General features: G+C 43.5%; 2 protein-coding genes across 2 annotated transcripts; one reads left to right on the top strand and one right to left on the bottom strand.

Moving 5' to 3' along the window:
- The first annotated feature begins 25,875 nt into the window (after positions 1-25,875).
- LOC146755696 (uncharacterized) lies at positions 25,876-27,105 on the top strand. Its single transcript, XM_085525325.1, has one exon. The coding sequence runs from the start codon at positions 25,896-25,898 to the stop codon at positions 27,003-27,005; it is 1,110 nt and encodes a 369-aa protein (XP_085381451.1). The 5' UTR covers positions 25,876-25,895; the 3' UTR covers positions 27,006-27,105.
- A 4,151-nt stretch (positions 27,106-31,256) lies between these two features.
- LOC146755697 (AF4/FMR2 family member 4-like) lies at positions 31,257-59,826 on the bottom strand (the record flags this gene model as incomplete). Its single annotated transcript, XM_085525369.1, has 20 exons — positions 31,257-36,569; positions 37,146-37,366; positions 38,205-38,248; positions 38,763-38,856; positions 39,965-40,036; positions 40,439-40,575; positions 40,724-40,787; positions 41,360-41,457; positions 43,333-43,570; positions 44,660-44,748; positions 45,429-46,364; positions 46,879-47,041; positions 47,381-47,418; positions 48,429-48,483; positions 49,036-49,056; positions 50,361-50,409; positions 52,130-52,166; positions 56,683-56,769; positions 57,694-57,738; positions 59,032-59,826. Coding segments are annotated over 20 exons (3,402 nt in total), but the record flags the coding sequence as incomplete, so codon positions are not given.
- Positions 59,827-60,948: the final 1,122 nt, after the last annotated feature.

Raw genomic sequence — 60,948 nt, forward strand, 5'->3', positions numbered from 1 at the left:
GTTCACACGGCACCAGAATGAATCTCTTGTTACCTGGTTGCTTCGCTGTTGGGACAGCTGGGACGGTAGCTTGTTGTGATGTGACAGGCCCTTCCCCATATTCTGGAAGAATCTTAGTGTAATACAGTGGGTGTAGACAAAAAGGCGTAGGTTATATAAGGATGTGTCTGTTTCAATAAATCGCCATTTTGCCACTTCATCTCCTTGGTGTCACTTGGTAATTGGCCCAGCTGCTGCTTCAGTTGAAGGCGAGAGATCGTAAAGAAATTAACGACCATAAAGCCTTCATGTGTATCATTAAAATTCTCAGCTATTAGACACAAGCGCTTTCCAGATTGAGCAAGGAACAACAGTAAATTGCACTGTGTGTTTCCTTGTGGTGTTACCTACGCGACCACAGAGAAGACACGAGGAAGTGGCATGACCAGCCTACTCCTGTACTATGAGCACGGGTGAGGGAACTACAAAACAGTCCAACCACCAGTATGGCTGCTCCAGTTATCACAGGTAACCAATAGAGGGGCCCTGCCCTCATTCAAGGGAGTGGAAGGGATAATAGAGTTTATTGGACTGTGTGGATTTGATGGCCTAGCACATCAGAACCACAGAAATATAAGGCACTGGTGGATACTGGTGCACAGTGCACCCTAATGCCCTCCAGTCATGAAGGGACAGAATCAATCCATATTTCTGGATATCTCTCAAGAATTGACTGTGTTGGAGGCTGAAATAAGCCTCACTGGTAAAGACTGGAAAAAACATCCTATTCGTGAGTGGTCCAGGGTTTCCGTTCATACTTGGTATTGAGGATACCTCAGAAGAGGGCATTTCAAGGATACTAAGGGGTATCACTGGGCCTTTGGAATCGCTGCTGTAGATATGGACAACATTAAGCAGCTGTCTGTTTTGCCTGGCCTGTCAGAGGACCCGTCTGTTGTGAGGCTGCTACGAGTAAAAATAAAAGAGCAGCAGGTACCGATTGCTACAAAGACAGTGCACAGACGGCAGTATCGCACCAACAGGGATTCCTTGCTCCCCATTCATGATTTGATTCGCCAGTTGGAGAATCAGGGAGTGATCAGTAAAACTCACTCACCTTTTAACAGTCCCATATGGCCAGTGCGTAAAGCCAGTGGAGAATGGAGGCTGACAGTAGACTACCGTGGCCTGAATGAGGTCACACCCCCACTGAGTGCTGCTGTGCTGGAGAGCAAATAATTCAAATTCTTCTATGAGCCAGTTTTGCTATTAAGTGAAGCAAAGTAAAAGGGCCTGCCCAGGAAATTCAGTTCTTAGGTATAAAGTGGCAGGATGGATGTCATCACATCCCAACAGTGATTGACAAAATCACTGCCATGTCTCCACCAACGAGCAAGAAAGAGACACAATCTTTCCTGGGTGCAGTGGGCTTTTGGAGGATGCACATTCCAAACTACAGCCTCATTGTAAGCCCCCTTTATCAGGTGATGCAGAAGAAGAATGATTTTGCATAGGGCCCAGAGCAGCAGCAGGCTTTTGAACAGATTAAACAGGAGATAGCCTGTGCCATGGACCTGGGGCCAGTACGGACTGGACAGGATGTAAAGAACATCCTCTATACTGCTGCTGGAGAGAAAGGTCCCACTTGGAGTTTGTGGCAAAGAGCCTCAGGAGGGACCCAAGGCCGACCCCTGGGATTCTGGAGCTGAGCGTACAAGGGGTCTGAAGAGTGCTACACTCCAACTGAGAAGGAGATCTTAGCCGCGTATGAGGGGGCTCGGGCTGCTTCCGAAGTAGCTGGTACTGAAATGCAGCTCTTTCTGGCACCTCGACTGTCAATGATGAACCGGATGTTGAAAGGGGAGGTTCTCTCCACCCATCATGCTACCGATGCCACCTGGAGCAAGTGGATTGCACTGATTAGACAACAAGCGCGGATGGGGAACCTCAATCGTCCAGGAATTTTAGAAGTGATCATGAACTGGACTGAAGATAAAAAGTTTGGAACATCACCAGGAGAAGAGGTGTCATGTGCTAAAGCGGCCCCACCATACATCGAACTACCAGAAAATGAAAAGAAATATGCTCTTTTCACTGATGGATCATTTCATATTGTAGGGAAGCATCGGAGATGGAAAGCTGCTGTTTGGAGCCCCACACGACAGGTCGCAGAGGCCACTGAAGGTAAAGGAGAATCAAGTCAGTTTGCAGAGGTAAAAGCTGTCCAGCTGACCTTAGATGTGGCTGAACGGGAGAGGTGGCCAATGCTTTATCTTTATACTGACTCATGGATGGTGGCAAATGCCTTATGGGGGTTGTTACAGCAGTGGGAACAAAATAACTGGCAACGGAGGTGTAAACCTATTTGGGCTGCTGAACTGTAGAAAAACATAACTGCTCAAAAAAAAGATATGATTGTAAAGGTGTGTCACGTGGATGCACACTTGCCCAAGAGTCGGGCTATTGCAGAACAACAAAACAACCATCAGGTAGGTCGAGCTGCCAGAATTGAGGTGGCTCAAATAGACTTGGACTGGCAGAACAAGAGTGAATTATTTCAAGCTTGATGGTTCCATGAGACCTCAGGCCATCAAGGAATGGACATAACATATAATTGGGCTAGAGACTGAGGGGTGGACTTAACTATGGATGCTATTGCACTGGTTATTCATGACTGTGAATCATGTGCCATAATTAAACAAGCCAAGAATATGAAGCCTCTCTGGGGGGAAGGCCAAGGCAAAAGTATAAATATGGGGAGGAGTGACAGGTGAATGATGTCACCTTGCCAGGATCTCATAATGATAAGCGTTTTGTGCTTACCATGGTGGAAGCAACCACTGGGTGGCTTGAAACATACGCAGTACCCCATGCTACTGCCAGAAACACAATATTGGGTTGTTAGAAACAAGTCCTATAGAGACATGACACCTCAGAAAGAACTGAGTCTCATAATGGGACACATTTCAAAAATTCCCTTAATAAATACTTGGGCCAAAGTTCATGGCATTGAGTGGATTTATCATATCCCCTACCATGCACCAGCTTCTGGTAAAATTAAAAGATACAATGGGGTGTTGAAAACTATGTTGAAAGCAATGGGTGGTGGAACACTGAAGCACTGGGAAAAGCATTTGCATGTGGTGCAAGGATGCTGTTAAAGTTCATATCCCACATGTGCCCTGTGTCTCATCACAGGATGTGGGGTGTGAGAAGGGCCCAGTCTGAACAAGCAGTCAATCCCAGTGAAACTCTGAACTTCAGATCTCTCAGTTCCAGTGCCCTCCTGTGCACACTCTCCCATAGTTTGATGTTCTTTATGTTCTGCATTGCCCAGAAGTGCACCCAGTGCTCCAGGTGAGGCAGTAGCAATGCAGAGCAAAGAGGGACAAACCTTTCTCCCACCCAGCTGGCAATAAATTGCTTGATGCACTTTAGGGGACTGTTGGCCTTCTTGGCTGGCTGGGCACACTGCTGACTCACTTAAAATTTTATGTTGAGCAGGACCCCCAATCCTTTTCAGTCAGACGTCTCTCATGTGTCCAATATACAGACAGTGTTTATGTCCAGGGTTGCCCATACCCAGGTGCACAATCAGGCACTTGTTCTTGTTATACTTTATGCACTTGGTGCTTAGTACCAACTGGTACCCACTTCTCTGACTTGTCCACATCTCTCTGCAAGTCCTCTCCACCCTAAGTGGAGGCAACAACACCTCCTCATCTGGTCTCATCAGCAAACTTGCTCAGAACATCTTCTAGTCCTGCATGCAAGTCATCTGCATAAACATGAAAGGAAAGTGGCCCTAAAATGGAACCCTGGGGAGCTCTGACAGTGACCATCTACCAGCCCAATGGAACCCACTGACTATAATCCTTTGGGACAGAACTACTGGCCAACTGCTCACCCACCACTGCTGGTGAACCTGAAAGGCAAAATGTCAGCGTGCTGGGTCAAACAGAGAAACACCAATATAGTTACATATAGCTGCATCAATTTATTGCCCGAAAGCCAGACTTTTATAGGAGACAGACAAGGGTGTCCAAAAATCACACACGCTAATTGGAGGAAAGCTACTGCAATAACAACCCTATAACCCCCCTTCAAAGCCACGAGCCATTCATTCTTTTCCTAGAGATGTCCTTTGTTCTCATGCTGTTTATCCTGCTCCGCAGCTGCTGCTCTGTGAACTCCTTATCTCAATCCATGGCTGCTGCTCTGTAAAATTCTTCTTGTATTACAACACACCACGTTCTGTTTCTGTCTAGCTGTATGCAGGAATTTCTGTCCAGAAGGGTGCTGGAGAAATAGTATCAAAAGCTCTACTGAAATCCTCAAGGATTACATCAACTGCCTTCCCTTGTTCAGCTCAATGGATAAAGGTATCATAAAAAGACCTGAAATTAAATAGGACCTTCCCCTCTGTATCTTGTGTTGTCTGTGACCTGTCCTTCAGTTGTTTTTCCATAACTCCCACCATCATTTTCTCCATAATTTTACCAAGCACTGTAGTGAGACTGACAGGTCCATAGTTGCCCGTGTCATCTTTCTTGCTCTTCCTTACAATGAGACAACATTTGCCAGCTTCCTGTCAACAGGTATGACCCTAGATTTATTAGATGCCATTGAAATGCGAGCCCAGAGCATGCTAAAGTGTCATCAGTGCAAGAACGTAGATGTGCCATAGCTTTGCAATGCCTTGAAATCCAGACTATGCCACAGATGGAGCAGAGAGGAAGATCTGCCTCTTCTGTTCTGAGCTCATCCTTTTGATAAGCTGAATATCACTACATACTCCATGGGGTCAGGTGCAAAAGACACAATGGGTGCCCTAAGCACGTGGCTGAGGTGGTATTTAGGATGGCCAAGAATACCTCCCTTCTGGCCCTCAGCTGATGCTCCAGAAGGAGGTGTCTATCTCATAGATTTTCCGTCACAGTTTACAAGCACTAGCACAAAACTAGGATCACCCAAGGCATCTTGGGCATCACTGAGAGACTGTGTATGAGTAGTGCAGTCCCTGTGGAATAAAAACTAAGGATTCAGATGAGGGACTCACACACAGACACCTCACTGTGCACATCTGAACTCAGCTAGGTGAACTTGTAGCTCCTGTGGTTCTTTGAAAAACTGATCCCAATTCAGCCCCAGGGTTTCCATCTGAGGATGAGATGCCTAACGCTAGAATAAGGATGGGATGGTCTGTTGATAACAGGACAAATGGAAACGGATTTAAATTAAAAAGGGGAGACATAGGTTAGATGTGAGGAACCTATATTTTTACACAGCAACACTGGAAAAAGTTGCCCTCAGAGGCTGTGCATGCCCAATGGATGGGATCCTGGGTTTACCCTGGGTTTACCCTCACGTCAGTCCATGTTTCTACTCATACTTTTGTCTAGGTGAACTCTCACTTTACTCAAGGTTTTACTCACAGTTTACCATCAGGGAGTGTGATCGGGAGATGGGCTGGTGGAGTGACTTGCTGGCATCCCCGAGGGAAGGCTGCCAGGCAGATACCCCCAGAAAAGTGGTTGACTCCCTGCCCTGTCACAGTCAGACAGACCTGACTGATGAGAAGGGTTGGAAGAGAGTCCCAACTCAACATCACAGGAGCCCCCCCATGCCTGCCTAGCCCTCGACCCCTGATCCATCTAAGCAACAGGTTTGACACTCTGAAATCTGAAGGAGATAAGAATGGGGAGGCAATGGAGGATCTGCCTAGGAGGAAACCTAATGCAAGGCAGTCACTACCAAGCCTTGTGACTTCCTCTGCCATGAAAGAAAGAAGGGTGGCCGTGGTGGGTGACTCCCTTCTCAGAGGAATAGAGGGCCCCATTTGCAGACTGGACCCCAGTTGTCAGTAAGTCTGCTGCCTTCTTGGTTTCAGGTCAGGGACATAATGAGGAAACTCCCAATGCTGGTTAGGTCCACTGATTATTTTCCACTACTCATAGTTTAGGTGGGCAGTGATGAAATTTCTTAGATAAGACTACAAACTATAAAAAGAGATTTCAGGAATTTAGGCCATTTAGTTCACAAAGTGGGAGATCAAGTGATTTTTTGTTCTATACCTTCAGTGGCAGTGAGGGACACAGAGCAGGCTTGGAAAGCAAAGCAATGAACAATTGTCTCAGAGGTTGGTACTGAGCCAGAAACTTTGAGTTCTTTGATCACAGGACAGTTTACTTGGCCCATGGTCTGTTATCCATGAATGGAACCCAACTGTCTCAAAGGGGGAAGTGAATCCTAGCATAGACGGTAGCGGGGCTTATCAAAAGAGCTTTAAACTAGCTACGATGGGGGAGTGGACAAAACAGGGCTTACCAGAGATAAGCCTAGGGAAATGCTGTTTGAGCTGGGAGAGAGGCAGATGCCTCAGCTGAAGTGCGTCTACACCAACGCACGCAGCTTGGTCAACAAGCAAGAGGAGCTGGAAGCAACTGTGCATCTGACAAACCATGACCTAGTTGCTATTACCGACCCATGGTGGGACCACTGCCATGACTGGAGTGCTGTGATGGATGGTTACAAGCTCTTCAGAAGGGATAGAGGAGGAAGGAAGGGTGGTGGTGTGGCCCTTTATATTAAAGAGAGTTTTGATGTTGAAGAGCTTGGGCTTCAGAATGAAGTGCATGTTTGTAAGGATCGGGGGAAAGGCCTGTAAGTGTGACATCTTGCTAAAGGTTTCTTATAGACCGCCTAATTGATGGGTGAGGCATTCTATGAGCAGCTTACTGAAGTCGCAAGATTGCCAGCACTCATTTTCTTGGGAGACTACAACTTCTCTGATATATGCTGGGAATATAATAAATAGCAGAGGAATCAGTCCAAGAGGTTTATAGATTGCATGCAAGACAGCTTCCTTACACAGCTGGTATGAAGTCCTACCAGGGGTGGTTCCTTGCTAGACCTGCTCTTCACTAACAGTGAAGGACTGGTAGGAGTTGAGAAGGTTGGGGACTGTCTTGGGCAGAGTGGCCATGAAATGGTAGAATTCTCTATTCTTGGAGATGTCAGAAGGGTGACTAGCAAAACTACTATCCTGAACTTCTAGAGGGCAGACTTTGACCTGTTCAGGACACTTGTAGCACAGGTCCCTTGGGAGTCGCTCCTTATGGGTAAAGGGGTCCAGGAAGCCTGGACACTCCTCAAGATGGAAATCTTAAAGGCACAAGATCAGGCTGTCCCTGAATGCCATAAGGTGAGCCATAGGGGAAGAAGACCAGTGCAGATGAACTGGGAAAAACTATTGAGACTCAGGAAGAAAAAGAGAATCTCCGTCCTCTGGAAGAAGGGGCTGGGTACTTGGGGAGATTACAAGGAAGTTGCTAAGGCATGCAGGGAGGAAGTTAGGAAGGCACATTAATTCCCTGTCCCTTAATCCATGCCCAGAGCTTCTCAGCCATGTCACTGCCAACTGTAAGCTCCATGCAGAGTTCAAGTGGGACACAGAGGGCACAGCCTTCTGCTGGGTGGATGCAAGTGTTGGTGGAACCAGATGGGACAAAGCCCTCCCACCATGCCCTCCTGGGAAAATGGCCACCCCAAGAATGGCAGTCTGCCTCCTCCATGACCCCATCTGAAATGCTCCTGCACTGATTGATTATAGGGCTTTAAACCAGGTCCAAATGGGGAAGGGTGGGGAATTGGATGTGACAGAGAAGGGCTGAGGGATATTGTTGCTGTTGGAGATTGAATGGAAAGCCTCTGAGTTGTTCTATAGGATTGTGTGAGGATTCCTCAGAGAAAGTCTTGTTGCCAATACCCCGTCCTAAATCTTACTGTGTACCCTCTGGGGGTAACCCCAACCTACTGCTGCCCTAAAGTGCCTGTGGACCAGTGCGGGTAGCATGGGAAATAAACGGGACAAATCAAGAGAAAACCACAGAGATTTTCCTTTCATGCAGGCTGCTGATTCTGAGCAAGGCCCTGAACATCAGTACCACAGTGTAGATGCAAGACCCAGACAGGCTAAATCAAAGCATGCTTCTGGAAGGGGATGCTTTCTGAAGAATCCTTACACTAATGAGAGGACCACAAACATTCACTCAGCGAACTCCAAATCTCTGTGCCTTTGCAGGCCTAGGGTCTTGTTTGGTTCACAGAGACACGGTGGGTTGATTCTCAGCTCTGTACTGTAGCAAATGGGGTACAGATTCTGCATGACGGATGGGCAAGGAAGAAGAGAAAAGGCTGCTGCCATCCATGAGAGGGCACTGAGCTCTGCCTGGGGATGGCAGAGGAGCCAGCTGAGAACTGATGGAAAGGGCTCAGAGAGGAGAGCGGCAGATTCTGTTCCTTGCTTCCTGATCAGGAAGAACAAGAAGAGGGGACAGGCAGGAATCTGAGTTACAGCTGGGATGGAATTGTTTTCTTCAGACTGTCTGCTGTGGTGCAGTGTTTTGGTTCTAGGAGAAAACCATTGATAACACTCTGATGTTTACAGCTGCTGCTAAGCAGTGTTGTACAGAGCCAAGGCCATGGTCAGTGGAGGGCACATGGAGCTGGGAGGGAACAGAGTGAGGACAGCTGACTGATAGTGGCCAAAGGGACGTTCTCTATCAGCTGACAGCAAGCAGAAATTGTATTGAAAGGGGTGGGAGTTCATCTCAGTCTCTTCACTGCTCAGGGCCCAGCTGAGCATCAGTCTGGTGGTGCTGAGCAAGTGCTTGTGCATCAGTTGTTACATACGATTCTATATCAACGGATATATAGTGATTACTATTACTCCTCTCCTTTTATCTCTCTTAGTAAACTGCTTTGTTACAACCCAGAAGTTGTACTCTTTTTCCCAGTTCTCATCCCCATCCCACTGGGAATGGGGCAGTGCACAAAGCACTGTGAGCTGCTGAGCCACATGTTGGGTTCAAAAACCACAGTCATTTTGGTGCCTGATGTGAGGCTCCAAGGGTTGTGGTAACAGCACATCTGTCCAGAGTGGACAGGGCTTTGTGGGAGTTGGAGATGTGCAGGCCATGGTGCTGATAGTTTCCCTATTTGTGAAGCTTGCTGAGTCTTCTCATGAAGCTGCATTTCACAGCTCCTTGCTTGCTGCTTGTTTTCCCTGCTGCATCATTTGTCAACTCTGGATGCTGGATTAGGGTATTTATTTTGCTATGCTGTTTGACCTTGGTTTGTACCACGATAAAATTGGCAAAGTGAAGTTTTGTGCACATTCAGCTCTTTGGACATCTTTGGGTTTTGGAAGTAATATTGTTGGTATGATTAGGAATTACACATTTTACACTGTCGTCTCTGGGAGACCAGGGGTATTCAAGGAGAGACTGGATATTGTGTTGAGGGACATGGTTAAGTGGGAGCTATTGGTAATAGGTGAACGGTTGGATTGGATGATCTTTCAGGCCTTTTCCAGCCTTGGTGATTCTATGATTCTAGGATTGAGGTTAAACAATTATTCAGGAATATCAGTGAGAGATCTGCCCCAAGGTGAGAAGGCTCTGCATGGCAGAGGGTGTGGGACAGTCTGGGCAGCTGCCTGGAGTGGTGGGCACCCCCAGGGCTTTGGAACTTCATCTCCGAGCAACTGCAGGATCCTGAGAAACTGGTAGAATATTGGGGGCAGGTCTGCTGTGGCACTGGTAACCCCCAAGAGGCACAAATGACTGCAGTGTGCCAGGGCCTGGCCCACACCTACTGAGCTGTGTTCAACACTATTCAGCATCTTCAAGGGGAAGAGAGCTGGATCTGCTGACATTGCTGCAGCCTCTGCAACTCCTGGCACAGTCCCTGCAATAGCTCCAAGTTTTTGCTACACATCCTGCAGTTGCTCCAAGCTCTGGACAGATCCCACTGTCACTCCACCCCTCATAAGGAGCTCTGCGGTCACTTATGCTACAGGTCCTGTAGCTGTTCCAAGTATTGAGATAAGAAAATTAAGCAAACCACTGAGTGCTGCTGTAGAGACGACGGGACTGCTGTGAGACACACAAGACCTTCAGGCCTGTAGAAATGAGAGGACTCGAATCCTCTGTGCACTGTATCAGTGTAAAGAGAGGAGGAATGAAAAGAACTAGTTGTGCTTCTATCTGTGGCTGTACCTTCCCCAAATCCAGACAAAGTTGGATAAGAGAAGAGCTAAGGAAAAGCGTATTTTGAATGCTATTTATTTATCTCTTAACCTATTCGGGGAATCTGGTTCCATGTTTACATGAGCTCTTGGAGTGAGAAAATGGAGAGTAGGTGTGAAAGAAGTGAAACAAATTTTTATTTATAAGTTCAATAACATTTTTTTGCACGTTGCTATATCTCACATAATCAATCAATCAAAGATGCATAAAAGATGAAGAACCATCACTGGGAATCATGCGATGAAGATGTGCACTTTATTGAAGCGGGAATAGTGAGTATTGCAACACCTTCCTGAGAGCGTGCTTGATCTCCCTGTTCCTCATGCTGTAGATAATAGGGTTCAGTGTTGGAGGAACCACTGAGTACAGAAGTGCCACTGTCAGATCCAGGAGTGGGGAGGGAATGGACGGGGGCTTCAGGTAGGCAAAAGCACCAGTGCTGAGAAACAGGGAGACCACGGCCAGGTGAGGGAGGCACGTGGAGAAGGCTTTGTGCCGTCCCTGCTCAGAGGGCATCCTCAGCACAGCCACGAAGATCTGCACATAGGACACAACTATGAAAACATAGCAGCCTACGTCTAAACTGATAGTAAAAATGAGAAACACAACTTCCCTGAGATTTGATTCTGAGCAGGAGAGCTTGAGGATCTGGGGAATTTCACAGAAAAACTGGTTGACAACATTGCCTTGGCAGAGAGGCAGTGAAAACGTACTGGCAGTGTGCAGCAGGGAATAGAGAACCCCAGTGCCCCAGGCAGCTGCTGCCATGGTGGCACAAGCTCTGCTGTCCATCAAGGTCCCGTAGTGCAGGGGCTTGCAGATGGCAACATAGCGGTCATAGGACATGATGGTGAGAAGGGAATACTCTGCTGAGAGGAAGAAGGTAAAGAAAAAGAGCTGTGCAGCACATCCTGTGTAGGAGATGGCCCTGTTGTCCCAGAGGGCGTTGGGCATGGCTTTGGGGAGAGTGGTGGAGATGCAGCCCAGGTCGAGGAGGGCCAGGTTGAGGAGGAAGAAGTACATGGGGGTGTGCAGGCGGCGGTCGCAGGCTACGGCTGTGCTGATGAGGCCGTTGCCCAGGAGGGCAGCCAGGTAGATGCCCAGGAAGAGCCAGAAGTGCAGGAGCTGCAGCTGCCGCGTGTCTGCCAACGGCAGCAGGAGGAACTCGCTGATGGAGCTGCTGTTGGACATCTGCTGTTGTTGGGCTTGGAGTCCTGCTCAGAGTGCAGAAGATAATGACAAGTCCAGACCATTCTCAGAGGCACTCCTCCTGCTATACTATGAAATGTTTTAATTCTCCTACAACAGTGTACATTTAGCACCATTACTTGCATTTAATTTCATGTATTTCAGCATTCCTTAAGCAGAAGCAGCATATGGAGCTCTAACCTTCCTCTTATTTTCTTATCCCTTCTCCCTGGATATTTTCATCTGTTTCATGTCTCATATCTTTACCCCAAGTGCTCTTAGAGCCCCCTACCCGAGCTTCTGTGGCATTCAGTTTCAGTTAGAAAATGCTGCCTGTTTGTAGGATAAGTGAATTATTCATGCCTACAGAAAATGAAGATAATTCCATCCTTCGAGAAAGGGGAGACTGAAAGCACATCATGTGTGAGTGTTCACAAAACAAGCAATTGATTGATGAAAAATTCTCAGAACTCTTATTGCCCCTTTTAGATTTCTGACTCCAAACCTCTTTGCCTCAGAACAGGAAATGGAAACCCCCTGCCTTGGCTCTCCTCTTGCAAAGTGCCCTCAGAAACATTCAGTTGTGCAGTGGAGCTGTGATCCCCTGCCCCAGGCAGCAGCTGTGGCAGCACAAACCCTGCCGAGGGCTCCTTACCCCACACGTCTCCCCGCAGCGCCCTGGGCAGCTCCCCGGGCAGGCTGAGTGCTGAGCCTGGCAGGCGGCAGAGTCCCATACCCGGCACACAGCCCCTGGGGCACAGCAGGGACCCTGCTCTGCAGGACAGCCCTGGGCACCCGTCTCAGCTGGAGCAGAAAGCTTTTTCCACAGTAAAGAAACATGCAGTGCCTGCAGTCAGATCTCCTATGGGATGTCCCAGTTATAGTTACCCCTTAATTAAAAGCAGCTCATGGTCAGCTGTGAGACTTACCCTGTCATGGTCTGTGAGCAATGCTCCTGCAGTGAGTTCACAGCCCGCTCACACCACACACATCCTGCAAGCTCTCTCCAATTTCTCTCCTCTCCTTCTGTCACCTGCAGGCTGTGCTGTGCACGAGATCTGCTCCTGGGCACAGCTGTCTCTCTGCAGCTCTGCCCACTTTTATGAGCTCCCTGTGTCCCAGGAACCTGGACAAGCAAGCAGCAGATTATGTCATTTTTATCCTTCCCACTCATTTCCCCTGACATGTCCCTGGGTCCTCATGGCCAACAGCTCCTGAAAGACAACAGCATCATGACTGTGCTTTGAAATCCACTCAATTAACCACCACATGTCCAGTGGTCAGTGACTGATTGGAGACATATGGGGAGTGCTCCCAGAGATCGTTTGATGAAACAATAAGGGCACCCAGACAAGGAAGGCGAGGTTTGGACTTTCCCTGTGCAGGGCAGTGATCCAGCTGAGGCAGCGCAGGAGTCTCATCCCTTGACAGAAATCCTGGAGCTGAAATGGGATTCGGCTCCCCACAGAACCACAGGAGCTGGGATTTCTCTGGTTCAGTTCAGAAGTGCACAAGGAGTTGCCTGCATGTGAGCTCCTGCTCTGAGTCCTCGGTCCTTCAGCTGGGAGGCAGCTGCTCACACACAGACACTGGGTGATGCCCAAGGTGCCTGGGCTGCTCCTGATGTGTGCCAGTGCTTGTAAACCGTGTGGGAAATCCCTGAGATAGACACCTCCTTCCTGGGCATCAGCTGAGGGCCAGAGAGGGGATAGCACCGGCTGTCCGGTGAATTCACTCACAGCTACAAGAGCAGCACAGGGCCTTCAGGAAAGCCATGCCCATGGTGTGTCCGTGCTGCTACGTCACCTCCAAGACCCACGATCGGTCTAATGTTTGTGTGCCACCTTCTGCACACTGATTCTATAGATGAGCTATCCAGTCAGGCTATGTCCAGTGATGCTTTCCAATTAGGATGTTTACTTCTGTGGTTTTGCACTAATGCAAACACCAACACACAAGAAGCTAGAAATCTTGGTAGAGCTGCAGGCCTGAGCTCCTGTTTGGACCATGGGGACACAGTTTAATGGTTTCCACAACTGCACTGTAGCACAAGGGGGATACCGAGTCTTTAGGATGGATGGGCGAGGAGACAAAGAAGGGCGACTGCCCTCTGTGAGAGTGCACTGAGCTCTGCCTGGGGATGGAAGAGCAGACAGGTCAGAGCTAATGGAAATGGCAAACAGAGGAGACCATCAGTGTCTTTTCTTGTCTTCCTGATCAGGGAGAGTAAATGGAAGGTGCCCTCTGCAGACAGATGGGAATCTGATGTTGTCTGTCCCTTGTCCCATTTGGTGGCCTTTGTCACTCCATTATCTGCAGCAGGGACAGCACAGCAGGGCATGTGGCATCCAGCAGATCCATGGAGAGCACAGATGGCAGCTTCTTGACCAAGCAGTGGAGGAACCAAAGAGGAGAGGTGCTCTGCTGGATCTCATACTCTCCGGCATGGAAGGTCTTGTGGGAACTGTGAAGGTGAAAGGGGCATCAGGCCATGTGCAAGATGCAAATGTATCTCTTTTAATTTATTTATTTATTTTGAGGCTGTAAGCTTAATAGTTGATCATAAATGTCAATAAAACTGAAACAAATAATTGAAGACAAAGATGGAAATCAATGAAAATGTGTTAACCCTTCTCAACATGAAAAATTCTCATGAGTCTTGTTCCATTTTAAGTTGTAAATATGAATCTTTGAGGTGATTTGATGTCTTTTTTTTTCTTTTACTGAAACTACAATGTTTTCCAGAACTGTGTTCGCTGGACACAAATGTCTTCAGATTCAGAGACACAGACAGCGGTGCCAGTGCCAATGCCCTGTGACTGTAGCCTGGTGCCCAGCACTACTCTTCCCTGCTGCCTATTTGATGTGTCTCATCCTCCAAGTTTTTTCAGCTCTCCTAAAGAAATGGCCATGGTTAAGGGCATGTTTTCAGCAGGCCATTTGGGCACACACTACTCCCACTGCCCTCCAGATTTCTCCATCCCTTGCTCTTTGTTCAGTCAGATACCTCCCAATTATCTGTCTGATTTCTGACTTTCAGGGGGATTACTGGAATTTGTTCCATCTCCCCAAAGTCTGATGGAATGTGTTGTCAACACCTTCACTGTGATTTGATCTATCCCTTCCTATCTATTCTTTTTCTTTTTCTTCTTATACTTTTTCTTTTTCTCAATCACTGTCTCTTTTTTATTAAGGCACGAAGTCTGAAAGATGTTCATTAATGTCAGTAAAAGTGAAAAACAGAGTTGGAGACAAAGATATAAATCAATGAGAATGTGTTAACCCATCTCAATGTGTGAAATACTCACAAGTCCTGATCAGTTTTAAGTTGATACCTCTCAACTACCTGGCTGATCTATCCCAGGAAGATTACTGGAATTTGCTCCATCTCTCAGAGTCTGATGGCCTCTGTTGTCAACTACTTCACTGTGATTCAATCTATCCTATCCTACCTCAGAATAAATCATTTCTTTTAAAAATATTCCATATGAAAGACAAACTTCAATAGATGCCGCTTGAACATGGCATGCAGTTGATCACTGTGTTTTACTGTTCATTCAATTGCATCACCTTTCTTTCCATTTGCTGTCCAGATAAAAAAGAGAAATCTTTCCTTTTCCATGTGTAGCTGGTTCTCTGAGGAAAGCCAGTGGGAGTTGGTGCAAAGCAGTTTTAACACTGAGCGGATGAATGCAGAGGAGAAGAGTGATGTGAAGAAAAGTGATGCAAGTCCCATAGGTCCATTGTGAGCAGAAATTGGGTGGGGAGGTTGAGAAGGACCTTTGTCAACACAGTAACAGTACAGAACTCATTGGGACATCCTGGATTGGTATCAGTTGCACAGTGCTGCTTTAATGTCTTCTTTAAACCCAACTATAAATAAATAGACAATAAATTTATACTGGATTCTTTAAGCTCTCTCCAGATATCCCTCCTTTTTGCTGAACAAGTTCTGATAACCTGAAGAAGATAACAAGATGGCATAAGGCACAGGAGATTCTTTAGGTTATAATGGGCCCCAGGGTGCATTTGATGCTGAGTTCATCAGCCTCTAGTGCAGAGAGAAGTTTGCACAAAGTGCTCAACAAGACAAAGTCGAAAGTAACAGTGAAGTTTCTTGGAGTATTAATGGGCCCACTGAGGGCCATTACCAAGTAAGCTTCCCAAGGGACTTGTTAGAGAAGATAACTGGAAGCCATGACTACAGGCAGGCAAAGGCACTGGCATGCTAAGAAACCTCTCCTTTGCCTTACGAAGCAGACAGGTCAAGCCCTGATTGCAAGACCAGTGGTAGAGAGGTCCTGTATGTCATGTTGGCTCTGGGCATTTCCTGGGGCAATGGGTTGGAGGTCCGTATGATGTTAAATGAAAGACATGGGGACAGAAGATCCCAGGCTCTACATGTGGTGCAAGGACGCTGTGAGGTTCATGTCCCATATGAGACCTATGTTTCATTGCAGGATGTGAGAAGGGATGTGAGAAGGGCCCAGTCTGAACAAGCAGTCAATCCCTGTGAAACTCTGAACTTCAGATCTCTCAGTTCCAGTGCCCTCCTTTGCACATTCTCCCAGAGTTTGAAGTCCTTTATGTTCTGCGGTGCACAATCAGGCACTTGTTCTTGTTATACTTTATGCACTTGGTGCTTAGTACCAACTGGTACCCACTTCTCTGACTTGTCCACATCTCTCTGCAAGTCCTCTCCACCCTCAGTGGAGGCAACAGCACCTCCTCATCTGGTCTCATCAGCAAACTTGCTCAGAACGTCTTCTAGTCCTGCATTCAAGTCATCTGCATAAACATGAAAGGAAAGTGGCCCCAAAATGGAACCCTGGGGACCCCGACAGTGACCATCTACCAGCCTGATGGAAAAAACTGACTATAATCCTTTGGGACTGACCTACTGGCCAACTGCTCACCCACCACATTGTGTTTCTGTCTATCCATATGCAGAACATTCTGTCCAGAAGGTTGTTGTGAGAAACAGTATCAAAATCTCCACTGAAATCCTCAAGGATTACATCAACTGGCTTCCCTTGGTCAACTAAACGGATAACTGTGTCACAAAATGAGCTTAAATTAAACAGGACCTTTGCCTCACAAACTTGTGTTGGCTGCGACCAATGACAGAATTGTCCTTCAGCTGTTTTTCCATAACTCCCACCATCATTTTCTCCATAATTTTACCAGGCTCTGGACTGACAGGTCCATAATTGCCCATGTCATCTTTCTTGCTCTTCCTTACAATGAGACAACATTTGCCAGCTTCCTGTCAGCTGGCATGACCCTAGACTTCTTTAGATGCAATTGAAATGAGAGCCCAGAGCACACTAAGTTTTCATCATTGAAAGAAAGTAGATGTGCCATAGCTTTGCAATGCCTTGAACTCCAGAGTATGCCACAGATGGAGCAGAGGGGAAGATTTGCCTCTTCTGTAGTGAACTCATTCTTTTGGTAAGCAGAATAACACTACCTGATACATGGGGACTGTGTCTCTGCTCTGCTCTGCTCAGCTCACAGGGCAGCGGTCTGGCAGGGTGTTGCTCTCATGTCAATGCAGGTAAACTCACTTTAATCCTTTTTCCTCTGTAAATGCTTCCTCTATTTCTATGCTCAGATACACTTCCACATTCCCTCAACTACACTTTCATATATCATTAACAATTACACTTTCTTATACCATCAAAACAGTTTGTCAAAACGTACAGTTCTTCAGTTCACATAAACTCCCTTAATACAGTCTGTATTCTTCAGTTATAAACACTGTGCCACAGAACCAGCACTGATTGAACCACCTCCCTCACACACTTCCTCGCAAGCAGTACATAGTATTACATAAATGGGTTGACACTCATTGGTCGGGTGGAATGTACACCTCTCCTCAGGACAATCTTACTAATCTACAGAGTACAAACTCCTGTCTTCTTACATACAAGCAGAAAGTACTTATGAGTGGACACACAACACAGTCTTTCACTTTGTCCGTGTCTGGCCATTTCCCTCACAGGAGGAAGGAAACATGGATCGGGACTCGGCACTCACCCTGCAGCTGTTCTGTGTCTCACTCACACCACACTCACTCTGACATTTAGATCAAAAACCATGGTTTATTCATACTACACAATGCTGACAACGTTTTCTAGCTGGAATCTTAATAACACTCATACTCTGGTCGACCAGTTGCAAACGTTAATGTTTTTCCCAGAGGCGGCTTGACACACGGTACCAAACACTTAAAGCAGATGATAATATTGAACATACAACCTATAACCCCCGTGATTACAACTTGGAGAACCCAGGCTACCATTTGACAGGCTATCCACTATATCCCATACCCGTAGGAGAGACCAACCTAGGTCCCTCCTATTGTCACCCACCTGGGAGAGAGTATTTGTTCTTGTTTCCATTCATATGACATACAGTTCCCTTTCATAGGAACTCACCCAAGGAGTCTTCCTACCCAGCTGGCAACCAAAGCCATGAGCTCACCTCCCTGGGAGCAGCACGTATGGCTGTAAACTGTGTAGGATGTCTCCTCAAGACATATGGGCTCCACTTACCATACACATACCTGGTCCACCTATGGGTGGTCCTTGTCTGTCCCTGCAGTGATCAGGTGAGGAAGGGAGTCCTTCAGAGAAATCTCAGGGTGCGCCAAAAGTGTCTCCCTCTCAGCTGGTCCTGCAGCGAACAGAGCTGGTCCCACCTGGGCCGCCAAATTGACTACAGGAATTGAACTCTATAACCTCTATAACTGATACAGTCTCCCATGACATCCTTATAACAAAGCTGAGGAAGTATGGGATAGGTGATTGGACAGTGAAGTGGGTCGAGAATTGGCTGACTGGCAGAGTGCAGAGGGTTGTCGTTGGCGGTGCAGTGTCTGGCTGAGGGCCTGTAACGAGCGGCGTCCCCCAGGGGTCTGTGCTGGGTCCGGTCTTGTTCAACATCTTCATCAATGACCACCCTCAGCAAGTTTGCTGATGACACGAAGTTGGGAGGATTGGCTGACACGCCTGAAGGCTGTGCTGCCATTCAGCGAGACCTGGACAGGCTGGAGAGCCGGGCAGTAAGAAACCGGATGAGGTTTAACAAAAGCAAGTGTAGAGTCTTGCACCTAGGGAGAAATAATTGCATGCACCGGTACAGGCTGGGGGAAGAGCTGCTGGGGAGGAGCTCTGCTGAGAGGGACCTGGGCGTCCTGGTGGACGACAGATTGACCATGAGCCAGCAGTGTGCCCTTGTAGCCAAAAAAGCCAATGGCATCCTGGGGTGCATTAAAAAGAGCGTGTCCAGCAGGTTGAAGGAGGTGATCCTCCCCCTCTACTCTGCCCTGGTGAGGCCTCATCTGGAATATTGTGTCCAGTTCTGGGCTCCCCAGTACAAAAAAGACAGGGATCTCTTAGAAAGAGTCCAGCAGAGGGCCACTAAGATGGTGAAGGGCCTGGAGCATCTCCCCAATGAGGAGAGACTGAGGGAACTGGGTCTGTTTAGCCTTGAGAAAAGAAGGCTGAGAGGGGACAGGATCCAGGTTCTATAAATATTTGAGGTGTGGGGGGCAAAGTGTTGAGGCCAGACTCTTTTCAGCAGTGTGTGGAGACGGGACAAGGGGAAACAGACAGAAACTGCACCATAGGAAGTTCTGCACTAATGTGTGCAATAACTTCTTTACGGTGAGAGTGACAGAGCACTGGAACAGGCTGCCCAGGGTGGTTGTGGAATCTCCTTCTCTGGAGATATTCAAGACCTGCCTGGATGCCGAGCTGTGCGACGTGGTGTAGGGAACCTGCTTTGGCAGGGGGCTGGACTCAGTGGTCTCTGGAGGTCCCTTCCAACCCCTACAATTCTGTGATTCTGTGAATATCATGGGGTGGTTTGGATGAGGAAAGACGACCCCTTTGAATGACCTTTTGTCAGGGCATGTCCTGGGATTCCTAGGATCCTCAAAATGCAGCACTGCTTCTGTCACTGAAAAATGGGGCCCTGTGTGGGACGGAGGGAGGGTCCATGAGTCCCTGGCCCACCTGACTGAGTATTTCCATGGTCTTAGCAAAGACATACTTACAACTTGAGAATGACAGTTAGCTGTGTTCATGGTGGCATGGCCACTTTTAATGGCCTTGAACTGTCTGAACATAACTGAAGAGGCTCAGGCTGATGCAAATCAGCTATTGAATGATAGTGTTGAAAAATTGGAAAGACAGGTGGCAGTTTTGATGGGGAAAAAACCTAATTCAATCATTCTCCTATGGAAGATCAGGAACATCTCTCTGGAAGACCATGGGGACCCTGTACAAGGGAATCTGTATAAAATGGACTCTGTAAATGAAGGCACTAAAAGGTCAGATTTTGAGGTTCCATTTGGACTAGATCTATTTGAGATCTGACTGATTGTAACCCAAAAATGAAAAAAAAAAAATGCAGGATAGGCTGGTGGGAGTGCCCTGACCAGTGTCCAACCCCCCAAACCCTGCTGCCCATAATACAGCAGCTGAACTGATGGATATAGTACAGTGGTTTAGACAGAAACCAAGAGAGCATGCCAGCATAGCTGCTCTGGTTATGGGACATGGAGGCAGAAAGCGCTGTGGTGAATGGACTGGAAATTTCAAAACTGACATCCATTACTACTCACCCTGCCCTCAGGCAAAGACTGTATGCTCTGTCCAACATAATGAGGATAGCCATTTGATCAGTGAATGATTTATGGCTGTGTGTCATATAACATGGCCAAATAAGAATGACATACCATTAAATATCAGCCTGTGGTCCTCTATGGAGGACTAACAAAATTATATTAGAGAATTAGGCATGAAAGAGGCAATCTATGAAGATGATTTTGAGAGCCCAGTCAATAAATTTTTCATCAGGAACGAGGGATCTCATCCTACAGCCATCACCTTTACATCAGTATGGGTCTATGTTATCCATACTGAACCCCCCAGTGGCCCTCAGGTGCTGTAATACAACAGGCTGCCCAATTGATGGGGAGACAAGAGTGCCTACAGCCAGATGCAGGCTCTGAATGGTGGTGGAAAGGTCAGAGAACCATCTGCTGCCATGACTTAGGCGTCCAGCCCCTAAGGTAATCCAGTCTGGACCCATTAGGGTCTTGAGACAACAAATGTTTAAAGACCAGATTAGAGCAGGAGTTCAGTTTAAAAAGATTGATGAACAGCATAATCAGGAAAAAATATCTGTTAAACAGGCCCAAGCACTGAGTATTTATAGTCCAACCTTTTCAGCCAAACTAGATGTGAATGTAACTCAAGAAGGGTCTGGATGGGGGCTCTGGCAGAGCCAGAGTTCTTTGTGAACCCCTATGAGGTTTTGGCCACAGGTTTGGCATGGAGCAGAATAAAGATACATCACAGTTGAAAAGCATTTATTGGCTACCTATTCTACACTACAGGTGGTAGAACCAGTAACTCAGATTTCAGAGGTTATCGTTAAACAACAAGGCCAGTCCAGGGGTGGGTAAAAGATCTAACACACATCTCTATGATGGGGGTGGCCCAATCACAAGCAGTGGTGCGCTCAGTTGTTCTGCTTGCCTGCTCCTCAAGGAGTTAGGAGAAATCTGTGCCTGTTGCGTGTTCGAGTGCATGCGCAATGCCATGTGGAGGGCTTATCACAATAAAGATTGGCGGATTTGCTGCGTAGACCGGTCAGAACTCAGATCTGCGTTGTGCTTCCTGCGGCACCAAACGCCCAACAGTGGCAGTTCCGTGTATTGGCCAGCAGCTGGCAGCAGAGACCACGGAAAGAACGTCTGCGGGACAGACCCTGGGGATCCGTTCTCTTTTGATTATAGGGGAAGAACACAAAGATGGAAGAGGAGGGAAGGGGGAAAAAAAAAAGAAAAAAAGAAAAAACCAAACCACAGCAAACAAATAAAAACTTCTCCAAACGTAGCAAACTTGAATGTCTGTCAATAAATAAATGAGTAATTGAATTGATGTCCGTTTCAGACAGTCCCCTGTAGAATCAGGGTAAGGGTTAGGATTAGAGTTACATTGCAGGTTAATGCTGTTATCTTTACAGCTCCTGTGAGGGTTGGGGTCTGGGTCAGGTGTTTAAAAAATGAAATGAAAAAAGAATTAAAAAAATATATTGAAAGCTTCAGATTTCCTTAATCTTTGTGGGAATCATATAATGTGCAACTCAGATCTACCTCTTCGTACCTCTTTTGTGGTGTAGGGAACCTGCTTTGGCAGGGGGACTGGACTCAGTGGTCTCTGGAGGTCCCTTCCAACCCCTACAATTCTGTGATTCTGTGAATATCATGGAGTTGTTTGGATGGGGAAAGACTACCCCTTTGAATGACCTTTTGTCAGGGCATGTCCTGGGATTCCTAGGATCCTCAAAATGCAGCACTGCTTCTGTCACTGAAAAATGGGGCCCTGTGTGGGACGGAGGGAGGGTCCATGAGTCCCTGGCCCACCTGACTGAGTATTTCCATGGTCTTAGCAAAGACATACTTACAACTTGAGAATGACAGTTAGCTGTGTTCATGGTGGCATGGCCACTTTTAATGGCCTTGAACTGTCTGAACATAACTGAAGAGGCTCAGGCTGATGCAAATCAGCTATTGAATGATAGTGTTGAAAAACTGGAAAGACAGGTGGCAGTTTTGATGGGAAAAAACCTAATTCAATCATTCTCCTATGGAAGATCAGTAACAACTGTCTGGAGGAACATGGGGGCCCTGTACAAGGGAATCTGTATAAAATGGACTCTGTAAATGAAGGCACTAAAAGGTCAGATTTTGAGGTTCCATTTGGACTAGATCTATTTGAGATCTGACTGATTGTAACCCAAAAATGAAAAAAAAAAAATGCAGGATAGGCTGGTGGGAGTGCCCTGACCAGTGTCCAACCCCCCAAACCCTGCTGCCCATAATACAGCAGCTGAACTGATGGATATAGTACAGTGGTTTAGACAGAAACCAAGAGAACATGCCAGCATAGCTGCTCTGGTTATGGGACATGGAGGCAGAAAGTGCTATGGTGAATGGACTGGAAATTTCAAAACTGACATTCATTACTACTCACCCTGCCCTCAGGCAAAGACTTTATGCTCTTGTCTGGAGGGCTTATCGCAATAAAGACTGGCGGATTTGCTGCGTAGACCGGTCAGAACTCAGATCTGCGTTGTGCTTCCTGCGGCACCAAACGCCCAACAGTGGCAGTTCCGCTTATTGGCCAGCAGCTGGCAGCAGAGACCACGGAAAGAACGTCTGCGGGACAGACCCTGGGGATCCGTTCTTTTGATTATAGGGGAAGAACACAAAGATGGAAGAGGAGGGAAGGGGGAAAAAAAAAAGAAAAAAAAAAATCAAACCACAGCAAACAAATAAAAACTTCTCCAAACGTAGCAAACGTGAATGTCTGTCAATAAATTAATGAGTAATTAAATTGATATCCCTTTCCCGCCCCCCCCCCCCCCCCCCCCCAACTTCTGAGATGAAAAAAAACCACTTCTTTTAGAAGAAAACAGAGTAGTAACAACTTCTGTACCTACATTCACCACTGTGAGATCCTGTCTGGGTCTCCCAAGGCTTGTAAATAACCACTGGGTCGGTTCTGATGTCGCGTGATTTGTTGTCAGTTCTCTCATGGTTCTCCGGTCAGTTCTCCGGTGCCAGGATCTGCCACAGGGCATTCTGACCACGGGCATCATGTTTCTACGCTGCCGCCTGCATTTAACAGGCAATGGGACTGCCCAGCATGTGCAAGGCAGCACCTCTGTCACACCACCAGAATGTTTAAGGCTGTTGGGATTGTTGTTAGCGTCCCATTAACACTGAGGCTAGAGATACCCTTAGGATTGACATTACTATTAGCATTACTTTGATGGTGCCCTATCTGGGTCATTTCCAGGGGATGTCAGGAGTAAGGCACAGTGTCAGGAGAAAAAGAACAGACTCTGTTACTTTATAAACGTGATAATAGAGAGAGTTCATTGGAAAAAATACAACTCTTAAATAATGCAAAGCATGCTTCTGATTGGATGCAGGCATCATCTGGGCTCTGATTAATATTACTCTTAAGGTAAAGATTATTGTTACCATAATGATTTTTTTTTTGGATTATGATCAGGGTTAAGGTTCCTTTTGCTACAAACTTCTAGCATCATTTTTGTTGTTGCATTTGGAGTTAGGGACGATTTTAGAATCAGGGTAAGGGTTAGGATTAGAGTTACATTGCTGGTTAATGCTGTTATCTTTACAGCTCCTGTGAGGGTTGGGGTCTGGGTCAGGTGTTTAAAAATGAAATGAAAAAAGAATTAAAAAAATATATTGAAAGCTTCAGATTTCCTTAATCTTTGTGGGAATCATATAATGTGCAACTCAGATCTACCTCTTCGTGCAGTGACTGCCTGTAAATTTGCTGGAGCCTAATATAATATGGCCTTGTGCTTTCCACTAACTCACCTTCATTTCATTTTCATTACATTTGCTTGGTAGTCAGATTTTGGTGTGTGGATATTTTAAAACAATCTAACTGACATTAGCAAAAAATTAAAAATAAAATTAAAAAAAATGCACAACAGCATCGTATCAATTTTTATAGATAAGATACAGAAGAGCAGTTTCCCTTAGTTTTCTGTGCCTCTTTACTTTCTTACCTTCTCCCCTTGTGTGAGAAACTCTCAAAGTCAAAGATTTCTAGTTAGGCAAAGATGGCAGCGATAGCAGCAGTGCTTATTCATTATTGCAATACTGCGCGCACATCCCCTATTGGCAAGGGAGAAACTGCACACCAGTCAGTGAAATCAATTCTGTTCTGTGCCCTAAAGCCACTGCAGGTGATGCTCTCATGGCTCTCATTGGTTGAGCATCTCAGGCTCACAGACTCCTCGAGACTGTGGCTAGGATTCATTTCCATAGAAGGTCAATTACCAACCTCTTGTTTTTAGGTCTGCCTTGTACTTTTCTGCGGACAGAGAAGGGCAATGTTTCCAAAAGTCAGTACATTCATTCTGTCCTGTGCTGGGCTCTACCCACCCTGTGTATTTATCTTGTGCTTGTCTCAATTCTCCCCATGTCAGAATGCCCCCAGTCTGAACTTAATTCTGTTCAGCAACTTTCTTGGTGGAAAAACTACTTATACAGCTGTTTTACAAGAGGGTTATACATTCAGTTAGGGCCTACACTATGTACTGAAAATACTGGAAACTTCCACTGCAAAAACACAATCTACCTCTCCCATCTGTGCAGCCTTGCAGACCCAGAGCATGCCAGGTTATTTCTGCTTTCATAGCATTTGCATGCTGTAGGGTGAGCACAAGGTTCTGCTGCTTGATTCTTCTGCAAGAGCTGCCTACCGGCAAATGGTTGCAGGGATGGAGGATGTGACAGAAAGCATTTGTCTCCACAAGAGCAGAGTTACATTCAGTGCAGAGTGTGAGAGTCAGGTTGGTGTGGAAAAGCACTGACACGCTGGGGATGATGCAGTGCTCACATGTCTAACACTCACAGACATTACTGTCAGAAGGATGGTGCTGTGTTGTGCTTCTACCTTTGGCAGCCCCTGGAGAAATGCTGTGGCACACAGAACACCTTTGTATTGCACTGACTGCTGCCATGCAGCATGGATTTAACACACCAAATCCAGAGGAGCATGACTGCATCTAACTGCCCTGAGAAAAACTACTGTAGCTGAAGAGATGAGGAGGCAGCTGCTCATCTGCAGAACAAGCAGCACTGCCAGACATTGGGCCAGGTGAGCACCTCCTGCTGCAGCGTGATGATGACAGGGCTGGAGATGATCTGCAAAGCCAGCTTAAAAGTGGGAGACGTGAGTCAACATGGCAGGAGGACAGAGGTGTTAGGGAGCAGCCAAGGCATCAAAGAGTATCAAAAGGCTTTGAAAAGTATCACAAAGTGACAGCCAGGAAGACTGGGATTATCATGAGCAGCAACCTGGATGCTAGAGATTATTTGCTCCCATACAATATGGTAGAGATCTTGCTGCAGACATCCCAAAGTCAGGCAAAATGGGAACCCAGAGCTCTGCCTGCATGAACCCCACAGCCAGAGTGTTGCAAGCTGAGCTGCCTTGCTGTTTGTTGCATTCATCCCAATCCCTGTGAATGAAGACTCGGAATGCAGTCAAGGTGATGACTGAGCATGAGAGTGACTTTATTCAATAAAAGACAGGAGGACTTTCTGATCGCCGAAGTTGCCTGATTCGGAGCCGTCCCGGACCGATCAGCAGCGGCTGACCGCGTGGTCAAGGGGGATCTCGGGCGGTTCCTTCAAGCAGGGAACCCCCGGGTAGAGGAGAAGCCCGGCAGCTCTCAGGGAGCAGCTGACGCAGCCGCTGACGCAGCGTGTGGGCGTTCCCTGCCTACGGAGGGAGATTTAAACGGGCACAAGGAGGGCAGCGACTAGTCGCTGCCCACCAGAAACGGTCAGGAGGAGGCAGGGCTCGTGCACCTCTTGACTTCCTGTTTCAGCTCTGGTAAGTATTCTGCTCCGACATGGGTGCTCCCCGGCGAAAGGCTGCTGCCAGAAATACTGAGGAGGCCAAGACAAGGGTCCCGATCTCACAGAAACGGGAGGCAGCAACCAAGAAGACTGCAGAGACCCAGACTGAGGTCCTGCACATGCCTTATAGGAAGGCTGCTGCCAAAATGTCTGAGGAAACTCAGACTGAGCCCCCAACCCAAGATGCTGGTGTGCAGGTCTCTGGCTGTACTGAGTGCCAGAGCCTGGCCCTTGCAGTGCTGGGTGAGGGAGGCAGTGATTGTGTTCACTGCAACCAGGTGAACTACTTGCTCAGCCTCGTAGTTGACCTGAAGGAGGAAGTGGAGAGGCTGAGGACTATAAAAGAGTGTGAGAGGGAGATTGACTGGTGGTGTCAGTCCCTCTCAGCCTCAAGTTCTCAGCACACAGTCGAGGCTCCTAATGGAGCATGTCAGCCCCTGCCACCTCACAAACAGGTGGTAAAGGGGAACCAGCCAGCTGGCAACACTGCAGCCGGCCCCCTGGCCTCTCTTCCCCCCAGCAGTAATTTGAGATGGGAGGAGAAGTGGAAACGGGTACCTGCTCGACGGAAGGGGCATCCTCCATCACGACCATCCCCGGCTCCCCAGGTGCCTCTGCGAAACCGGTTTGAGGCCCTGGAACTTGAGGGGGGGACTAGTGAGAGTGTGGAAACAGGTTCACCCATGAGGTTGCCTCAGGTGAAGCGGTCACCCCGAAGCCTCAAGACTGCTTCTACACGTAAGGACAGAAGGGTGATTGTTGTAGGTGACTCCCTTCTGCAAGGAACAGAAGGCCCTATATGCCGGCCTGACCCTACCCGCAGAGAAGTGTGCTGCCTTCCTGGGGCACGGGTCAGGGACATTTCAAAGAAAATTTCTAGATTGATTCATCCTTCAGACTACTACCCACTTTTAATAATTCAGGCTGGCAGTGAGGAAGTTGGCAAGCAAAGCCTGAGGTCCATCAAGAAAGACTTCAGGGGAATGGGGCGAATACTTGAAGGAGCTGGGGTGCAGGTGATCTTTTCTTCTATGCCCGTGGTGTCAGGAAAAGATACAGGGAGGATCCAAAAAGCCCATCTCTTAAACAGATGGCTTAAGAGCTGGTGCAGACACAAGAATTTCGGCTATTTTGACCATGGGGCAATCTACACTGCACCTGGAATGATGGCTGCTGATGCAAGCAGCCTGTCCCTGAGGGGTAAGAGGGTATTAGCTGAAGAATTAGCGGGACTCATTGATAGGTCTTTAAACTAGGAACGAAGGGGGAAGGGGGCAAAATAAGGGCTACTGGGGTTGAACGGTGCATTCGAGGGATTGTACCAAACTCTGTGGGCAAAGATTGCAGAGTGCAAAAGGAGGGAGAAGGGCAGGGGGATGCTGGGGATGCCGCTGTTCTAGCGGATCCTGGATCGCTTATGAAGGTGGTGAGATGGACAGCCCGGCTGGAGTGCCTTTATACTAATGCACGGAGCCTGAGTAACAAGCAGGAGGAACTGGAAACTGTGATGCACTCTGAAAATTATGACATTGTTGCTATCACAGAAACATGGTGGGATGACTCCCACAATTGGGATACTACCATCGATGGCTATAGGCTCTTTAGGAGAGATAGGCGAGGTAGGAAGGGTGGGGGAGTTGCTCTTTATGTCAGAGATTGGATAAACTGTGAGGAGCTCCTCATGAGAAACAGTCAAGAACAGGTTGAGAGCCTGTGGGTTAGGATTAGAGATGGGACTAATAAAGGTCAGCTGGTATTAGGGGTATACTACAGGCCACCTGATCAAGGGGAGGCTGCTGATGAGGCTTTCTTGCTCCAGATGCGTGAGGCGTCTGGCTCACGGGCTCTTGTCCTGGTGGGGGACTTCAACCATCCTGACATCTGTTGGGAAAACCACACGGCGAGCTGCAAGAGCTCCAGAAGGCTCTTGGAATCCATTGATGATAGCTTTCTGGTTCAGGTATTGGACAGACCGACCAGAGGTCAAGCATTGCTGGACCTGCTGCTCACCAACGCTGAGGAGATCATCAAAGGCGTCAAGGTTGGAGGATGCCTGGGCTCCAGCGATCATGCCCTGGTTGAGTTTGTGATCTCAAGCGATGTGGGCCTGGCAAAGAGCAGGACCAGGATGCTCAACTTTAGAAGAGCAGACTTCAAGCTACTCAATGGAATGCTGGCCAAGATCCCCTGGCGCGCTGCCCTCAAAGATAAGGACGTTGACGAGAGCTGGCTACTGTTCAAGGATGCCCTCCTGGCAGCACAAGAGGTCTCCATTCCCCTGATTAAGAAAGTGGGCAGGAGAGGTAGAAAACCAGCATGGCTCAGCAAGGACCTGCTAAGAGAACTGAGGGTGAAGAAAGGGGTGTACAAGCTCTGGAAACAAGGCTGTGTCACCCGGGAAGAATACAGGGATGCCGTCCGGACTTGCAGACGTGGGATCAGGAAAGCCAAGGCGCAGGCAGAACTGAACTTGGCGAGGGATGTGAAAAACAACAAGAAAACCTTCTACAGGTACATTGGCCAGAAGAGACAGGCCAAAATGGGCGTGCCTACTCTGGTAAATTTAAAAGGAGAAATGGCTTCAACAGATGAAGAGAAAGCTGAGGTGCTGAATGAGTTCTTCACCTCGGTCTTCACTGATGGCCAGGATTCTAGTCTTTTTCACGTCCCTAAGTCTTGCACCCCCATACCTCCATGTGGGGACCAAGGAGGTAAATCCCTCCCCACTGTAAGGGTAGAGCAAGTCCGAGAGTGCCTCCTTAGACTGAATGAGTATAAGTCTATGGGGCCAGATGGCGTGCATCCCAGGGTCCTGAAGGAGCTGGCTGAGGTGGTTGCTGAGCCGCTCTCCATCATATTTGAGAAGTCGTGGCTGTCAGGTGAGGTCCCGGATGATTGGAGGAAGGGTCACGTCACTTCCATTTACAAGAAGGGGAGCAGGGACGACCCGGGTAACTACAGGCCGGTGAGTCTCACCTCTGTGCCTGGGAAGATTATGGAACAGATCCTCCTGGACAACATGCTTGATCACATAAAGAACGAGCATGCGATCCGAGACAGCCAGCATGGCTTCACCAGGGGAAGGTCATGCTTAACTAATCTTGTGGCCTTCTATGATGGAGTGACGGCGTTGGTGGATGAAGGGAAGGCGACCGATGTCATTTACCTGGACCTGAGCAAGGCCTTTGACATGGTCCCCCATCACATCCTCATCTCCAAATTGGAGGGAGGTGGATTTGATGGGTGGACAACTAGATGGATAAGCAATTGGTTGAAAGGCCGCAGACAGAGGGTGGTGGTCAATGGCTCTATGTCCAGGTGGAGGCCGGTAACGAGCGGCGTCCCTCAAGGGTCTGTCTTGGGACCGGTGCTCTTTAACATCTTTATTAATGACATCGATGAGGGAATGGAGTGCACCCTCAGCAAGTTTGCTGATGACACCAAGCTGAGTGGTGCGGTCGATACGGTGGAGGGAACAGATGCCATTCAGAGGGACCTTGACAGGCTGGAAAGCTGGGCTCGGGTGAACCTAATGAGGTTCAACACGGCAAAGTGCAAGGTTTTGCACTTGGGCCGGAAGAACCCCAGGCACCTGTACAGGCTGGGAGGAGTTGTCCTTGAGAGCAGCTCGGCTGAAAAAGACCTAGGGGTCCTGATAGATGAGAAACTTAACATGAGCCAGCAGTGCGCTCTGGCAGCCCGGAAAGCAAATGGGATCCTGGGCTCCATCAGGAGAGGGGTGGTCAGCAGGGATAGGGAGGTGATCGTCCCTCTCTACTCTGCTCTTGTGAGGCCCCATCTGGAGTACTGTGTCAAGGTGTGGAGCCCTCAGTACAAAAAAGATATGGAGATTTTGGAAAGGGTCCAGAGGAGGGCCACAAAGATGATCAGGGGGCTGGAGCACCTCCCCTATGAGGACAGGCTGAGGGAGTTGAGTTTGTTCAGCCTGGAGAAGAGAAGGTTGCGGGGTGACCTCATTGCAGCCTTTCAGTACCTGAAGGGAACTTACTGCCAGGAGGGGAGTAAACTCTTGGAAAGGGCTGATAATAGCAGGACTAGGGGAAATGGTTTTAAGTTGAAGGAGGGAAGATTTAGGTTGGATGTTAGGGGGAAGTTCTTTACTAGAAGAGTGGTTAGGTCCTGGAACAGGCTGCCCAGGGAGGTTGTGGATGCCCCGTCCTTGGAGGTGTTCAAGACCAGGTTGGACGGGGCCATGGGCAACCTGATCTATGGGGTCTCTATGGGGATCTATGGGGTCTCTATAGGGATCTATGGGGTCTCTATGGGGATCTGTGGGGTCTATGGGGATCTATGGGGTCTCTATGGGGATCTATGGGGTCTATGGGGTCTCTATAGGGATCTATGGGGTCTATGGGGTCTCTATAGGGATCTATGGGGTCTCTATGGAGATCTATGGGGTCTTTGGGGTCTCTATGGGGATCTATGGGGTCTCTATGGGGATCTATGGGGTCTATGGGGATCTATGGGGATCTATGGGGTCTCTATGGGGATCTATGGGGTGTCTATGGGGATCTATGAGGTCTCCTGGGCAACCTGATCTAGTAAAGGTGTATGTTTGGTGGCCCTGCTAGGCAGGGGAGTTGGAACTACATGATCCTTGAGGTCCCTTCCAACCCAGGTCATTCTGTGATTCTGTGATTCTGTGATTCTGTGATTCTGTGATTCTGTGATTCTGTGATTCTGTGATTCTGAACACCCACTGCTGTTACTGCTGCCACGGCTCAGCTCTACTTGTGACGTATTTATTGACCACTCAGAAGCCACGACAGCAAATCAGCAACAAGTACATTCGACTTTCCTGCCACAGGAACTGGTAAAAGGACTTCAAAAAGATGGAGAGCATTCGCTCACCGGGGTTGTACCTCTGCAGCACGCACTGAGGATGGCCAAGCTCAATAAAAGGACTCTGCATCTCATGTTTGTTTTGTTTTGTTTGTAATTGTTCATATATATATATTTATTTTAAGGTGCGTATTAAAAGTTTATATTCCGCAAACTACCTGGGTTTTTCCTTGCATCCTGTGACCACAGTGTCTGCTGACGGCACATCAGGCACTTCAAGCAGAAGTGCTTATTTCACAGTGGACTTTAGACATTTATCGTTCAACCTGGCAAGTGTGTAAAGTTGATCACGCTTCTGTCTCATTTCAGTCTCAATAGCTGAACTCTGAGCCAGACTTCAAATAAAAGCCTGTTAGAAGAGAGAGCAAACAAACTGATAATAATAGTGCTAGCAGATTCAATATACTAAATATATCTGGTGATAACTGGAAGAAGTATTTACTTTTAAATTATTTCTAATCAAAATTGCCTACGTCCCAAGCTGACCTCCCCGTCTGAATAATCCCATTATTTCAACATACCTCACATACTGGACGGTATCTTCCCTTGTTATGCAGAGTGCTGGGGTCAAAAAAGAAACCTCTGCTTAAAAATACAGCAGCAGGGAGCACGCAGCCCTTTCAACAGACAGGACCACTTTGAAGTTTAATACAGAAAATCTATTTGATATTTATTAAACTTAGTTTCTCCAGTTACAGTTTTGCATTGTACAAAGCATTTTAATGACACAGTAGTTAAAAAGATCTTTACAAATTGAAATGTGATACCCTTTTCTCCAAATATTTTAATTGCCATAAATTTGTTTAAAAATACACATTAAACGCATGTTTCAGACACTAAACTTTCTATAATCTCAATACCACAAAATACATAGAATATACTATACAGATGTGGAAAAAATCTAGTTAGTATATAATACTTTGCTCACCATTAGCAGCTTTATTACGTGAAATGCACATACTGACTTAGAAATCCTAATTTGAGCCCCAAAGTACCCTTTGAAATTTCAAATGTATTGCAACAAATAAAATCACAGTTGGTGTGTTTCTTTAGGTTTTGGTTGAAGACGGACGCCTAAATATTCCCATAGAAACAAAATGTAACACATGGACTCGTCATGTACAAAGTGTGAAACAGAGACATCCCATTAGTTACTAGCAGTACCTTTCTGTATGATTCACAAGGGCTTCATTTATAAGAGACAGGTGAAAAGTTACCTTCCCTCACCCACAAACCCTCCCCCCAAAAAACCCTTCTTCATCAAATAATAATTTCAATTAAGATAAAGGATTTTTAATAAATATATAAGCACTTTATCCTCCATATACAAAATTTCTTAAAACAATTTAAAAGGGGGACCAGATACAAATGTCAGGAACTGTGCTTGCAAAAGTCACGCCTGGTCCTTAGAGTTGAGTTTTCAGATGTGTAACATCAATGCAGCCGAAAAGAAGCGCTGCAGAAGTACTGTGCACCCAACAGCACCGATTCCCCGGGCTGCATATAAAAACCAAGTCGGGGAACACTGCATTCCAATTTGCCCGTATCAGCTCCAATAGCAAACGCAGAGAGGTATGACAGGAGTAGGTACGTTTCCATTAAGTTTCCAGATGAAATTAAAACTTTTACATAAAGATGGCCTATATAAACCCTAACGCTGTAACACAGCGTTTCAAATTGTTCAGTATAGTGTATTCGATTGAAACTCAGCTGAGATCGGCAGAGAGCAAAGAACTAATGCTGTCGATAGCTGATCTAGCAACGACCAGAGCTCGTATTGAGAGAAAAATGTACTTATTACATCGCTAAGCCCTCCCTCCCTGCCTCCCCCCACCCCCAATACCGCTGCTTTCAAATGGCATCATGGCATCAGAAACCAATTCCTTGAAAAGTAATGGAGTTTGACATACATCACGATTCCCTGATTGATTGATTGCTTTTAGGTAACTTTCACACTGTGGAGATTTGCCTCCTGGAACAGCTCTGTATTTGTCTGAGTTGGCCACCAAAAGCTTTGGCTAGTCTTCACACTTCAAGATATCCAGCATTAACATACAGGTTTCCATAACACTGTTTCATTAGATGGAATAATTTAAACCCTGACCAAAATTTTTGTCAGAAATCTAGAAATTTGGAAGTTGCTTACTCCCCAGTGGGTAATTCAAACTTGACTTGCTCAGGCCCTTAACATAAACGCTGCGGTGACAGTAAATATCTGTTAGGTAACTGAAATATTAAATACAGCAAAGGTAGTCTCTTGTTCCAATAGTTTCCCATTCTGGAAAACTACATCATTATCTGCCTACGGCTTTATTTTACTTGCCCCGGGCAAGCACATCATTCCCATAAAGTACTGACTCTGTATGTTGGGGCCATTCATAAATACATTTCAGGGCTTTTTTTTTTCTTCTTCTTTTCCTTTGTTATCACAGCAATCAAGCCTCAGCAATCTAAAGGAATATACATTGCACTCCTGTATAATATGCAAGATTTATCACCAGTAAGATGGTGACTCAGCACTCAATAAATAATATATCAATATAGTCAGTTGCACCATAATCTAAAAACAAGTATAACATATACTTTGGACAGACTGATTTCATATATATATACATATATATTAAAAGACACATACAATACAAATTGCATACTGCCATCAAAAGCCAAGAAGAGCCATTCACACGCTCTACTTTATGGCTAATAGTTTCAAATCAAAATAAAAGTATCGGGCTGTTTTACTCTGGTGTCCTGAAGATTTGTTTATAAGTATAAATGGTTGCACCTTACCATCTAGGAACCTGCAAGTTTCACAGCAAATCCAAATAATAGTGATATCTGAGCAAGCCTAGTCTGATTAAGCCATTTTTAAGATTCACCAACTGGGACCACGTTCGGTAAGGGAATTAAGATCTCAGTGTTGATATGTGCTTAAGATCCAATCATCTAGAAAATCGTTGAGGAAGCTGGGAGTGAGGGATCCCCTCCTCAGCCACCAGCGCAGCCTGCCTTAGTGCTGACGCTGTCTGCATTTCCACTGCTGTTGTGTAGAGGTTAACAAAAGGACAGAGTTGGACTGTTAGTCTGCATCGTGGCACCGGGATGGAAGCATATTCAGTATTTGCATTTTTTTAATTGCTATGAAATCTGACAAAGTACACAACTTCTGTCTTAGAAACAATGGTAAAGCCCAAATCAGATATGCTTTTGGAAGCGTGAAATTTAAGTGTCTCTGATTGAAATAGCCACAGATGAGTAAGGCATTTTTCAAATAACAAGACCACTGTGTATCTCCCATACAGACAGAAAACCTGGGCAGCACTCCAGGGAATGTTTCCCTGTGACGGATTCTGTCAGCCATTTCAGGTCCACATTTTAACACAATGTAAGAAGTCTTTCAGTTACCCAAAGACCCATTGACCTGGGGACAAGCAAAACATTTTTGTAAGAGACAACTGCGTGTAACACCAAAAGGTATTTGTGGGACTCTAAGGAAATAAAAAGAGAAAATAAATTCCCAGAGATGAGACCATTCCTGCTTACAGTCATGGTCACGGTGCACAAAGGAGCAAGCTGGAAGCAGCCGCACCGGCCGGTGCAGCACTACACAAAAAAAAACAACTATGAATGCAACTCCTACAAAGGTATTTTTTATATAGCGTCAAAAGAGTGCTAGGCACTTTAGAGTATTAAAGGAAAAATTAGTTGACAGTGTCCTATTAACCAGGATGCAGAGTCTGAGGGTACAGAGTTTTGTCTCTAACAGCAAACACGAAAAGAATGCGATCTTGCACAGTGATTTAATAAAAAGGATGCTCCAACCAACAGACCTGATCAGTGATTCAGCTCTAACGGGAAAAGTCACAGGTCCGCTAACCAAACACATGTTGGTTCGTATGTAGCAAAGCTCTTCTGGAAGTACAAAACACGCTGGAACACAAAGGAAGCTCTACGAATATGCAGCTACCTTTTAGTAGGTTACTCATTTCAAAACTTCTAAACTCTTAAAGCCCATAGGACATACGGCAGTACTAAGTAGCGTAGAATTCTATTCCTTCTTTCGAGGTTGCCATGATTTTGGCACTTAACCACGACGACACAAAACTTTAGTGCAATATTTTTTCCTGAACGTGCACGTTCATCTCTGGTACAGAACTAAGGGTTAAATGGGAGATAAAACAAAGCAGCATTCCACAATCGCACTCTAAAGTATTCAGAGCTTGACTCTTTAGAAGACCACTGCAATGAGAAGTCAGTTTGCATGACAGACACTGGTACTTTTGAAAAAGAAATGGAATTTTACCCAAGTACTGCAGAAGACCACTGCATACAGTACACCTGGTCCTGCTGTAAAACATCTTGTAAACAGTTCATAAAATCTTCATCTAAAAGTAAGGCATAAGGCACACCAGACATGTTAGGGGCACTAAGCAATACTGAAAGCAGTAGCATTTTAAACCTTTGACTCAGACAAGCACCTCATGTGGAAAGGTACTTTGGTTTTGAGAGCAGTCGACTGCAACTCCACAAACTGTTTCTGTTACACCAACTCGCTTCCCTCTCAAATGAATATTCTGCTCCATCAAATGCATCAAACACGAATGGGACCTTCATTAACATGGGGTAAATACAAGTTTTAAATCCATTCTGCATCAAAACGATTAGACAACTTCCCTGTAATAGCAGGTGTGCTCCCCCACCCCACAATGGCTGTTGCACTGTCATGCTGTAGTGTCCATTAACCACCAGACATTTTTTCAGGCAGAAAAAAAAATGGACCTCCGTCTCTACTTAAGATTCCTGATTTTCCAGTCAATGAGAAAGTTGCAAATGGCAGTTCTGGTAGGAATTTAACTACTGTTGGTTTTTTTCACCACAAAACTGCTGATTTTGCAAGTGTCAAAAAATGACAAACAAAATGCGTTTTAAATGAAGAGAGATTAAAAAAAAAGCACAAGATTGTCCATTTCAGAAACCTTTCCTATATGCCTTTCCTATCAGACCGAAGTTCATTCCTACACCATTACTCTGATATTACATTGAATGCAAATTGTTTCATGATTTGCTATAGTGTTAACCAATGGTTTGAAACTGCCTTGAAAGCAACCCAAGTCAGAACCAGCTAAATATTTTTCCATATAAATTTCTTTAAAATTCATTTAAATGAAGTATTTTAATACGTAGAAGAATATCTGGAATTTTTTCTATTTAGTACAAATTCTGCAATAATAAAACTCTAGCTGTCATTTATTAGTTGATCATAGGCATTAGGCATGAAAAGTATGGTGTTTCTACACGTTAGAACCTATCAATCCTAATTCCTTTTACAGGTTCTACCACCACAAGACATTACAGAGTAACAAAGCTCACGGAGTACTTAAATGAAGTGTCTATGTTTAATTTTTCCTAAGTACTTGGAAGGGTAAAATTTAGGGAAGAAACAGCTAAAAACTACCCAAAAACTGGGGTTTTCAAAATTAAAATTAAAAAAATTAAAATAAATAGGATTTAAACCGACTATTTACGTATTGTGACGGGAATTCCAATGACTGATCCATCCATGATAGATTAGCCAAGCTACACCTTTATATGTCGCAAATTTAAAAATATTTAAATAACTTAAAAAGGGAATACTGAAGAAGTTCATTAACAAGATCGTTTTGGGTTAAAACACAAAACACAAATCAAGATGGGAGACATGTGAAAGCATTCTTTGTTTTTAGTGTCAACTAAGCAATGTGTTATGGCAGTCTTCCTTATTGACATGACACAGTGTTGTGGAGATAAATCAGAGGCAGCGAGAAAAATGTGTTCAATTTTCCATTCCTTCAGTTCGAAGTATCACTTGGCATCCAGGCGCAACCAGTGTAGTCCCTGACGGGTGTAACGCACTAGGTCTGTCATGATGCTCGAGTTAAAAACCAGAGGGCCCATAGCTTTATCCAGTTCGGCAAAGAACTCTAAAACAACAGAAACACAAATTAGGCACAGTCGTTCTCATTGGCTGCCGTAAGTGAAATATTGCTCTCCCTAAAAGAACACCACCTCAGCACAAACATTGCAGATCAAGGCAAAAGAAATGAAAGACGGCTGAAGATGGCAGAAGAAAGAGAAAGAGATCCTTTCTAAGCCCATTTCTTTACTGTTTTGCAGAAGGAAAGCATAATTACACTGTGGCCTAACTGTTACAAAGCATTCTTGGCCTTCTCCCTCGAATGTGTATATTCACTCCAGGATTTCAGAAAAGGAAATGCACCAAGTTCTACTTCCTAAAGAGAAAAACTTGCAGGAAATGCAAGACTTATTTATTTATTTTAAGCATAGCTGGTAGGAAATGTTAGATCTCCAACACCACCTGACAACCAGGACAGCCAGCCCAGAGCATCGCTGTCACCAAAGGAATTACTTTCCATCTTTCTTTTACAAAGGACCCAATTATTTATCATTATGCACTGTTAACTCCAAAATTGAAAACCTGTTAGAATTTAACACAATGTATACATCTTAGGTTACAACTTGCCTTTGCCTACCCTTACCTTTCTGTTCTTTAGACAGCTGTTCAGCTTGGTCCCAAATTTCAGTGGCATAGAGGAAGTTGGATGTAACTTGGACGTAGCTGGCTGCCATCTGATGGATCCTCTGGGGGATCGTCACCGAAGACCCACTCCCTGAAGGGTTGGCTGCCCCAGAGGAGTAATTTCCTGAATTCCCTGGAGACAGCTTTGGAGAGACTGGAGACGGCATACCAACAGGCTTGCTGCTTATCCAAAGGAAAACATTACATTGTAAAACACGCACACAGATATGTCAGGTGTGTCATGCAAATGTCTTCCTACAGCTCAGAACATGGGATGCTAAGGCACTCCTACTTCACACACTGAGAACTCAGGACTGGCCCTAAAACAAGTGAGCTTTTGAAAACCTCTCATGTTCCTCCAGCTCCTGTATTTTAGCCTCACAGCCAAATCAACATGCAGCATCTTTCAATCAAATCTGCTGTTTAAATAAATTGAACCTCACATAGTAATAATGAAAAAATTAAAGCAAGGCAATTATACTGCTGTTGTATTTTCAAATAACATGATGCATATCTGAAATGCCCTCCTAAAATTCTGGTTTTTGTTTTGTTTTGATAGAGTAATCTATAAAAAGTCTGTTGTCAGGTTTCAAGAACAGAAGTAAACTGCTGTACCATGGAAGAGCTTACTGTGAAAGCACTTGTAGCCATCTGGGCTACAAGTGCATCACTGCAGCACTAATAAAGCTATTGTTTTGAGAGCAAAAGCATTACATAAAACAACAAACCACTGAGACAAGTGACCTGTGTGTTAAGGACACACTGAGAAGTTTTTTGTTCATTCCTCCCAACAAGGAGTTGCCTGAGAATATCTCTGTACAGCACATTTCTCAACCTCTTATCAGAACACTTACCTGAACAAAGGGATCAAAATCTAGACCTTAGAACAATTAGAAATTAGAACAAAAACAACAGAAGCTCAAGAAAGTAAAAGCTGCTCTTTGAGCACCTCAAACTCACAGTTTATGTGGAGAATGAGCTATAAACATAGAAATACAGGTAAACTTTTACTACCTACCTTCCCATACCAGGTGACGGTGCTTGAGAATTATTATAGGAATTCTGTTGGGAAAAAGTAAACGTATGTTTATACCTCAGCTAATTATATTTTATCTGGTTGTTTAATTGCTCATTTCTGAACATGAGTTCTCATGGCTTTTCTTTTAAGCATATAATAATATCAAAATATCCTAAATAATATCAAAGTACTTTCAAAATTGGGAAAAGCATCCATTTCACTGATGACTAAGACACAAATCAGCAAAGTTTTAACTTTGTTATATCAACAACAAAATTAAAATTCTCTTTGAAGCCAACTAAATTTACTAAAAGCTGCACCAAAATATTAATAGGAAGCTATCATTAGGACCAATGGGTTGATGACATCATAGTCATGCTGTATCCTCCCAGCTTTAAACTGCTCAGCTTGAATGTACTTTCAAGGTCCATTCCTAAATTAGGGCATACTGGAAGTTCACGTGCAGCAATCTGAATACCAGGCAGAGGAATTTTAAGTAATGTAGAGCTTCAATTTGATTAGTTTTTTAATATTTGAAGAAAATATATATCCAATTACCTTCAGATGTTCAGTCAGAGTTTTAGAATATTTCAACGCACTTTCCTTTTTCAGTTTGAAAAGCCTTAGGTATAGTAGAGATTGGCACCGAAGACTAACCAAAGACAGAACAACAAAACATTTCCAGTTAAAGTCAAGCTTATCACAACATACCAAAAGTCAAAAATGGAGTACCCATGTTTTTAAAAGCTTTTCTCTCCCAACACTAAACAGCCAACTGTCAAACTGTAACTAGACAAAGTCCCACACCACCTTTACTTCTCAAGAAAGTAAAGAACAGTTTTGTGCCTTAAGCTGAAACTAGGTTGCAGTGACTTTACTGATACAGCCTTCACTTTTTTCTCATGTCAGGACACACTGAATCTGGTGCATGCTGCTATAGTCCCCCCTCCCTTTTCCACCTGACACAGTCAGCTTTGTTCAACTGCTTGCTGCAGCCATTTAATTAGTCCAGAAGGCAAATGACAATTCTTAACAGCCATTTCAAGTTTTGCCATATCACTGTGTGAACACACAGCAAAGACCCCAAACCCTCCTTCTGCTACTCCTCCCAAATCCAATAGATAATTTCCTTTCCAAGAAAGTTTCAAAACAGAACTGGAAATTCATTCAAATGAGTAAAGCAGTGTGCTCTGATTATGTTATTTTACTAAAATTAAAGCCAAGACCAGACAACAGTTTGCTTGTTAATGTAATCTCAAAGTTTCCCGAAGCATTTAGGTCACAGCCCAACATCAGCTGACCATGCAACCAACTCAACAGTAGTCTGTTATTTTGGAACACTATAATTTACAAAGAGAGCAAATGAAGAGCTCAGTTCATCAACAGTAACTTTATCAAAACACTAAGGATAATGAAATTCACAAAGGCACCTCTATCATTTTTAGCCATATTAACAATTCCATTGCATGCAACAAGTTACCAATGACATCACGTTCTAAAATAAAAGCAGTAACTGACAGAACATTATGGAAGTCAAAGTTGAAGTCAGTCAGTCATTTTCTTAATAGCTGAAAGACTTTGCTGTTGTTAACAAGCCCTTACAGTAATCGATCTATAGCATCAATGGTACTGAACAGTCAAACAGAAAACTCCTATTTGGTTCAAAACACCTGAAAACTCAGTGTAAGACAGCATTTCACAGACTGAAATCTGTGTGTGTAATTAATCAGTGTGTAATATAAAGTTCAGGATACACGTACCAAAGCACTGCTAGCCTTTTGTCTGCAGCCGTAGCATCTGGTGCCAAGTAATTCTTCAGTTTCATAGTGTACCTATAAACAAATCACCAACAAGAAAACTATCAAGTAAATGAAACATTATACAATTATTTATCAGCCACCAAGTTCTTATGAAATTCAACTTTCAACTCCTTCACTGTTTCAGGTCTTTCCCTCAGACCCTAAACAGAACGTGGCTAGGCAATAATTGGAATAGTTCTGCTCTGCACATGTCACAAATTGTTAAGACATCACAAACTTTGGAATAAAGGATCTCAGCCCTCAAGAACACACTTGAAGCTTCGGTAACTGGAACAAAGTGGCTAGTGATCCGTTCTTAGTGCAGAGCAAGGGACTCCAAAAGTTAGTGGCAGAACATGAGTAAAATGCAGAAGCTTTGATTTCCAGCCCTCTTCCCCAACCATCTGAGTTCTGTGTGTGCTTTACAGCGCTTACTTGATTAATTCCACAGTTTCTGAATACATAGTGAACGGGGACTTGGATTCCTGAGCATTTTTCTCCAACGCATTCCCACACTCAATGAATGACACCACTGCATCTAGGTAGTACACAGCCTTCTCAAACCTGTCAGACTGAGAAGATTGGATAAAAAAAAATAAGGAAAATATTGAGAGGAAATACCAGAAAGTTCTAGTACAGACAGGCAGCAACACAGCACAAGCAGTAAACAAACCCCAGCATAATGTGCAAATACTGGATAAACATTGTAGATTTGCTTACCAATGCATCTGCATTATGTTTTAACTTCTTTGCTTGCTGTAAATAATGATCAGCTGAGTAAGTCCTACAATAGAAGACACATTTAAGGAGTCAGACCACCTACTCTGTACTTCCTTTTATGACAAAAGTTTGTTAATGTTACAGCTTTCACTTCATCCCCCTCTAACTCAAGTTACAATTACAGGAGGTACTGCATCACAATCCCATTTGGGTTCAAAAAATGAAGGCTCCTCTTTGCTACCAAAGACAACAACTGCTCACCATGGGCAAAGCAGACTCTGTTAAAAGAGAACAGGCAGCAGTGATATCCTGAAAGTGTGTGATGGATACATCAACACTTAAAAACAGGACAACCCTGGACTGTTTAGATCTACTGTTTGGTCCATCCACGCTCTGCAGGAACACACAGGGCAGACTAGAGTTTCTCCTCAAGGAGTGCACCATCTGCCAAATATTTGGTGCACAAAGCAGGCAGAGAAGCACGTTGCTGCAGAACAGCATGCAGATCTCCAGAGCATGAACTAGTATTCAGCATCTTTTGTGAAGCAAACAGGACAACCCTTCTCCACAGAAGAGCTCACTGTGCTGCAAGATTAGCACCCCCAAAAAGGGAAAGGCACCCTCTGCTTTTCTTACCTGTCATCAAAAACAAGTTTTGCTCTTCTGGACTTTGAGCTCTCTGTAGATGGAGCAGAAACAGGAGGGCAGTTCGATGAATTGTTCAGAATCTTCTCCTGAAAGGAAAATGGTCACCGAATCGTGTCAAGACTTTTTTTTATTTTTATATTCTCAAAGACAAAGAGGAATTTACTGTACACATTTTTCCCATGATTTCACACTCTGTAAGCAGTAAGTTCAGTTTAGTAGCTGCTTTAGCTGCCATTCACCATACAATAACACAGTTTCCCTGAGGCTTTCATCTCATGCTGGCACAGGGGATGACACAGAGGCTATAATTAAGCTGAGCCCTACTACACTAGGAGATCTCCCTTATTGCTAAATCATGATTTTCCACTCTGAACAAAGAGGCTATATATACTTCTATGACTTCTCATGTCTTTCAACAATAAACTACTGAATGTCTCTGGGTAGAAAAGATTAGTATTTCAGAAACACCAACTTCAAGGAGAAATAACAGCTGTCTTCACAACATGCTGCCCTTGCTCCCCTTAATTTTACATGGCTCAATGTGACACTTCAGGCTAAAGAAGGGACATCAAAACATCTTGTGAATTCTAAGTGAATCTCTTCTCACTAGATCAACAGCATAAGGCAATTTCCCAGCTTCGGTGTGCTTTCAGTTCTTTGGAGTCATCGTGACCAAAGGCCAATTACACAGAGTATTTAATAACCTGCCTTTATCAGATCCTTGCTAATCAGAAGGATCTCAAAGTTGCGAGGCACTGCACTTGCACAGCAATGCCCTAACTACCAGTGTAACATAAAACACCACCAAAACATGCAGGGAAATGCAGCATTTCCAAAGTATGAAAAGAAAAACATCAAACAAGTTAACAGCTGGTTTAGGGACAGTTCTATGCTGATGAATAAGGAAAGGCCAGAGCAGCAGTCTATGATGCAAATCTGCTATCTACAGGCTTCCTGTAAGTGCAGACACCGATGCACACAACCTTCCCAGGTTTCTAAAATTTCACAGTAATGGCATGTAAATTAATCCAGCAGGTCTCCCAGTTTAAATATTGCATGGACTCCACCCTAATGACTAAGCTACTTTCTGCCACTGCCGATGGCAATTTGCTGCTTCACTCCTCCCCAAATCAATTACCCTTCCTGAACACTTCAGAGCAATCAAGGAGAAATGGTACATTTGGAATCCCAAAGATAAAGGTGAAATCCCTCCAACTTGAACATATTGCACTCAAATCTGGTTATACAACAGAAATTACTCTATGAAGATACCCAGATGTGCTCACAAGTTTACTCCTGTCCAGTAATACACATTTATATACTAATGAAAAAGCACATTACATATCATGACCTTACACTATCATCATCTTATAATGTTTTTGAAACCCTTCAACTACATATGTTCTTAATCTAAGTTGCTTAAAAAACACTTTCTGCATCACCTTTTCCACAGTGTTTTCTCTACTCTAACCACAGAGAGCTCTGTACCATCCTGATCTGGAATCAGATGAACCTTTCTAGAATCCTAGGGTGAAAAATGAGAGCCACAGCTTTGTATCTCAGCACTGTGCACGGACCCAGCTCCTGTTCTCCTTAAAACGAGGACAAGATCTGTACTTGCTCCAGCGACATAAGAGTAACCTCATTATTCATTCAGTGTGAGCAGATCTGTAGTGATATTTCTCATTAACAAATTAAACAGCAAATACGCAGCATCTGTCATCAAAAGATGACTAAATGCACTTTAGTAATTAACATAAATATTTGGTAGGAATAAACATTAGCATTCGACAATCTCTCCTAAGTTATTTTCCAATTTAGAGTCTAAGCACCATGGTACGAAACAAGGCAAATCTGAAACTAATTACATTTCAACAACTGCAAATTATTTAGATGACACTGCACGTCAAAATGCAAAGCCAAGAAATAAGTTCAAGGCATTCACAGAACAAGCCTTTTACCTTTGTTTCTTTAGCACTGCCAGAACCTTTTCCCTCTATCTTCCTCTGTTTAGAAGATGAGCAGCTTTTACTGCCACTGCTGCTGTCCTTACTAACATTGCTGCTGGACTTCAAGGATGATGACTGACTGGCTGTCCTCTTCCGGGACCCGTGCTCTTGTTTGGAATCCTTCTGAAGGACTGGGGCAGCAGGAGATGGCAGTAAATCCTTCTCTTTAACAGCACTTGGTTTTAAAGACCTGGACAAAATGAATACATTCAGTTTTGTTTTTTACTTTTCAAAATAGAAATAAAACAAAAATCCAGCATCACTTCTTTTTTTCTCTCCACACCCTTCCCCCATTTAAGCCTTTTCCCTCTCCCTTCCCCCCCCCAAAAAAAAATAATAAAACAAGATTTTTAATGTTAAACATAGCAAGACAGATTCAGAGGAAGCAAATTATCACCACAGTAACTAAACGTTACGAAGCCTGATTAAACTAGTTTTCACCACTTTATCTGTTCTGACCTGAAAACGCAGAAGGCAAGTTCTAACCATAAAACCACATCCCTCAACAGTTCTTAAAAACACCCTAAACACTTGTAATGTTAGAAATGAATGCCAGCATTAGCGCCAGTCTGTCTAATGCAGACAAGTCAGCCTAACAGCTCAGAAAAAAGATGGCCCAGATAACTGTTCTCTAGAAGCCATTGGCCTTTTGGTACAGTCTTACCTTGTCTGCTGAGGATTCCAGTTGCTAATTCTGGCATCCCTTTTCACAGAGAACAGTACACAAAATAACTATTTACATGAAGTTTTTGAAAAACCATCTTGTTGCATTTAACCAAGTGCCCTTCAGAAAATCACACCAGCAACAAAACAAAATATCAGGACTAAAGGAAAAAAAACATGACAGACGAGCATCCATTTTTTCTACATTTCTTAACAGAAACAAAGAAGGCATTTAACTCAGAAAGACTTCTAGCATCTGTAGCCAGAAGCTGCAGCTTCTCACACATCAGTAATTCAACAAATATTCGCTGTAGAGAATTTTTTTTCCATGATGTAATTATACCAGCTGTCTGTTGTTTGATCTGAAAAAGGTGAACCCTTCATAGTAGGGTTTACCTAGTCAATATTTTCAGTTATGGATATGAATTTCCACCAACAACTAATGGAAACTTCAAACTGAAGAATCAGAAACCATGAAATATTACCCACTGATTAGTAAGGAGACATTTTGTTGTGGAGGAAGGAGAAGAAGGTAAGGGAGAGATGGATACAGGCATGAGTCTTCTCCTTGATCACTCTGAGCCTTCAGTGCTGAAAAGACAGGCAAGATACTCACTCCCTACTGCTAGAAGTCTTGTGTCCTGATGGAGCTTTTTCTTCCAGTTTTGTTTTCTTGCTTTCACTGGCTCTGTTTTCATCCTCATTCTGAATACAGCAAACAAGAAACACATCCAGATAAATGTCTACATTTACAGCTTCACGAAGACAGTAATTTTTCACATTTAACGGATTTAATTCAGTGGGCGTCTTGCAGCGTACAGAATAATACCTGTACAGGCTACAGAAACATCCCCTGAAGCAACTACCTTGTATCATATATTTGAAAAGTGGCAGTCTCAAGTTGTTCATTTTATAACACGCATATCACTATGAAATAACAAAAATCTGCCAAAGGCTTTGGTACGAAATCAGATTTTATGCTGGGGAGTCAAACACAGGTGTCTTATGAATGCCAGGAACTGTAAAACCCATGGAGTCTGTAAGAGATGTCGAAGACCAGATTTTTATATAAACCTAATCCTAAAGTTGAAGAGTTTAAGAGGATACACAATCTGTGCTACCTCCAGGAATGCAAGCTACAGTGCTAACACATCTAAAGGTACAACCCTCTGCCTTTCATGAATGAAAACTCCAATATTCCCTATTACAACGGCACAGGAAGGATCAATTTATTCTACATAGAATAGGTAGGCAAAGTAATCTCCTAAATTACTGAGCCACTGCAGTGAGGTATGACATTGGTTACTGGGCCATATGCTTAACCCCTTTAGCAAGATACTAAAAGGCTAAGATAACAGGCAAGATTTTATTTACGATACTGTTACCTGTTTATGTTTCCTTTTGCCTTTTGTGGAACTCTTATCAGAAGGCTGCTTCTGAGATTCTCTTGCATGCTTCTCTGGCACATTTTTCTTTTCCACTTTGGGCACATCAGCATCCTTGTAAGGCTTCCCTGGTATTCTTGATAAGAGGCTCAGGTATCCATTTTGTGAAGGTACCCACTTCACAATAAGTGGGTACCTTTCATCAGGATCGCTGAGTGGTGAAAGAAGCTCTTTCTCTTCCATAGGAGAGAACATTCTTTGCCGAAAAAAGCTGTCATCCTCCTCCATGGAAGATTTAACAGGAGTCCTATTGCTCTCGGAGTATTTGGGTGTTTGTGATGAAGGAGGCAGGCTTTCATTTTCATCTGAATCAGAGGATGAGGTATCTGTTTCTATGAATTCCCTGGATTTCTGGGCAGATTTGCTTGAAGCCTTGTATTTCTTTTTCTCTGTTGTAGGCCGAGGGGAAGATTTGGGCTCTTTCTTTATATTAGGTTTTCTGGAACCTTTAGTGGCTGCCTTATGCCTGTTTGAAGGTATGTTTGTTGCCATGTCTACTGGGGTTTCACTTTCTATTTTAAGACCTCCTCTAGGCTCTTCAACAGATGTCTTTTCTGCTTTCTTGGGCTGCTTTTTACCCACGGTCCTCCTCTGTGTTGAGCTGTCACTCTGGGCAGGTGATTTCTGCGTGCCACGACTGCTCTCTGAGCCCTTTTGGGTGGGTTTGGAATCTCGCCCTGGTGTTGAAGAAATCGAGTCCTTGGATCCGCTTTGATCAGCGTACCCACTTCCTGTTCCCTGATCCTGTCCCTCTTTTTGGTAGCCTTGTGAGGATGGGATGTTGCTGTCCACAGAAGAAGCTGGTGACACTTTATGTGAATTAACTTTGTTCAACCAGTTATCCAGTTGCCACTTGTTTGTTGGCGGTGGCTCCGGCTAAAAACAAATTTCAATAAAGCACTGTTAGATACAGTGTTTCACGTGGCTTCCATCTTTTCTGCAGCCCTACTGTGCTGCAAGCCAAAGCAAGAGGTGCACTCGAGCATCTGAGGTCAGTAACTAATGAAAAATGCATATAACTACAGATAGCAGGTCTGCTTTTTCCTTCAATCAGAAGAACTGCAGTCCACAGGAAGCACTTGCTGCCATGGCATTCCAGACTAAAAGCTACTGGTTTTTAAGCTACTGTTCCCATGTCTTCTGCACTCCAACAGATAACTATGGTAAAAATCACCTCAAATAACAAATGTGTTCTTATAGAAAATATAGTTATCATGTCAAATTACAGGTACTTTAGCAAAAGAATATGTGGAAATATGTGGAAATAATTCTACACTTGACAAGTTTTTGTTAAAAAAAAAAAAAGAGACCGAGAATATGTTCATTTTTTTCTGCTTTTAAAACTCAGGATTAATGCCTGATGACAGCCCAAATGCGTGACAAATCCTACCTCAGGGGATGCACTCTGTGATGGTTCATTAGCTTCACTATCACTGGAACTGCTTTCACTTTCAGAGTCAGATCCTGAACTGCTTTCAGACCCACTGTGGCTGCTTGAGTCATCCCTTGAATTATCTGCTCCTTCACTGTTATGTTGTGAAGGTTCAGAACTACTGAAAACAAAAAGGAAGAAAAATAAACAAACATTACTCAGTGCAAAGGCATCCTGGAAGTTCTTCCATTAGGAAGAATAAAATGTAATATTTTAACTAACATTTGCTAAAGAGTTCAACTGAGCACAATTCACCTTGTTCCCCTCCCCCCTTCACAATGTTGTCAGTATAATATTTGCAGAATATGTGTTGGCCACTGATTAAACTCTAATCACCTTCTGGTCTAATCAAAGACAAACAACTAACACTGATTTTAGAAACGAGATCAAGCCAGAAGCGCTGACTGGACCAAACATCACTACCATTGGATTGCAGCATAGAAAGTAAAGGAATGCCTACCTTCCAGGTGTGCTCCTTGGAACTGTTTTATCACAGTCCTGCAATTAAGAAGAAGAGCATGAGGCTTCTAGAAGCATATGCAATTACACTGCAAAGTATTGATATCAAGTCTTAAAGATTCTAAATACTTAGCCTGAAGAGTGCTCTAATTCAGAAATACAGAGGTTTAAATTTGCCTGCCTTTGGCTTGTACAAAAGGAAAAATAAATCACAGTTCTTTTATCCAAGCTTTTACCACAAACGTGTCATCTCAGAACCCTCCATATTCTGACAGTAGTTCTGAGATTTCCTATTTTCTCCACTCCCCCATGCCATGTTTTAGAACCAGATGATACAAATTTTTACTGTGCTATTCCAGAAATGTTCTATGTCCCAGTAATTAAACAACTAAATGCACCATTTTCAAGTTTTCCATGTGAAAAAATAACAAACAGCGGAACTGAGAACAGCAAAAAAAGCAGCATGGACTTCTGCTGGGTAGCACAGACTCAAGAGGTATGTTTAATTCAGCAGGCTGAACACCATCTCTGGCTGGAGATGCACAGAGTTAATATTGCCAAGGAGCAAAAGATACGATAAAAATAAAGGAGCTGCTAGACTTATAGTTACAGAAACAACCTGGGAGTAAAAGACACACACAGCAGCTCTTATCCCGAACAGCTGCTGCATGGACATCTGTGTGCCATGCACTCTTTAGCCAGCACAGAACATGAGGGGCTCTCCCTTAGGTGGCAGCCCATTGTGTGTGTTAGGAAACTGACTCTGTTTCCATTCCACATTTAGAGAAAGACCATTTGAAATCATCAAAGCATGAGTCCCTAGGTAAAAAAAAAAGTACTGTTCTCACAAAACCAGATCATTTTCCTCACATTTGCATTTTAGAGTACCTGAAGTTTGTTTGAAAACTTGCTAATTGTTTTTCGTACCTCAATTGCAAATTCTCCTTCAGCTGTTCAGTTTGCTGTTGGACTACTGAACATTGCTGATGTAACAAACCATCAATACACTTGGTTTATTCTACTGAATCTTTGGTATCTTGTGAACATACCTGCTCTCCATCGCTGTCTTCGCTACTGCTAAGTTTTAAGTCATCTTTCAACATACTAAGTAAGTAAAAGGGAGAAAGTGAGACAAGTTTTTCCATGTAATTTAATTACATTCAAAGCACTCTTCTATATTCCAACAAGTTACTGTTTATGCTACAGAGCTGGGTGTGTGGGTGAAATCCACAAGTTACCATTTAAAACATTTAATGTCTAAGAATGGCAAGTTAAGTCATTCTTTAAAGAAAACTACGGGCTGTAGTGCTTTGATTCCTTTGTTCGTTCTTTAAAGTTTAGAAAGGAATTCTGACACGTTTTACTAATGCAGGTGGAGCTAAAACAACTGCGTTCAACCTCTTACACACCACGGACAAGAATACTGTTTCCCATTGAATTAAGAAATGTGATTGCTTCATGTCTAGTGGCAAAATCCCAACTGTTCGACATCATAAATTTTCTACTATTCTTCAAAGGTATAATTGCTCCTATTTAGGGTAGTCATACATACACATACTATTTCATGACACTGAAAGTACAGGAACACAAAGAAAACATAGTGGGGTATTTGTGCTTATTTAAAAACACCTTCGTTACAAAAATAAAACGTCTTACTCTGTCTGGTTCGATTCACATCTGGAGAAAGAAGATAAGAAAGGATTAGAATGCTTCCCAATTTCACAGTACAGCTGTTCTACTTATAATCTGAAAAGAAACAGCAACCTCGAGAATCTACTTAGACATCTATTTTCAGCTGCTACCCTTATCAAAAGATGCATTTATCTCACTTTTTAACGCTTTCTTAACAGAGCACAATCGCTTTATCGGAAATTCTATTGACACAGCAAACATCTCCTCACCCCTCTTCCCATGCACCTCACTTTAACTAATGTGAAGTGCTAACTCCAGTTCTTGCACCTTCCTACACCCTCCCATTCTGGAACCAGCACAGCCCTTTCATAGAGGACTACACTGCTATAACAAAAGAAAAGCCAAATGATGAACTCCTACTGCTACCACTTATTGAAGTGGCTGTGTATAAACATCTGAAACCTCATGTTTTAAGGAACTGACATAGTCTATAATAAATAAATAAATGAACAAGCCACTCTTCAATTATTTCCCATTTCTTTCTCACAGATGATTTGTTTTTTAATCTTATTAATACTAAAAATGTAAACAGAAAAACTAAACTTCATTTCGTAACTGCATCACAAATACTAACTTAGAATACCTTCAGAATCTGCAGTTGCTTTCAGTAAACATTCCATCAGGTGGAATGGGCATTTTTTGTTTGGAAATTGTATTTAAACAGAATGTAATCAATTTTCAGGTATGAATAGGGCAAAAGACAGTTAGATTCTTCCTGCTGCTTTTTTATTTTTTCTTTCTGATGTCTGATTAATGAAGCATAATGTTAGGTCTGTGTACGCAACTAATAAAAATGCCTGTCAGTCACTTAAGAGAATGAGTAACTACTCGTACAAACTTAACTAGATCTCAAACTTAATTTACTGTCTCCTCTAATAACAGAACAGTTCCTCATCCTATTTGTGCAACTGCAACAAGCTGCTTCCAGCTGACAGCTTAGCAATGCACGTTTAGTAAATCCTGTCCCATCCTGCCCATTCTCACACACTGATACACTTCCAGCTCACCAGCCAATTCCTAGGGCCAAACTCCTGCTCAGTATCCTACAGCTGAGAAGAAAGCAGGGGGATGGAAGGAAGGTGCACCTGTTACACCGGTGTGCCATTATTTGCCCTACTGTTCCTGAAAATAGGTTGAAATCAACTTTTTTTTCCCTCTCCTGTCAGTTAAATGTAAAGCATGACAAAGAGTGTGCAAGAACTGACACATTCTGGTAAAGAAACAGCTACTTCCAGAATCTTTTAAAAGTTGACTGTTACGTGAGAAATGTTTTCTCAACTGCTACTTACGATTTGGATTGATGGCCATTGGATGTTTTTGATGAAGGATTATATCGTTCTAGAAGGAAAAAGAAATAACGCTGTACTCTTTTGAACACAGACAGCAAAACAGTCACTGCAAAGTGGACAGAACTAAACAGGCTTAGCCAAACAAACTCAAGAATGGCGGAGTGAACAGGAGAAAGAGGGACCAGCTGACGTCAGGTGCAGCCTCTCACACATTGACCAAGTGAGAGAGGAGCAGAGACAGACTGCCAAGAGAAGCAATGACCTTAATCAAGAAAATCTAGAAGGCTTTTTTAAATCGTTGCTGTCTAAACCAACACACACTTAATATGTTTCTGAAGGTGTGAAAAACTTCTGCTTCTATCAAGGTAGGATACAAGTGACAATCCTGAAGTAAAAGAGGATAGGTCTAGCTTAGATATTAGGAAGAAATTCTTTAGTCAGAGTGTGGGGAAGCCCTGGCACTGCTGCCAGAGAGCTGTGGGTGCTCCATCCCTGAAGCCAGGCTGGGTGGGACCTGGGCAGCTTGGTCTGGGGGGAAGCTTGGAACTGGATGGCATCTAAGGGACCTTAGAGCCCAAACCCTCCCATGAAAATTATTCTATTACCCTCTACATGCTGAGGAGATCAATTAAATCAAGTTTTTAATCTGTTTCAGCATTCCTACGCAGCTTTTTAGTGAATGAAAAGTCTTTAAATCCAAAAAGCAAACTCATAAACCAAACCCTACAGTTAGAACACTGTGATATAATCTGCTTTTTGGTTTGTCTTCTTTTTCCTTCCCTGTTCTTTAGTTCTAGTAAATTACTAAACATAGCACAACAGAAACAATATCTGAGGTTGTTGGAAGTGTCACAGAAAACTGAAAATGGAGCTGAGAAATGGTTCTGTGTTTTTATCTATTTGGCCTCCCTGATGACATACCTAAAGATCAGCTGTTTCCAGAATGTAACCTATTGGCTAGCCTTATGGAATTAAGTTTTAATTTGTTTCCTTAATTCCCCACTGTATTAGGAGTTTAGATTAAGCTGCTTGTGAATACCTAAGAATAAACCATTCCGCTTTTACTATTTAATCTGTTTAATCACTTTGACAGGGACTGGTAAGACTGTTGGAAGGCAACAGCACAAATCTAATTCATTTTTGCCAGATGTGTTACCTGGTTAAATGCTTCATTTCAGTAATATTCAAAATGAAGACACAGTCAAATAGGAATAAAAGGTGCATTTGTCTAGACTTTGGAAATACATTCTGGGATAATACACTCAAGAATATTAACAATTCTTGAGCAGTTCTCTTCAATTTTCATATCCATAATGCGAAAGTGGACAAGAAAAAGGAAGAAAATGCATTGTGCTTTTTCTATTAAAATATGAACTTCGTTGCTTTCCAGCATACCCAGGGGTTTTCTCTGTGGGTGTTTTCACACTCAGCTATTTTCAATCATATCAACCAAGGAAGCCTATTTTTCGAGAATTAAAAAAATAACAACAATTTAAAGAAACAATTTTATTTTTTTCCCCTTTTCTAGAAGTTATGAGTGAGTTACACAACAGTTATTAACTTTCCAGTTCTCAGCAAAAAGCCACAAATAAAATCAAGTGTTTATTTCATAAGTCTTGAGAAAATACGGACAATTTTTACGTGCAACCCATTCCATTACCAGCCTGGAGAGGTCTCATGATCTAATGGCCTGACTTCTTAAGGGGTACTAAGAATACTCAGTTGTAACAAAAACACTGCACATAGGAAAGGAAGTTTAATGTACTTACTCTGTTCTCCAGTGCCAAAACTGGACTGTTGAGACTCCTAAGGGAACAAAAGATCACAGGAGTTTTTTCAAAGGGAATTTTAACATCTCAAAAATCATGCCATAATCAAGCTATTGTTCTGACTTTAAAGGATGGCACATATCCTTTAAAAAACAACAACAAAACAAAACCAACACCTACTCCCAAAGAAAACCAACATGCTAAAAACAAAACCCAGTGGTAACAACCGAACAGAAACAGGGAGCCCTTTCCTGGGCCCAAGCTGCCTTCCCCAGCAGTGACAGAGCAGCGAGTACATGGGAAGGGCATCCTTAGCTCATCTGTCCCACTGACCCATCTGTCCCTGCTTGCTTGCTTGGAAGATGGGCCACGTGCAGTTGTCATACACAGTACCTGAATCTCCAGAAACTGTGCAACTTCTGCAAACCCTATCTTCCCTTTCTCACCTTCATCCAAATCCTCATGTAACTGAGCAACCTGGCTGTATAAAAGCCAACAGACAGTGATAAATACCTGCCTCGATATACAGTGGATTTGCTGTCTATGAAACTAGCCTTGAAAGACAGAGCCTCGCCAATTCTAGCACTGGTAAGATCTCTGTATTCCTGTTCCAGAAAACCCAATTCTGCCTCCTGAAACACAGTACGTTATCAAACACTTGAAATGTTAAAAAATAAATAAACAAACAAATAATCAGAGAGTATTGTGTTACTGAAAACCTACTTCTAAGCTAGTGTGCCATTTTAAAATAGGACCTTCCTGACCTCCTTTTAAAATGAGGACAACTGCTGACCTTACGCATAAAAACAGAGAATGTTTGAGTCAATTCACCAAGCTGATAGATGTACTCTGTGACAGTTAATTGCAGGGGTTTGGGGCACAGCTGTACAGCAGTCTTCACAAACAGCCAGCTCAGTGACGTGATGCAATTTATAAATGCAGTTTCCAATTGTAACTTCATAAACACACAAAAGCTCTACATGGCAAGGCATACTTACATATATCTGACTTCCTTTAACATTTTTATTTCAAAAGTGGCAGCAGTTGAAATCATGACTTGAATGAGTATTGTCAGTGGAATGGAGAAAGAGTGCAATTTTCTCAAAAACAAAACCTCTTAGGGAACTTTAAGATGTTCCCAATGCCCTTCATCTTTACTGACTGAAAGAAGAGACATTAAAATCAACCTATGGTTAAACTGCAAAGTCAAGATCAAGTTGCAGAAGTCTTCTTACTTCAACAGAGAGCAAAAGCCGTACTCTCTTCAGAATACAAACTGATTCTTATCTTTCACACAGGTTCAATGAGTACAAGCATGATTCCTCAGTTTCCTTTTTCCTGTCAACTAAGACAAGTAGGTAAATACTTGATAAAAGTACCTGATAAAATGTAGGTAAAACCAAAAAAAAGACCCTACAGTAATCAAAATTCCACATATGCAGAACGACTGCGCTGTGCTGAGCACAAGATGAGTAACTGGGACTGTTCTCATCAATGTACATACCATAAATTCTACAGAAAGTGTCTGCCTCAGTGCTTACCTCAGCCAGCTTCCTATTTCTAAGGCAGTATTCCAGTTAAGGGCACTTTAACGAGGTGTTATGCTTAAATGTGCAACTTCTTCCAAATAACTCACCATCTATTTTGCCTCTGAATACACGTCTCTCAGAAACTCAAAGATTAATAAAGAAATAAACAGAAATATATATTTTTTCAAGTCCAATTTCTTGAGAAAGAAGAAATTAAGAACATTTTGAAGGATGGAAATGCTTTTCACAAAAGCACAGCAGATTGCTGAAGTTAAGTGGAAGACACTTCAACAGGTAAGAAACCATTGCTTGGACTCTGACACAAAATGGTGATTAGAATGGTAGTCAGGTACATAATTCTTACCTGTCCATTTTTGGTTTGGCTGTGGTGAATAGGATCCATTTCCATTTAATATCTGACAACCCAGGTCAGACCTCACTTTTAATTCTCAGAATAAAGTTTCTGGATCACAAGGATCACAAGGGATCGACGCAACTGACTGCTGCCTTCACAACTACTACAGCACGGGACACTGAGCAAACCCAGAGACCAGTGCACCTCTTCAGAGATGTCTGCAGGTCACCGCTCAGGTACACAGACATAACAGCTGTCAGTGACATCACACTCCCTGTTCTATGATGGAAAGATTCCATCCAATAAGAAACAGCTGCATTTCTGAATATATTTTACAAACACACCAGTCCTCCTGCTCTGCATTTTTTGACTGTGAACCCCTGGCTTTAAAGACTTACACAGGATGAAATTACAGAGCGTTAGGTGATGGGATAACATTTTTATCAAGAGTCAGGAATCTGTTTTTCACAGCACCCATAAAACTTTTTATGACCTATTTTCATGAAGTTTTATCTTCTGATTCAAAGACTTCCTGATAATTATAAGATATATTTATAGTAATGCAGACAGGCCCCAGTCAGGATTTTGGGTCCCTGCAAACACTTGCTGCACACAGGGAAAATGATCTTATGCCAGCAATCTTAGACATAAAATCCACCCATCCACCAAAACGAGCCTCATTTTCTACATGTAGGCAAAGTGTACCAGACTTCTGCACACAAGAGAAATGCTGTGAGATGCTGCAGCATATAACTTGTAAATAAATAGAAAGTTAAGGAGAATAAGATTTTCTAGAACAGTGTGGCTTGATTCAAGTAAACCAGCGCTGTGTTCAGCCTTCTGAATTCTGTTCCGGGTCTAGGCTGTACAAGCCTACGGCTCACTAACTTGCTGGAATTTGGAGAAATCCCACTGCCAAGAATGACAGAGGGGAGAAGGCAGAGGAAATTACAGACTTTGGAAACAGAGAATTTGACAAAGTTCCATGGCTAAGATGTACGCACACAAAATAAATAGGCTGGCAGAAAGTTGAAAGGCTCAGGGTAGCCATACATGGAATTTTTTCGCAAACTTTGTGAAGAAACAGAATCCAAGGTTGACAGATTCAGAAAGAAAAACACAGCCTCCCTTTTGTGTTCAGACGTCAACAAGGCTGTGCAATATTATGCAGTTCCTATCTGCAGCACAAAGGCCTTTGTATTTCTGCACACTTTCTTTCCCCCCCTGAATCAAACAGCCACTGAGAGAAGAACGTAGGCAACACAGGCTGCTGACACCAAAGCTGCCCATAGCTCTGGGCTACCCAGGCAGCGACAGTACCAGGACCATCCAACCTTCTGTCAGCCTGTGGCACTTTGGTGGATGTGCACTTACAACACACAGCCTGGAACATTTGGCCAAAAAGCAACCATGAGTTGTAGTCGGAGCCTTTTGGAAAGCTCCATTCACACACTGCTCTCCTGGTACATCACCAGCTCCAACATCTCTCCCACCCTGAGATAACTGCTATGAGGCACTCATGAGAACATTTACTTGTGGCCAAACAATCTAAATTACAGAACAACTTTCTTTTTAAACTGGATTGTTATTAAAGAGTAATCCAACTTGTTTATTTGGGGGTTTAAAGCTGATTTTCAAATGGGAAAGTAATTTCAAAAACATCCCCATGTTAAGAGGACTAGAAAGTTGACGACAGAGCATTTACGTAACAGCAAAAACTGTTACAACATTTAATTAGAGATCTCAGGGAGAAAATCTTAAAGTATTTCACTGAATGGTTTGGGGAATAACTTGGATCAAACAGGAAACAGAGAGCAGTGAAATGGTGCTTCAAAACCAGGAACAGTGGAGTCTTCATGATTAGGAAGGCAAGTTTTAAAAGGCATCCATAACTTCTGCAATACAGCGTTAGGCCACATCAGCAACCCATTTCAGAGATATGTTGAGTCTTGAGAAGAATTCTATTCTCAACTTAAATCAACTGCTGATAATCAGTAGATACAGGAAGTAAAACATGATTTCATATATTAGTCAGCTGCCTCAAACCAAACTGTACTTGCTAAAGTTGCAACCCACAACTATCTCCCCTGCACACTCATCAGCCAACAAAATACTTCAGATTACAGAGCAGCTTTTCAAGGCAAACAATCACCAGTGCCAGTGTGACTGAAAGCACTGCTGCTGAGGGTGCAAGACCCAGCCCTGGGAGGACTTCGAAACTATGAGGAAAGTTCAGTTTAAGCAGAAAAGTACATTTAGATTTCTTAGTATTTACCACTGCCTGCCAGATAGAGGTAAGCAATACTTGCTTCTGTACACAATGGTACAAAGTATTCCCCCTACAAAGAAAAAGGCTCCATGGCATTTTAAAATTTCACAGTTACCTTTAAAAGGCTTGAATTTATGAAACAGAATTTAATACAAAAAGGAAAGCTGCCCCACATGTGTCTTTGCAAATCACTCTGTGTGTGTAAACCAGAGGAAGCAAAACAACATTCTTTGTAAGAACATTGTTGTGAAGATGCGACAATGTTGTGAAGATAAAAAGATTCCAGGTATGGAAACAAACACAGAACTACACAGAACTCAATATAAAAGAGTTCCAAAATCCTGACCTCTAACAGGATCTATTCTTTTAACAGCATTCAGTACTTGACCACAACACTGACCTTCGTTGGAAAAGGAAATTTTGATGGTTCAGTTTTGCATGGTGTATGAATAGCAGTCAGCGGAGGAGGCCAAGAATGGGTCATCTCCTGTAACCAGAACAAAAAAGAACAGCTATTAGCAAAGCAAAAGCACAAAGATTCCAAGTTACAATCCTGGTTTGAACAGCAACCACCTCTCAATTCGCAGTTCACTGTTCATACTTCACTAAGCTTTATATTCAAATCTTCATTTCCCAAATGTATAATGAAGATTTTGCATAAAAAGAATTTCTACCCATGAGAACAGATAGTTAAGACATAGCAACCAAACAAGAAAGGCACAAATCAATGGAATTGATTTGCCCGAACAGAAACTAAAGTCTGATTACTTCAGGCTGTGAAGAACATATGTGAGACTAAGGGTAAAAAGAAGAAACCTGGAAAAGGGAAGCACAGAAAGTTTGAAGAGAAAAGTGATAAATCAAAAGCTTGAAGCCAGAAAGAAAGTGTGTTGTGTTCACTCAGAGCATCTGCAATAACCGTGGAGTAATGAAGATCAGAGCAAGTCAGTGATGCAAATGCTCACAGGGCATCCAGTGACACCTTTGTGACAGCAGACATGAACAAGGGTCACACAAGGGATAAAAAGATTTGAGAAAATAACACAGGTAGAAGAAGAAGGATGTGCTGCTGGATAGAAAAAAAATATTATAATCTAAACTGATACTGGAATGTAAACACTCTACTTTGGTGGAAGAAATGGTTAACTCTGGGTATAATAGCAGAGGGCTGGGATAGAAGAAATGCAATTCAACATGGAAACCCAGGAGATGATTATGCCCAGCACACACAGCTCTGCTTCCAGTGTTCCCCAGTCTACCTACTTTAGAGGATTGATTGAGGAGTCCTCCTGTAATGAATTGCAGTCAAACCAATTTGAAAGGTACTAATCCACTGTAGAGCACTTTCCACCTCCTTAGAAACGTTTGTGTATTCAACAAGTAAGTTATGAACAAAGCCCAGAGAACTTACTTTTAGAATTTCATCCACGCAGCTCACATCACCAGATGCTGATGCCTAGAAATCAAAACTCTCAAAATCAAAAATCTCAAATAGGAGATTAATGTCTCCTATAACAGACCTTCTTTAAAAGATCCCAGGGGTATGAAGCAGTTAAAAATAAACTTCAGTCCTTATCATGATTCATCTAGACTCTATAGAGATACAAACAGATCTTGCTAATTCTTTTCAGCAACATTAATTTTAATATCAGATAGATTCAGATTTTTACAGGATGAGTCACATCCAGTTATGAAAAGCAAATACATCAGATCTATAAAACTGCCACAGTAATCTCTTACTTTTCATTTGACAGTTAAAGTGATCTTAAGCAGTCAGAGACACTAAAAACTTCTGTGAGAGGGGGAAAAAAATCATAGCTTTCAATCATTCCTGTTAAGACGCGACTGGATAATATCTGAACTCAAATGGATGACCATGAATATGCAGTAATGACAAAATGCATTATCAAGTAAAACATAGATGACAGCATGAAACTAGAAACAGCAATAACTATGAAACTATAAATCATTTGCATCCCTGACACTACAAACAGAAAGGAAGCAAAGTTACTGCACATTTTACTGCACTAATGTTAACATGTGAAGTCTTCCAGAATATGGAAATAATTTATTTTTCAGCTCTCCTTATCTGTTTCCTGGATCTTATTTTGCTCTTTATTGAAATTCCAGAAACAAATGGTTGTCAAACAGTACAAGATGCAATGACATTTTATTACTAAGGCACTCTCCTTGTATGTGAGCTACAGTCAATTTCTGTGCCCAACAGTATTCTGTATTCAGCACACCTTATGAGAAGTCTGAACCTTTTTCAGTTTGGTGTGCTTTGGGGTTACCTTAGTTTGCTTAGGCGAGGCTATCTATAAATTATTACATTCTTCAAATGAAATTCTGAGTTAGGCAGAGGATCTCTTGTCTAGGACAACATGGCTCCCAGAGAAGACAATACACGCATACAGGTTGTCAAAATAGTTGTGAGTATCCTACTATTTTACCAACTTCTGACTATAATTTAAAATATTCTAGGAAAACTTGTTAGTCTGGGTTAGGTTAGCCTTTCTCACTACATCTCATCGGCTTTGCTTAACAAAAGCCACAATCTCCACATGGAAGAAGCATTTGTGCATTTCCCAGTGAAAATACAGGCCTTCACTGTGGAAATTTAAGATGCTTTACTTAACAAAATATAAAATTTACAATAAACTAAGTTTATTGGGATTTTAAAGAAGCTGGAAAATCCCAGCCCAAAGGGACTGACATTCAAGAATCCAGTAAATAGATAACAACTTACATCGAGTGGTTGAGAAGGTATTTTCAGCTTGGTTAGATGTGCCTTGCTGCTAGGCTTCAGCTCATTCACACCGCTGCTGTGAGTCTGACTACTGTAGTGTTTGGAGGATAACTTTGGTTCCATGGATTCCTGTCCATCCATTGGCCTTACATAAGCAGTGGGTTTCTGTAACATTGAACTGGACTTGGACATGAGCGAAGGTGGAAAAGACTGGTTAGAGTGCTGTCCACTTGAAAATGAGGGTACACGTGAAGGGGAGTCCCAGTTGGCATCCGGATCCCGGGGAGATTTTGAGCGTTGATGTTCTTTGCTGTGATGATCGCTTCCATGAGATCTCGAATGACTGGAGCTTAATGAAGAAACAGCAGGAGGTTTCCCAGGGCTGGAAGAACGGGATTTGGAGTGTTCCGATCCATGCTGGCTTTTTTTGCGACTGCTGCTGCTACTGTACGAGTCACAGTCATGCCTCTGGCCACTGCTGCTACTGTTATTGCCACTGCCACGCTGACTGCTGTGGCCGCTCTGTAAACCCGAGGACCGTTTCTGAGATTGCGAGGAAGTGCTAGGTGCTGGTCCTACAGGAGTCCATTTGCTACTCTGATGTGAACTAGTATTATGTCTCTGATCACCGAAGAAACTTTGGTTTGATTTTTCATCTCCTGTTGATGGTACGGTAGGTTTGGGAATTCCAACAGGCTTTGGTAGCGATCTATCTCCTATAAGATCATCCATTTCATCATAATTACCAAGCATGCTCTGAATGCGACTAGATAATTTGTCTTCTTTGCTGGTCTGTGAAAAACATTAAAGAAAATGCAAAACACAGCTTTAAAATACACAATTTCATTTTTGGTTAATTGACTTGACAACTATTGTAATTAATCTAAACTTTAAGGCTAAAATCATGGCTAACATCCAAGTCTTTTTTTGTTAGTGCTCCCAATTCCCAGGTTTTGTTCTTTAAGCAGTAATTTCACTCCCTGTGGCATGAAGAAAAGATGTACTTCAGTAGCACTTATCCTTTTCTTATGCTGATCTCTAATTACTGAAAAATCACACTGGTGTTTTCCACCTTCCCCACCCTTTTATGGGAGAAGCTGTTGCTCCCAGTATGAACTGACTGCCCATAGTTATCCATAATAACAGAGCCATGTAAGGAACAGATCATGCCCCACATTCTTAAACCTTTTAGTGTTATAAAAACAGCACCAGTGTACACCAACACCATCTCAGAAAGATGGCAGATAAGCTGCCCAACTTCCTCTGCTGACAGAAACTCACCATAAGGGTCAACAGCACCACTGAGTTATTTCTCTATTTGACTATCTGAAAATTGGAAGGTATTTATTTTCAAAGTCTGTTTCTGATCTTTATTTCTTTTCATTAATCCTTTTTCTCTCCTTTTCATCATGAATTCTTAAATGTTGAAAAGCTGGATAACTTAAAAAGTAGTCTGTCTGTGTGCTTCAAACAAAGAAGTAACTAACAACTCTATTAAAATCTTTGATGAAATTTAAATGCAACTTTGCCCAGTTATCATTTTCTCATTTTATTTCATATGGCCAACAAAGTATCTGTGAAGAAGATTTATCCTTGTCATGGTTTTGTAATTTTGTAATTTTACTATCAGTATTCCACATCATAACATCATGTCAAGTATGGATACTTCTGTTGAATGTGCAGTCCACAGAAGAAGACTACATATCCCAGAGAACAACAGGGTTAATGATAAGTCACGGGACCAGGACTCTATATAATCTCGTTCCCAGGCTGGAGTGCCCTCCTTCTTCTCTCGAACTTCTCGGAGGGTGGGAAGCGTTCCAGCCGTGTCGCCTAGAGTTCACAGTAGGCCTCTCGGTTTTTGGGGACTCTCTCTCTCTGTTTCGTTCGATTTGTTAGCCTCAATTATATTATATT

This window comes from Coturnix japonica, chromosome 31 (genome assembly GCF_054131305.1).
Source record: "Coturnix japonica strain WE chromosome 31, WE-NBRP24, whole genome shotgun sequence".
Lineage (NCBI taxonomy): Eukaryota > Metazoa > Chordata > Aves > Galliformes > Phasianidae > Coturnix > Coturnix japonica.

What these genes read in the sequence shown, in the direction of transcription:
- LOC146755696 (XM_085525325.1), top strand. Translation starts at nt 25,896, where the DNA reads ATGTCTGAGGAAACTCAGACTGAGCCCCCAACCCAAGATGCTGGTGTG.